The following is a 72,089-nucleotide window of genomic DNA, read 5'->3' on the forward strand; positions in this document are numbered from 1 at the left end:
TTAAAAATCTGCCCAATGTCATATTGCTAGAATATGAATAAAATAATGTAGCTCCAGATTTTATCTTCCTAAACTCTGTGCTATACTACTTCTCTTCAGTGCCTTAGATTTATAGTTCTGTACCTGACCCTTTTTAATGTTCATTATTTTCCCTTTCTACTATTACTTTGACATTTTTCACAAAGAATGTCTGGGTTTCTCTCAAATTAAGTGTATGAGTAAATGAATTAATGAATAAATAAAAAATCTTCATTACTCACTTCTAAACCCCTTATGGTCTAGTTGTCCCACTGCCTCTGAAACTTCCCTATCAAAAGTCACAGTTAAATAGGAAAATGACTGTACATAAACAAGAAAGGAGGGAATCATTTTGGAAGCTGTTGGAATAGTCCAAGTGAGAGAGATTGATAGCTAGGACTGGAGTGGTAGTAACAAAGATGGAGAATGTCAGATTGTTTTAGGGATATTTTAGAGATATTTTAGAGATATTTTAGAGTTAAGTATTCACTGATTGATCTGATGTAGGAGATGAGGGAGAGGGAAGAATAATAGATGCCTCCTACATTTTTGGTTTGATAATTGGTGACTATTATTGCTATTTAGGAGTATACTTGGAGCAGGTTTGAGAAAAAAATGAAAATTGAGTGGGCCATTTTTTGTCTTTTGTATTTTGTTTTCTGGGTGAGTGTTGTAGGGTGGAGATGTCAAAGGATTGTAAGAGTCTGGAGCTCAGAGAAGAGTCCTTGGCATGAAAATGTTATATGAAGTCATGGATGTGATCACTTAAGGAGAGAATATAGACTGAAGAGAGAAGCAACCCAGGAAAGAGTGCTATCATTTAGGAGCTGAGCAGAGAAGAAGGTAACAAAGGATAATAAAAAAGGAATAGACAATGATGTAGGAATAAAATGAGAAATGTGCTATTACTGGAAATTACATATGTACTCCTTGAGGTTTTCAGAGCCTATCCTGCTGGTGAAACTTTTTTACACACCCTGCCTCCACTGCCTCCAAGGCCTTCCTCAACTTCTCTGACTGACAAACTCCTACTCTTCCTTTAGGAATTAGCCCAATCCTTTTGGAAATCTTTTCTGATTACTCTCCTCTTGCTTCCTAGGTAAACATGTCTACAGCACTGTGCCCCTACCTATACCTTAGCCCCAATAACTGGGCACTTAGAACTGTATAATCTAACTGTCTTAAAAACTCTGGTTCTACTGAGGTAAGCACTTTGGGGGCAGCCAGTCTTTTATTTCTAAATCTCTAGCAGCTAAGACGATAACTGTGGGGAAAAAGTGTTTAAGTATTATTGATTGAATAAAATGTATGAATGACTTATTTTTGAGCTCCAATATGTAACGTCAAGCCATTTAATTTCTTTGAGAGAGCTCCATCTAGAAGCTCAACATTGAGACCCACCTGGAGTACAAATTCTGCTTATCTCAAATTGATACTACTCACTTTCTGTAAGACCTCCTTCTTCTATGTCTATTTATGGTGCCAATAATCTTGTTTCCTTCAAATAGAAACATGACACCACTTTTGACTCTTCTCTATATATAGCCAGCCACTATTCCTTTCCATTTTCCCTCCATATCTCTTGAATCTGTATCCTATTTCTTCCCCCTCTTAGCATCTTGCGCAAGGTTACTGAGCTATTCAGATACAGAGCCAGGATTGGAATCCATTCCATCTGACTCACTAAGTAATATCACCTTCTGGCTTATGCTTGGTTAACTGCAATCCTCTGATAATATGAGAGGCAAGTCCAAAGAATATAACTTGTAAATTTCTGGAACACTTTGGGAAGGAAAATACTCCATGGACTTTTGTTTTGTCTTATGTTTGAGATATAAACCAGCTATTTTATGAGGCATTGACAGAGAAATAGATGGATGGACTGGTTTATTTTCCTCAATAGGATGTAATTTGATGACTACCTAAGGACATAAAAGTTTATAAAATAGTAAAGTATTTGTATCTAGAATAGTTCTCTTAAAAATCATCAACTGCATTAACTAGGACATCTTACTTTCACTCCCAAAGTTCTATTCTGCTTAGTTTTGATGTCTTCTTCTAAGATTAATTTCCTCCCTAGGCTCTCATCCTAGTCACAGGCTGAACTTTATCTGAGTTTTTGTACATTTTTGTCTCAATCCTGAGTGATAGCCAGTGAATGTTTACTAAAAAATGAATAAATAATTGAATGTACATGATGCTTAGTAAGTGAATATGTAAATACGTATTCACAGTAGTACCAATTAGGTGACTAATATTTTTTTTCTTTCTTACTATTTGGCTGTCAAGTGAGGATGGAGAGGAAATTATCCTACCATATCTTGACACTGTATCACCCTTAATAGCTGCACCATCTCCAAAATCATAAATTCTCATATCCTTTCTGTCTTCTACTCTACCTAAATTTTGCGCTATACCATCAAATTCATTGGTTCCACCAGTTTATTTGATCCCCTACTTTCAAAAATCCATAGTTTAAGTTTCTACATCAGCCTAATTAAAATAACTGGATGTGAACTCTTGCTATAAACACTATAAAAACTGTTCAAAATATATGAAATGACTGTTTCAGACAGTACACAACAGGAAGCACCATACTGTGATTAATCCATGATTATCTGCTTGATATGAGAACCTGGTACATAGAGGGTAAACTCAAACACAGCATGATAGTCTCACTGAGATGAAAGGGAAAGTCAAAGAACTTGGGGAGACTGAGGTAGCTGGAGTTTATGGATTAGAATACCAGAAATGAGAAAAGCTAAATGAATAAACTGCCATGGACAGAAAGAACCGTGTCACCCCAAAATTCAGATGTTGAAGCCCATGCTCCCAACATGGTGATCTTGTTTAGGAAATCTGTGGAACACCTATAGTTAACATCACGATTAATCGTGAAACACTGAACACTTTCTTCCTTTTTCATTTATTTATGATAGTCACAGAGAGAGAGAGAGAGAGAGAGAGAGAGGCAGGGATCAGGCAGATGGAGAAGCAGGCTCCATGCACCGGGAGCCTGACGTGGGATTTGATCCCGGGTCTCCAGGATCGCGCCCTGGGCCAAAGGCAGGCGCTAAACTGCTGCGCCATCCAGGGATCCCGAACACTTTCTTCCTAAAACCAGGTATAAGGTGTAAGGTATCTTCTTTGATCTACTCTGTCTACTCAGCACTTTACTGGAGACCCTAGCTAGTGTAATTAGGTTAAGAGAGAAAAATAAAAGGCAAATATAAGGGAAAGAAAAAATAAAACTCTATTTCACAGAAAATATGATCATGTATTTTACTTTATTTTTTTTTTTAAAGATTTCATTTATTTATTCATGAGAGAGAGAGAGACAGGCGCAGAGACACAGGCAGAAGGAAAAGCAGGCTCCATGCAGGGAGCCCGATGTGGGACTCGATCCTGGGTCTCCAGGACCATGCCCCGGGCTGAAGGCGGTGCTAAACCACTGAGCCACCCGGGTTGCCCTGATCATATATTTTAAAGTGTTTAAGAATCTACCAAAAAAAATTCCTACTCAAACAAATAAATAAGATCTCAAGATACAGAGTCAACATATAAAATAGATTTATTTCTGCATAGTAGAAAAATAATTGGGACACAAAAATTTAAAAATACCACTAACAATAGTATCAGAAGCATGAAACACTTAGGTATGCATCTAACAAAATATGTGTAAGATTTCTACACTGAAAACTACAAATCATTGCCAAAAGAAAGAAGACCTATGTAAATGACAAGATATAACATTATGCTAAATTAGAAGACCCACTTTTGTTAAGATATAAATTTTCCTCTAGATCAACTATATATTCAGTGTACTCCCAACCAAAATCCCAGCAAGATTTTCTTTATTTGAAGACATTGACAAGGTGATTCTAAAATTCATATAAATATGTAAAGGATCTAGAATATTCAAAATGATTTTTTTAAAAATAGGAGACCAACATTGAGATACTTAAAACATCTGATGTCAGAACTTACTGTAAAGGTATAGTAATCACAACAGAGACAGGGGGAAGGATAGACAAGCAACAATGGAACATGATACTTATCTCCCACTCAGACCTCCCCTTTGAGCTCTGCAACATATTTTAATAACTATTTTACATCTCTTCTTGAATACCTTAAAGACATCCTAAGCTCCATATATCTGAAACCCAACCCATTATCTTTTTCCCTAAACCTGATCTTTTCACTCTGTTCTCCAGCTCCTGCCTTTGCATTCCCCCCACCGTTGTGCAAACCAGAAACTTAAGAGTAATCCTTAAGCCTCTCTCTCTTTGATCCTTCACATCACTGATCCCTTACTAGGGACTTTCAGCCTTATCTCCTAACTGTATTTTGATTTCACCCATCTTTCTCCATTTCCACCACCCTATTCTAGTATCTGTTTCTTGGGCTTACGTAAAAGTTTCCTAAACTAATAACCCACATCAACTCTTAGCTATTTACACAGTATATTTTTGAAACAAAAATTTTATCATGTTAAACCTTGCTTAAAATATTTCAGTGTCTTTAGAATGATTTTAGGAGAAAGATAAATTATAATATGACTTTCAAGATTTTATCTGTTCCAGTCCCTACTTGTCTCCCTGGCATCACTTTGCACCACACTGTCTCTTGCTTTCTTAGGGAGAAGTGCTTACTTTTGTTTTTTTTTTGCAGAGAAATACTAGAACTCATAATGTAGTTGTCAACTGAATGAACAAATGCATTACATAACCTAACAATACTAAAGGCAAAAAATCATCTTCCTATTTCCTAGTGAAATTTGACAATAAGTTGTCATTATATCTGAAGTTCTAACTTTTTGGACAGTTGATATAGTAAAGCTACTGATGTCCACATAAAATGATAGGAGTTTTATAGTTTTATAGTGTCTTCCAAAAGTCAGTGCACTGTTTTTGTGTTTTTGATATACATTATGTGTTTCTATTTAGCTACCATCTTGAGACATTGAGAATGGAAAGATTTTCCTTAAAAGTATATTCCATCATGTGCTCCTCTGTCAATCATGTGTAGTTCAAAGGTCATGAAAATGTAGAGTTTCAGGATAACAGGGGAACAGTTTTTCAGAAGAGAATTCGCAACTTCTTGGTCATAGCACACATAACAGAAGATGTGTATCATAAATTTCCATGGGACCTGCCAGAGATTATGAACAGTTTTGTGAGTACTAAAACTCCACCCAATTCTGGCTTTTTAAGAAAGCATATTGTAAGTAAGTGTGCAAGAATTACATTATTTGGGAGGATAATCTTACATCTAATTTCCAGTATTCTAACATTACATCATTCACAAATTTCAGACTTTACCTACCATTAATAATAAATTACTTGTAGTATATCCCACCAGTAAACTGGGCACAGGAATGCAGTATGACATGAAAGTATACAAGCTACTTCTTTAGAAGGAAACATTAAACAGTTTCATGCCCTCACTCTTCTAGCCTGAATGAATGTAACAATACACATGCTGAGTACCAGAGAGTAAATTATGTACACATTTATATGCTAATGTTAAAATATGCCTTTATATAATAACATTTCTCTCTTGAATGTGTCTATAGACACAAATATTCATGCATGTCCCCAATAACGTTGCTTGTAAATTCCATACCCACAAATATTGGAGAGTAGAGGTCATAGAATTCTTGTTAATAATATATATTTCTTAAACAGTTAGAAGATTATATAAGAAAGTAATATCCTCAGGGCTTATATGAAGGTTGTGTACTGTGGTTAAGTCCATTAGTGACTGTACATGGAGGAGTTAATAGGCTCCAGTGGGTTAGCTGGTTTCCTCTCCACTCCATTGATGTCCCATTTCTTTTTGTCATCCCTGATGGTCAGTATCTGTGAGAAAAGCTAATTATTTGTTCCCCTAACCCTTGTAGCAATCTCTTCTATGGCATAATCTAGCCTTCTCTTGAAACCTGGAGCCCAGGACTTTCTACAGTAGTATTTGGCATTATGTTGTAAATCTTTGATCTCAAGAAAGGCTTTTCTAAAAATCTGTTAAATCTGACTTTATACCACTTCTACCCACAGATTCTCCTTCTGATTCCTGGGCCATACTCAACAAACCTCCTCAGTAGCCTGAGTCTTCCCATGATATTTCTTTGTCATTTTTGTGTCTTCAATTTTCATTTTTTCCTGATTAATCTCCTCAGTTCTATCAACTATTCGCCATGTGAAATGTTTCTCTAACTTCTCAAACAATGCCCCCTTGGAAAGTAGAACCCCCAAGATGGAAGGTGATGTTCCAGATGAATACCATTTGCAATTTTTTTAAACATTCAGGGGATTTCTAAGGAACCATCGTGCAAGCTGAGGCAGATGCTGAGGGGAAGATATGCAGGTAGAGGGAGTATTAGTGTGAAAGTACATCATGAGGGACACCTAGGTGGTTCAGCGATTGAACATCTGCCTTTGGCTCAGAGTGTGATCCCTGGGATTAAGTCCCACATCAGTCTCCCTGCATGGATCCTGTTCCTTCCTCTGCCTATATCTCTGCCTCTCTCTGTCTCTCATGAATAAATAAATGAAATTAAAAAAATAGAGTATGTCATGAAAGTTTATGGCATCACAAGAAAGTCAACATGGCTGCCAACTAGAGTATGTTATGCTAAAGAGTTTGGAAATTTTCCTTCAGGTAACCCAGAGCTTTCAAAGGTTTCAAAACAGAATCATTACACAGTATGACTTATGTTTTAGAAAATCCCCATTGGTATTAGTGTTGCAAATAGTTTGCAAGGAATAAAATTAGTTCAGGAAAACTAGTTAAGAGATTCATCCAAGTAAAAGGGATTTGATAAAAGCAGAGATAGATCCTAGGCACATTTTTAAAAAATCTACGAGATTGGGTAAATAAGTAGAGGCTGTTTCTAAAATATACACCTTTAAGAATGTGGAGCCTAGGTCCCTACTAACCTTGTGGAAACACACATATTTCCCCCATAATGATTCAGAAGCATATGTGCTGCATTCAGTGGGCCATATCTGCTCAAAGTTGTGCATTAGGCAGAATTTATCTTGGGATTTTCTCGTTCTGAACATTTCTACCATGTTTTTACCAAGTTTCTTTCTGCACTCTTTCTGCAGGCCACAGCAATTGAGATGTCATCTTTCCTTTGTCTTTCCTCATGGGAAAAATAAGGCAGCATAGTTAGAAAAAAAAAAAAAGACCAGCTGTACTGATAGACAATCATAGATTCATAGCTTAGCTCTGATACCAACTACTTTTATAATCCTAGACAAGTTTACCTTTCTGATATTCAATTTCCTCACTTGTAAAAAATATTCAGAGGTATGATAGACATGATAGATGATAGATAGATGATAGATAGATAGATAGATAGATAGATGATAGATAGATAGATAGATAGATAGATAATCAATGCCTGGCACATACCATGCAGTCAAATAAGCAAGACTTCCAAGTCTTGTGTTAGAAAGTTGGAGGGGATTGGGGATCCCTCGGTGGCTCAGTGGTTGAGCGCCTGCCTTCGGCCCAGGGCATGATCCTGGAGTCCTGGAATCGAGTCCCACATAGGGCTCCCTGCATGGAGCCTGCTTCTCCCACTGCCTGTGTCTCTGCCTCTCTCTCTCTCTCTCTCTCTCTCTCTCTCTCTCATAAATAAATAATTTTTTTAAAGAAAAGAAAGTTGAAGGGGATGAGGTAGATGGCAAGGCTTGGAACCAGCATTTCACAGAAGTGTTATCTGGCTTCTTGCCAGACACCAGAGCTTGCTGACTTATGAGTGACATTTTTATCTTGAAGTGCAGAACTGAGCCTGATGGAGAGATTAACTGGGTTACATTCAGCTCAGGAATGTTTTTAAAGCCTAAATAAGCTGGAGAATCCCTTTTGCTTGGACTTGGTGCTGGCTCAGCAGCTTGATTTCTACCTCTGCTGTCACCTGGTCCTTCTGTTCTTCTGTTGGGAGAAACTTTGGGGGAAGGCAGGGCTTCCTGAATCCTACACTGCATTATATTAGCAGGTTGTCAATGTCTCACCACCTTTATTGCAAAGCGGGTACTGTTACAGAATTAGCAGACCGCACCACCATTTCGGGGATTGTTGTTACCCTCAGCCAACCCTGGTTTTCTTTTACACTCTCACATTAGGGCATACTGGAGAAGCTACTCCAGGAAAGGTCCACACAGGGTAGATGGAGAGTTTGGGTGGTAGAAAGGCAACTACTTGTATCTTGAGCCCCTCTTCTGTATCACTGTGATCCTGTATGCTAGGGAAAGGGAAAATAGGAGACGTCAATGACCTTCTGTGCTATAAAGAGAACACGGGACATGTTTGCACACAGTTAAATGATTAGATGATGGGCCAGGTGATGGGCCATGATCTCCCCACCTACCCAGGATTCTACTCTGCCACATGTATATGAGGACTCCTCTTGGAAGTAGGTCTGCTTAGTCAACCTCTCCTATATTAATTTCAAATGCTAGGGACTTCCTACTACATCCATCGTGGTTTGATTCTTCATGAGTCGGAAACCATCCTTGAGGAAACAAACTCTATATTTTTTAAAAGATTTTATTTATTTATTCATAAGAGATAAAGAGAGAGGCAGAGGATGAAACAGGCTCTCTGCAGGGATCCCGATGCGGGACTCAATTCCAGGACCCCAGGATCATGACCTGAGCCAAAGGCAGATGTTCAACCACTTAGCCACCCAGGTGCCCACAAACTCCATATTTTATAAACACATGAATCAGAGCATGATTTTATTTTACCTAAAAGATTCCTCTTTCAAATCTCAAAATGTATCCCGTGGTGCCTTATTGACCAAATATGTGCCCACTACTTTCAACTCTCATAATTGAGTTTACTGATTCACTCAGGTGAATCACCTATAAGTGCCAACTAGTACCCAGGCTTGTATCAGTGGGGCATATCAAATAGAGGATACCAAGGAAAATATGATAATTGTTTATCTGTCTAATCTCTTGAATGTAAATACCTTGAAATCAGAGGATTCTTTTCATAGCTTCTTTCTGTATGCCTACTTCATTCCTTTATATCTGCCGTGTAACAGATACTGAGTAAAGATTTTTTTTTTTATTCATGAGAGACACACAGAGAGAGGCAGAGACATAGGCAGAGGGAGAAGCAGGCTCCCTGCAGAAATCCTGATGAGAGATTGGATCCTAGGACCTCAGGTGCCCCTGAGTAAAGAATTTTTGAAGGATGAGTGAATGGGTAAATGGAAGAATTATCCTACTGAAAGAAAAAAAAAAACATTGTTCTCTTTTAAACAGACAGATAACTAACTATTCAGTGGGCTTTGAGTAGGATAAGCAATTGCTCTGAGGTCCTCCGCAGTCTGAATAGTAAAATAATTTGTCAGTTCAGAGTATGAATCTCTTCTCTGCATAATTATTCAAAGAAGTTTAAGGATATAAATAAAATAGCAGTCTTGTGTGTGTGGAGTTGGCTATCTATGTTAGCAATGTAAGTAAAATTTAGAAGGCCATTCAAATAAATTAATTATAAATTCCACAAAATTACGGTAACAAAGAGAGATGGAAAGTTTTCCTGTTCATCTGAGCATCCTTATTTTTAAGCCAACTAGTAAATACATAAATGCAGATAAGTTTAGATTACCCCATGCTCCATACCCAGATATCTCTGGAACTGTCAAGCCACCATAATACTCCTATAGAGACTTATGAACCCTTAGAAAAATATACAAAATTCATACTTTGTGAAGTAGCTTTCATTAATAATATAATAAAATACCTGATGATATAATTTTCAACTAAACAGAGTGTTTAATAGCTGTGGAATGAACCAAACATTTACAGAACACCTACTTTATAACAGGTCCCTATCTTTGGGAATATAGTAATTAATAAGATCCTCAGCTAATATTTCAGCTAGTGAGACAAGACACAGGCATCTGCAAACTTATCTGACGCCAAAAGATTTAAAAGACAATCTCATAACACAGTGCTAGTTATGGCAATTAATTTCTAAAACCATGATAATAAAAATAAATGAATGATTTTGGGGGAAAGTCATCTACCATAATCACTCTTGCCTGTCTTGATCTTGAATTTTGAAGCTGATCTGCACATGACCCATTGGGCTGGCTCCTAATAAAAAGGAATTGGGGCCCTTTGCTCCTTCTAGGAATGATCTACTTTCTGCTTCGTTCCTGTTTGCTTCTTATTCTTTATTCTATCACCACATCTCTTGGTCTGGGGGTCCTTAAACATATGGGAGAGTTTGAACTCTTGTTTTTTGCTCTAGGAATTCCTTATCAGACATGGCTCCACCAACTGGGTCCAGGCCCCAGGACTGTGCCATAGATAAGCCTCATAGCTAAGGTACTATGTAGCTTTTTTCCAAGTTTCACCTTTGGGATAGATGTAGGGATATTTAGTTTTATGATACTGAAAACCCCATCTTCATTTTAGATGGTTATTTTATTTCTACTATAATTTGACCATATCTTTTCTCTGACAGTGAAATGACATTACCCCTATGTGAGAGAACATGAAACTAGATTTTTCAGATTCAAAAGGAGTTTCATTGTTGCACTTACTTGAAACAACCAAATATTTTCAATGGCATCTGGGAGTAAAGCCAACAAACACAAGTGGTCATTTTCTTTATGAGCAGGATGAGGGGATTTGAGTATGACTATTTCTCAGGTTCTTTATAGTTTTAATTTACAAATACTCTTTAACCTTAATTTTTAAGGAAGATGGAACTATATCGATCCAAAATTCAATATAAACACTTGATTTTTCAGCCATGTAACATTAGAATTAGAAGGAATTTGGGAAGTATGCTTGACAATTCTTTTATTTCACAGACACAGAAAAGGAGGATTGAAAGGAAATGACCTGTTCAAGATCACACATCAAATGAGTTCAGAGACGACCTTGGATTTGGGGCCTGTGTCTCTATTCTGTTGACCTTCCAAGGTCTCAGGGAAGACAGGCTGGAGGGGTAGGTACTTTTGGAAGCAAGTATTTAAAATTTTCCACAAATACCTGGCACATTCACACATGCTAAATGCTGGGATTTGACTCAAATTCTCAGCTATCATAGAAGCCATGGAGATTGGCTATTGATCCCTCAGCTTATATTGGTCTACAGCCCAGTAAAGTACTCAAGCTTGGTCCTGAGCCTGAGATGTTCATTTTTGCTCTTGTTTCCTGCTGACCATTTAGCTCTTTCTGGAAAAATATTCCTAAGCCACCATGAAGGTGCAGTGGATTTAACTTCTATGCTTTTCCGTATGTGCCTTCTTCTAACTGAAGCATCATAGTCACTATTTCTTTTTTTTTTTAATTTTTTTTTAATTTATTTAAGATAGTCACACAGAGAGAGAGCTAGAGAGAGATGCAGAGACATAGGCAGAGGGAGAAGCAGGCTCCACGCACCGGGAGCCCGACGTGGGATTCGATCCCGGGTCTCCAGGATCGCGCCCTGGGCCAAAGGCAGGCGCCAAACCGCTGCGCCACCCAGGGATCCCCCATAGTCACTATTTCTAACCAGAAAACATTTTATTTTATATCTCATCATTGAACTTTTTAGAATTCAGGAATGGCATCCAAAAATTTTCCAAGAAATCTTAGAAAAGGTCTGGAACTCTCTAGGCAGTACTGATGGCTTTAATCAAAGAATGCTTAATATATGTTGAAGGGGCTTCTTCAAACTCACTTTACTAGTCTCTCCTGAATTTTTAGATAATCATATTTTGCTCCCATTTCTTCTGAAAATCGAAGTGATAACACATTTCTTGATGAGATCATTCTGCAAAATTATGAATAAAAGGAAACTTTGAATATTATAAGATATGTTCATTTTTCCTTGGAATCATAAAAGCTGTGGCCACAGCCATTTTGCAGCTCCATTCCTCCCTCTCCAGCTACCATTCCTAGATTTAAAACCCTGGAAAAATTACAATTTCACCAGCCACCACTCGTACCCAGTGTCAGCAGCTCATATAAAACCAGGGAAAATATAGTCAGGATTAAAGAAATCTGTAAAACTGTGAAGTAAGACCATAGCATGTAAAATGCAATTCCTCTTACCAAGTACATAATTTATTAGGAAAGCTCTTTAAAGGAAATCTGCTTGACACCTTATCCTTGGCAATTGCTTACTTTTTTAGAGAACAAAAATGGATAGAATGTTTCCCAGTATAGAAATTCATTAATTTCTTTTTTTAAATTTTTTATTTATTTATGATAGTCACACACACACACAGAGAGAGAGAGAGAGAGAGAGAGAGAGAGAGAGAGAGGCAGAGACACAGGCAGAGGGAGAAGCAGGCTCCATGCACCGGGAGCCCGACGTGGGATTCGATCCCGGGTCTCCAGGATCGTGCCCTGGGCCAAAGGCAGGCGCTAAACCGCTGCGCCACCCAGGGATCCCCAATTTCTTAATAAATATATCTATGTCTGTGTTTCATATTCCTCTGCCCCCCATGCACAATTCTCCTTTCCCATCTTTCTTCTGCAGTCCTAAAATAAGAACTTCCTTATAACTAATCTCAGGGCTAGAGCTAACCAGAATTCATCCCTGAGCCATGTCCAACATTGTAGTGGGGGGATTTCATCTTTCTCTCTGATTATTTTCTTAAGAAACCATCAGTTAGCCACAATTTAGGACAACTTTGCAAATAGGAGTCCTTCATTTTCAGATCTCTTCTTTCAAAATACAGTAAAGAGGAGTCAATGTCACAAGTGCTTTCTCTTGGCCGGAGCCCCCCTGTACTCTCTGGCACATATTGTTCTTGTATATCTGAGTTGCGGGACATCCTCAGGTTACAAATGCTTTAAGCTGCATGTTGGATGGGACCATGTAATCATCAGGACTTGGGAGTAGAGATTAGCTTTTGATCTTCTAACATTGTTGTCTCTGCAGTTTTCAAAACTCCATTCAGTTTCTAGAAAGGGGATACTCATTTATTTATTCAAAGTGAAGCCCTGAGATACTATTTTATATTATCATCTCTAGGTCTTCTTTCTATCCTGAGGAAAGGATAGGAAAGGCCTAACTCATTCATTTCAGAGACAAAACTACCATTAGGGGGTGAGGTGGGATAGTGGGGAGCAGGGATAGCATAATATGTAGCCATTGATCAAAGAAGGACACATGCAGGAGAAATAGAGGGAAGGTCCCATCCCAAGCCCTATACACAGAAGTTCTAGGTTGGCTGGTGCCATGATCCTGCCCTTGGTTTTCCAACTCTGTTCATACACATAGCTCCATTGTTTGCCAAGGGGCTGGCTCAGGTCAAGGATAAGTTTATCCCATGGTCACCAAAAAGAACTTATGTGGAGAACAGGGGTGCTGTGGGATAGGAATTGGTCATGACCTCCTACATTTCTTATTTAAAAATTTGCTCCCAAGACAATGTATCCCAGGGCAAAATCTTAGGTTGTCTCTTCCTAATTTATGTGTGGAGACATGATGTTAAAAAAGCAATATGAGTTCAAATTTTTTAAGATTTATTTCAATAAAACATCAAAAAAATTAAAACTCTTGCTTTAGAATTTGCATTTTCATCTGTTGATCCAAATACTAATAACAGATCAATCAGGCAAATGTTATTAGATTCCAGGTGAGCCTGTGCTTGGAGTAGAGCAAGAAGAAAAGATGAAGTAAAAGGAAGAGTGAGTTAAAAGAAAGAGTGAGTTAGAAAGATCTAGTAGTCTTCTTGGGCACATATTTACATCTGAACAAAAGCCAGATCAATTCCGTGTCTTATTTGGTGACTTGATCATTTACCTTGCAAAATGGATCATGTATCTCCTGAGATACCACAGTTCTGAATGTAAAAACATTTAAAAAACATAGGCTGGCCACAGTTTTGTTACCATCATTATTACTGTTAGCCATTATATAGAGAGCACTTACTATGAGCTAAATACAGTACTAAGTATTTTATATATCATGTCATACTAATAACAACACTATGAACTATTATTTCCACCTAGACTTGATGAGGTTAAGTACTTCATTAAGTATCACACAACTCACAATTGGCTTTTCTGCAACTCAAAGATTCATTCTATCAGGCTGCAGAAAATCGAAAATCTATTTCTTCATGAAAATGCATTCTAAAATGTACTTCCTTCATACAACATAGATCAAAAAGAAAATTCTGACTTCGGTTAAATTTGTGCGAAATTCAGTAGTCTGAACCACCAATACCTTTTTTGGACTCATAGACATGTCCGTATATTTAGTTATGATTCTTTCATACAAGTTGCAGAGTAAATGAGACCATGGGGCAAGGACTAGGAGGTAATTTGATCATCCTCCAGCTGAAAAAGTAATTATTATTATGTTAAAAAATAACTGGAGAGTTTCATTTCTTTAAAAACCATAACTTCTTAAATAAAGTAATTCTATGGATAGTTATTTTGATTTTATGGTGTTTTTCTTATTGTTGCTATGTGTTTTCTTTTTCCAGTTAGAAATCATCTATTTCCTCTCCCATTTGTCCTTTATTTAATCATAAAGGATTTTAAACATAATGGTAAAAATAAGGAATAATATAAACATATATATAACATATATGTTTTTATATTCATCATTCCCATGAGTGATTTTATATTTATGTCTGTAAATATTCGTGCACCTTATATTGTTTTGCAGGTTTTGAAAATTGATGTGAATAATTTCACATTTTATGTTTTGCTTCAAAATGTTTATGCTATTGAAAATTATGCCTGTCAATATATAATATCCATTCATATTTTGTATCTAATAGTATTATTATTAGAACTAATGCTTCAGTGAGCAGGCTTTTATGTACTAATATAAAAGTTGTTATCTAGAAACACAATTGCTGGCTGGCTGGGACCATAGAGCATGTCCATCTTTAGCTTTGTAACATATTGCCAAAATTGACCCGGCCTGGGAGAGCTCCAAATAACCTCATGGGACTGCAGCAACCAGAAAGTGGATTTGCTGAAGTGGGTTAACTTCATGGGTGGACACAGAGGTGTATACAATGCTGCTTTCTTTCCATGAGACTATTGTAATAACATAGCTAATTTCTTGCAATCTTGAAAAAATTGGCAGATTATAACATGAAGCTGAGATTTCTGTATATATTGAGTTTTTTTGTTTCAATTTTCTTTTCCTCTCATTCCAGTGTAAAAATAAAATGAGTTCTAAGTTTGAGCACTGTGGAAATAATGCTGCTCAATTAGGTCTACTACTGGCATAGAGCATTCATGCATTTAAGAGCTGGAAAAACAAAGGTTTAGAAAAGAGCAGTGCTTCTGAGACTTTAATGTGCAGAGTTACCACCTGGGCTTCTCATGAACTTAAATATCTTTATTTAGGGACACCTGGGTGGCTCAGTGGTTGAGTGTCTGCCTTTAGCTCAGGTCATGATCCCGGAGTCCTGGGATCAAGTCCCACATCAGCCTCCCTATAGGGAGCCTGTTTCTCCCTCTGCCTATATCTCTGCCTCTCTCTGTGTGTCTCTCATGAATAAATAAATAAAATCTTAAAAAAAAAAAAAGCAACACCCTTTCTATTTAGTATTCTGGGGCTGGGAAGAGAGTTTCCAGTTCTAACAAGCTTCCAGGCAAGGGCAATGCTGCTGCTGTTCTGAAGACCACAATGAGCAGGGAGGATTAACCTTGAAAGAACAAGCATTTGCCAATATTTAAACTTTCCCAGAGGTAATGCAAATTATTTTTAAAAATCCTTTATCTTTTGTTTTTCTTTAATCACCTCCAGATTATGTAATAACCAAAACACTTTTGGATCAACTTCTTTCAAAAAATCCATAAATTCTTTATAGAAATGATGGAGTCTGTTACAACATACCAAAGGTACATCTGTCAATCTCATTTTTGGTGAAATAACTTGAGGGTATACTTACTTCAAACATGGTAATATGTCCATCTTCCATTAACTTTTCCGCTATCTTTTCTGAGACATAATTTATGTATAACACTGTGTAAGTTTAAATTATACAGTGTGTTGGCAAATCGAACTTCAATAAAAAATATATATTAAAAATGTATGCAATATGATGATTTGATAATGTATATATTGCTTGTGTATGTGATGAGAACACTTAAGATATACTTTCTTGTCAAGTATATAATGCATATTTATTATAATCACCATGCTGTACATTATATATCCATAACTTATTCATCTTATAACTGGAAGTTTGTACCCTTTGACTAACATCTCCACATTCTCTGCACCTCACTTCCTCTGGAGACACCACCACCCACCTCCAACCCTGAAAACCACCATTCTACTTTTTGTTTCTATAAGTTTGACTGTTTTAGATTCCACATATAAGTGAGATCATACAGTATTTGCATTATTCTGTCTTGACTTTTTTCACTTCACATAATACCTTCAAGGTCCAACCATGTTGTCACAAATGGCAGGATTTCCTTCCGTACTATGGCTGGACAATATTCTAATATCTATATCTATCTATATGTATATAATTTACTTTATTCATCCATTCATGGACACTTAACATGTGTCCATGTCTTGAAAATTGTGAATAATGCTGCAGTGGAGCTGCAGATATCTTTTTGAGATAGTGATTTTGTTTTCTTTGGCTAAGTATCCAGAAGTGGAATAGCTAGATCATATGACAGTTCTATTTTAAATTCTTCTGAGAAGACTCTGTACTGTTTTTGATAGTGGCTATACTAATGTACTTTCCCATTGACAGTGCAGAAGAGTTCCCTTTTCTCCATACCCTTACCAACACTTCTTATTCCTTTAAAATAGGCATTCTAACATGTGTGAGGTGATATCTCATTATGATTTTGATTTTGATTCTCTTGATTACTGGTGCTGTTGAGCATCTTTTCAAGTACCTGTTGACCATCTGTGTCTTCTTTGGAAAGAAATTTGTATGTCTTCTACTCAGGCCTTTTGTACATTTTTAATTGGAGAGTGTGTGTGTGTGTGAGAGAGAGAGAGAGAGAGTGTGTGTGTATGAAGAGAGAATGTTATGTTAGTTCCTTATATATTTTGGTTATTAACCCCTTGTTAGATATATGGTTTACAAATGTTTTTCTCAATCTATAGGTTGCCTTTTCATTTTATTGCTTGCTTTTTGCTAAGCAGAAGCTTTTCAGTTTGATGAAGTACCACTTGCTTTTTTTTAATTTTTTTAAATTTTTATTTATTTATGATAGTCACAGAGAGAGAGAGAGAGAGGCAGAGACACAGGCAGAGGGAGAAGCAGGCTCCATGCACCGGGAGCCCGATGTGGGATTCGATCCCGGGTCTCCAGGATCGCGCCCTGGGCCAAAGGCAGGCACCAAACCGCTGCGCCATCCAGGGATCCCGAAGTACCACTTGTTTATTTTTGCTCTTGTTGCTTGGGTTTTTGGTATAATATCCAAATAACGGTTGCCAAGACCAATGTCACAAAGGAAAATAGCAAGAGAAGACTAAAGGAACAAAGGAACTACAAATCAGTCAGAAATCAATAAGATGACATTAATAAGTCCTTACCTATCGATAATTACACTTTTTTATTTTTTCATGAGAGACACACATGCAGAGAGAGAGGCAGAGACACAGGCAGAGGGAGATGCAGACTCCCTGTGGGGAGCCCGATGTAGGACTTGATCCCAGGACCCCAGGATTACACCCTGAGCCGAAGGCAGACACTCAACCACTGAGCCATTCAAGCATCTCACTGTCTAAGCGTTTTCTTAATTTCAAACTCCAATTTTTCTTTTTTTAAAAATATATTCTTTATTTATTCATGAGAGAAACAGGGAGAGGCAGAGACACAGGCAGAGGGAGAAGCAGGCTCCATGCAGGGAGCCTAACGTGGGACTCGATCCCACGACTCCAGGATCATGCCCTGGGCTGAAGGCAGGCACTAAACTGCTGAGCCACCCAGGCTTCCTGATAATTACTTTAAAAGTAAATGAACTAAATTATCCAAACAAAAGGCATAGGAAGACTGAATGGATTAAAAACAAAGCAAAACAAGCAAACAAAAACCAACTAAGTAGTTGCCTAAAAGAGATTCACTTTGCTTCAAGGATACATATAGGCTTAAAATGGAGTGATGGAAAAAAATATTTCACGCAATCAGAAACCAAAAGAGAGCAAGGACAGCAACATTTACATCAGGCAAAATAGATTTTAAGTCAAAAATTGTAACAAGAGACAAAGAAGTTTGCAACAATTGTAAATATACATGCATCCAACATTGGAGAATTAAATACATTAAGCAAATACAAACAGAGGAAGAAAAAGACAACAATACAATAATTTTAGGGGATTTCAGGACCCTGCTTTCTAAATAGATAGAAAGAAAGAACACAATTTAACATCAGCATCCCTGAACCGACAGCCTTCTGCAGAAAGACAGAAACCGGAGGGCTACTGTAAATCCTTTAGGAATTACTATTTATGTTCCCAGCCTTCATGGTGCCAAATGCCAGGCAACATATATGATGAATGAGAGCTTTGGAGACAATATGGGGGTTGGTATACTGTTCCTTTTATCCTTGGGTATTCAACAAGACATAATGAATTAGTAAAAATTGAGTGGACACTAATGGTCAAAACTAACTGTCTATGTAACTTTTCTTGTAATTAAATATCAAGAATTTCACCATTAAGACCAAATTTAAGCAAAATGCTTCAAGATGGGGGAAAGTTGTCATACTTGCTGTTTTTACACATCAAATTATTTACTAATAATTCTTCTAAATAAATATACATATTTCCCCCACTGAGAAGAGTGATTGAACAGAATATGTGATAGCATCCTAATTAAATAATAAAACACATATTACTGATTATATCAGTTGTAAAAACAGTTTGGCATAAATCTTGCTAATATGTCTGTCTACCTATTTAAATAATTTGGCTTGATTTCAGTAGTTTCAATGTATTCCCTTCCCCACTCTCCCTCCAAAAAAGAACTGAATTCTAAGTCATAGGATAATAACTCCTTTTTGTATAGAATTCTGGCAAATTCTTCCAGCCAGCATAGTCGTTATGTAGCAGAGACCTAGGGGTCCCAAGGACAGAAAACTTGTGAATGTGTGTCTTTTATTCTATGTGGAATTGCCAAGTTTTCACTGGACAAAGACCAAGGCTTTTCTGGGAGTGGTTCTGGACCATCTTTGGTTTCCTGGCAGGATGTGTGTTTCTGACTGTGCTGGGTCAAGTGCATAAAAGATTAGTTATCAGAAAATGCAACAAAAGAGTTCACCTTTGTTTTCCTTTTTCAGAACCTGATCTGTGGCAATGGATGTATGGAAAGAGGGGAGGAGTGCATTGCTTTGGGTATGGCAGTGGAAGGGCAATCATACCCTGAGCCTGACTTTGGTACAGACTGAATCTTCTGTGTCTGGACAGCCCACTCTGCTTACCTACACCCTGTGGACTTCCACCTTCTCCTGCTGATGCCTCTCATCAATGGATAATTCTTCTCTAGTGCCTTTGGTTTATTCTTGATGAGATAATTCTTCTCTAGTGCCTTTGGTTTATTCTTCACGAGAAGTCCTCAGTTTGCTGTGTCTTAGGCTCTGTGTCTTTCATGCCCTGCCCACCATGTGCCTTTGTCTCACCATATAGTCCCATTCCCCAATGATCTCTGTCACATAGGAAAAACAAGATGGCATAGAAAAGAATGAGACTTGTAGTCAGACCATCAGTCTGCTTCATCACAGTTTGGATATGGGACTTTGGGAAAATTATTTAAACTCTCTGAATCTTAGTTTCTTTAAAAAAATGAGGAATAGAAATATATTCTTCACAGTGTAAATTATGTAGAGCACCTAGGGTAATGTTTGGTACATGATTGGCATTTTACACATGCCATTATATTATTTTAAGATCCTTATGTAGTTGGACATTATTTTTATTCATATTTTACCACATAGCAGCTAGAATAGAGCTGAAACACTAAAACATGGTATGTATGAAAATTGAGGTAATCTAGCTTTGCTGCTTTCTAGTTGTGCGATTTAAGGAAATTCCTTAAAGTTTCTCAGTCTAAATTTTATTATCTAAAATTTAGCAAAATCACAGTAAATATTCCAGAGAGTTGTATGAAGCTTAAATGTGGTAATGAATCAAGGTAATCAACAAAGAGCCACAGCTGATAGATATTCAACAAATATTAGGGACTATTCTTCAGAAAACAGAGAGTGATCAAGCCAGGAGTAATTGTTTCTACAAATTAGATTGGCCTCTTCCTGTCTGCCAGAGCTCACTGTCATTTAGGTAAGGCATTGGGGTGGTGGGAGAGGTGCAGACCTTTAGGGATTCTCTGGGATTCTTTGCTCTCATGTACAAAAGTAGAAGCTGAAGCACAGGGAACTGTGGGGCCTGGCCCAGGCCACACAGGGAGCTAATGGCCAAGCCTAGTGGAGTCCTGGCTGTTTCCACAGTTCCCCAGGGTCTGACCTCTCTGCCACCTCTCATTTCTGTGCCTTTTGACCTACAGGAGTGCACAGCAAGGCCTTTGACAAATAAACAGTGGCCCAGAGATTAAGCTGCACCTGAAGCTGGTTATGCAGGTTCACTTAGCATTTGAACCAGGGGCGGAAACTCAGCTATACCCAGACTGCAAAGGGATTAACCCATTCTCAGACTCAGCCAATGAATTATGGCCCACTTAGCAAGTACACAAAGGGAGGTAAGAACTAAATCTCATTAAGAGAAACATAAACCTGTATAAATTTTTTAAATAAGCAAATAAAAAAAGAAAAAAAAACAACTACAAATAAAACAATTGAAAAGAAACTAAATATATTTGGATGTGCAGAAAAATTCCAGATAACCTTTCTCCTGGCACTCATACATCATGGATAAGAGGGGAATATGATGGAATACAGTGAAAGGGTCATTTTCTGTGAGAATTCTTGGGGGCCATCTTAGGATGACCGACCACCATCGGGTTTCAAACATCTTTGTTATCTCTTCAAGTACTCTACTTCAGGCAAACTGAGCTTCTTTCTGTTTCCTAAACAAGCTGACTTTGCTCCTACTTCAGGGCCTTTGCATTTACTATTCCTTAGGTATGCAGAGAGATTTTGCTTAGAAGTCACACCCACAATGATCATTCTAATCATTCTAGTTAGAGTGGTCCTCTCTGCATCCTCATAGAGATTCTCTTTATCACCCTCACACTTAGAGCCACCTAAATACTATTCACTTATTTACTGGTTTTTGTGTTTATGGTCTTTTGCTGTGCCCCTCCCCCCATGTAAACTCCTTGAGTACAAGGACTTGTCTTGTTCATTGTTGCCGCCCCAAAGCCTGGATGAATGCTGGCATGTAATAAGCCTGCTATGAGTACCGACTAAGCACACACATGGATGCATGTTTTGTGGAAAGTTGGAGAATAGAGGGTACTAGGACTGAGTTGTGAGGGAGGAGGATGCAGTGTTTAGCTACAGCTAAAGGCCTTGAGTGGTTAAGAATTTGAACACAATCCTAACAGCAATGGGACTCTCTTGGAGAGAAAACAAGGATGGAGAATATAAGAGAGTTCCAGCTCCAGGCGATCCTATAACATAGGCCCCCACCTGTGCTTAGGGAACATTGAGCATTGAGCATAACACGTAGGAGTGAGGTAACCTGCACCTGCCACCATCCCCTCCACTCTGATGCCCAGGTTCCCTTGGAACTATAGAACAAATCTGCCTTCCCACTATACCTTGTCCAAAGGAATGATGGATGAAAATACCATATTATATGTATGATGCTGGCTCAAAGGAGAAACATCATGTACTTGCAATAATAATTATTCGGTGTTAATTTCCAGATACGTTTAAGGTACCAGCAGAGGGAACATGCAGCCATCAGAATTGCCTTTTGTTTCTTCCATCAGGTCTGAAGATGTGCCTCCTTCCAAACCGTGAGCTAGACACAGTGGATGTGGGTGTAAGTTTCCAAATCTGCAGTTCATTAGGCCCCTCCTTTGGTACAATATTATTTTTAAAAATCCCTGATGGTTTGTTGTGAAGGAAAAGAATTCCCCTATGTGACACATATTGGGTACATGTGCAGAATAAACTGAGATTTTAGCATCCCTTGACAATTACATTTCTTGCTATATCAGCTGTTTTAACACATTTTCTTCTTCGTTACTTAGGTTTTAATTATATTTATGCTCAGACACTAGCATATGGTATTAGGTTCCAAATGTTAAATAAAACGTGTTTGTACCATTTATTGTGAGATGCTGTTTTTCCACATTTCATATTAATTTTTCCAAAAATTTTATTTAACTGTTATTGATGGAAGGGATGTATTAAGATACTTTCAACATTCTTAACCTAGGATCCTTCTTAGGCAGTATCACACTGTAGCAGGTAGCAGGGCTTTGTATATATATGTAATACATGTTTTATATGTATATATAAATCAGTGATGCCTTTTATTGAACTTAATGGATGAATAACCTCAGCTGTAAATATTTTCATTCATAGAATTACTCCTGTGATACAGCAGACATGTGGTCTTGTGGCAACACTTGAGCTGACTGAGGCCAGATCAAAGTAAATGAAAGAAAGTGGTACCTGTTTGGGAGTTTTAATGGTCAGCTGGGAATTTCTTCTCTAGTTACCTCCTAATAAAATGAGATTTTACTGATATGAAATGACAGGAATTGCAGGGTTTGGATTGGCTTGCCAGAATTTGCCAAGAGAATCTGTGTCCCTTGGGCTTGAGACCAAAGTACATAATTAATTTTTTTGCCCAGGCCTGTGGGAGTACACACGATTTGTCATAAAGCAGGCTACTGGCATTCTTACACTTTGAGTATATTTGTTTCACTAGAAAGACTGAGGAAGAAGCTATTAGTAAAACTATGTTGATCTTCTTTCAGAGGAGGAGAAATAGAGCCTTAGGGTGAAAGGGAGAAGGTTCAGAGGAATAGCTGATGTGTCCGTGATAATTATGTTTACATGGGTAAGAGGTGTCAAAGTGACATTACTCATGAGGCTGATTTGAACAGAATGTTGCAAATCACTTTCAAGATTTTTTTTGGACTTCCCCATATTTTTGGAGGTTGGAGTCAGGATTACTGGCTTTGGTAATTAATCCTTCCCAGCCTGCATTCTTTGCTACTGAGCATAGCGGTGATTCAGGGGCCCAACCTGCTAAATCAAGATAATGCTTGACCTCTGGAAGCAGAAGCCTTTTCCTCACTTAGCTAGAGAAACTAAACCCAGGAGCACAATCAGTAAAATCAACAGAGTTCATATTTGAAGAGCTGTAGAAGGAACTTAGAATACCTACTTTAGGCATTTCAAGGGTATTGTAAAAATATAATATAAAAAATTATAAACTCAGTGGACAGAGTTGGGTTTTGTGTATGAATACAGACGTGGGGCCCTTAAAGAGCTGTAATATGTTCAAGAGAACCGTTGGTTTCAACATAAGCTTATCGCAGATAATCTTTCATGTCTGTTCTGCTTGCCTGTTTATTTGCCTGGCATTCATTTTGCAAGAACATTATATATATGCTTAATATTACAGCAATGGGTAAAGAGACTCCATTGGTTTGGTTTCACCAGAGTTAAGATTGTTTGAAATTATTTTGTCCAATAAACTATCCTTATCTTTCTTTTACTCTGCAATTAGTTATAATGTCATTAGACAATCCCAATGACTCTAGCAAGATCCTGTAGATAAAATGATCACTTTGCTTTTTGTCAAGAAAGGGAAATCGGATCACTTTTCCACTATGAAACCAATTAAGTCTTTTTCTAAAGTCATCCTTCTTTATTACTGCTCTCACATTATTGTGCCAGAGGAGACCCATCAAGTTTCATAAGACGTTAAAGAGCAGAGAGGCCCCTTTTGAAAGAGTTAAGGTTGAAGGAGCCATACTCTCTAGTATGGGCATCAGCACCTGGCACAAAGTAGGTACTTCAAGAAAACATTTGAGTGATAAATTAAATGGTGATTTTCTGTTGTTTTAAGAGCAATTCAAATAGTTTACACATGAGATTCTTTGAAGATCTTATTTATTTGTTTGTTTGTTTATTTATTTATTTATGACAGACACAGAGAGAGAGAGACAGAGACACAGGCAGAGGGAGAAGCAGGCTCCATGCAGGGACCCTGACGCAGGACTCGATCCTGGAACTCCAGGATCACACCATGGGCTGAAGGCAGGCCCTAAACTGCTGAGCCACCCAAGGATCCCCTACACATGAAATTTTTGATACCAGAGAGGAAGAACATTTTAACCAAGCTTGCCATCCCATTTTTCTAACCCCACAAACAACTGTGAAAGCCTTGCTATTTCTCTGAGTTTCAAGATAAGTCTGAGGTTGGATGAACCAAGAATGGGAGAATCATCTGTTTTGAAAACAGATGACACAGTAGATACTCTCTGTTCACTGTCACCCCACATCTGGCCTCCCAGGGCAATCTGAACTTGCTTTTATGGTGGCCCCTGCCAATCTGTCCTGTAATTGTTGGATTACTCTGCCTATTCCAGTAGATTGCACACCTCTTGAGAGCAAGGTTTAAATGTATATCACCTGATTTTATATTCCTGGGGTGCACTTAGTCCCTGGAACATACTAGGAACTTGAAAATAGAGGACAAAGTGAATGATTTCATGATTGAATTCTGAAAGCCTTTTTGAAGCTACAGCATCCCTTCACTTCTTGTGTGTGTGTGCATCTGTCTCATCCAAGATGTTACTAGCCTCATCTAATTCTGATTTTTTTCTATGATTAGACTAATTTAATTTCATACTAACTCCCACATTCAGCCTCATACCTCATACCCAGCAGACACACTCATCACAACAGCTCTACACACTCCATACGGTTTCTCAGTTTTAGGTTTTAAAAGCTAAAAGAATAATTTCTGGATTTCTTTCATTCCCAACAGCCAAGGTTTTCTGATGTCAGACGCTGAGCCCTCTGTGGGTGAAGTTGTAGCCTGTGGGCCATCCTCAGGTATTTTGTATTTTAGGATTCAGCTAGACCAACAGTTGTAAACAGATACTGGCCTGCATCCCCAAATTCTTTGCTCAGTTAAGCCTACTTTGTGTGGCAGCCTCATCCTCAGGCAGCTCTCAGAAGCCTGACTTTTGTAGCCTGAAGTGTGTGGGGCTCAGAGAAGGTGGATGGAACTCATGAATCAGAACCAAAGCACAGTTTTCCTTTAAGTCGACTTCTCACTCTTGGCTCATGTTGACGTCAAAAGCCCTAGATTTGGAGGGGAAGAATGTGAGATGAGTGTCCTTCCTTCTGTGCTATAGCACAGCATGAACTTTAGAGGGAGGATTGCAAGTTGTTTAAGGTCTGAAATATTTGCTCCCTGCCTTTCTAGTACACGTGTTTGAGGCTGAGAATCTTATCAGTAGATAAGGGCAGAGAGGCTGCCATCCCACATTCCACAAACTTACTTCCAGATGGCTTAGAGACTAGGGGTGAAAAACTCAAGCTCTTCAATCAAGCCAAACAGCCCACACCTTTATTGCCCCATTTGTTTAGGGGCCTGTCAAGGGCCTCCTAACATCTCAGAATCAGCCGTGGGGGCAGCTGTTTAATTAACTCCTCAAGGCTGCATTTTGGTGGGGGCAATTCATTTATTATGAAAAACAAATTGAAAGGTCCGAGGGTTTTTTGTTCCTTTTCTTCTTTAGTGGTTACTGTTATCTGGAGCTTCTGGCTTCGTCCAAATAGCAACGATGATGGTTTTTTAAAAGGAGCCACTTGATCTTTTGTGTTGTTACTTTTTCTTTCCTTTTCCATTTTCCGAAATCAGACTGGCTATCTGCTTTGAACATGGAGAGATTTCTTTTCCTTGGTACCAGGAAACAATGGTATTTTCCCAGACTTCTTTTTGTGTGTTTTAGTTGTAGAAATACCACGCTTGCAATATTAATTTCTTACAACAGTGACAAAGTTACATGTTGCTCTGTCTCAGGTTAAATTGTGGTCGTAAATAATTTTTGGCTAATTTCTAATAGTTTGAGAGCTTACTGTAAGACAGACACCTCTGTGCTAGGCCCTAAGAACCATACTGAAAGAGAAAAGAAGACAAGACTCCTTGAGAAATTTATAGTCTCACTTTCTGGGAAAAGACATACTTGTATTTTTATTACTTTTAAAATTTTTATTTAGAGATGATCTTTGATTTAAAGAGGATTTGCAAGGATTTTGTAGACTGTCCCCATAAAATCCTCACCCAACTTCCTCTAATGCCAACATCTTACATAGTAACAATGATATCAAAACAAATATGTTGGCATTGACATCATAGTATTAACTAAACTGTAGACTTATAGACTTCATCCAATTTTTCTACCAGTATCCCTTTTCTGTTTCAGGATCCAGTCAGGATCTACAGCTTGTATTTAGATGTCATGTCCCCTTTGTCTTCTTCAATCTAAGACAGTTTCTTGGTCCCTTTTTGTCTTTTGTGGCCTTGATGCATCTGAAGGATAGTGGTCAGGTGTTTTGTAAAATATCCCTCTCTACTCATCCTTTTGGTGCCTGTTGAGAATCAGTCTCCTTCAGAATGTGCCCTGGAGATTATGTGGATTTAGAATTCTATGGATATAGTGTAACAGCCAAAGGGGTCTCTCATTTCTAAAATGTAGAAATGTAGAGACCCAGGCCTCCTGACTTTTGAGACAGTGTTAGAATTATCTTCCTGTCTACTTTGGAATTCCAGGGAAACTTAATTCCTGAGGAAGTCTGACCTCGAGATGTGGTCCTATAATGCCTAAAGAACTGTGCTCTACGTGTTTCCCTGAGCCCCAGGATAGACCCTGCTCAACAAGCACTGTTAATTTGAATTCAGTTTTGCTCCAGAGAATCCAAATGCTGAGAATGGCTAAAAAGCATTTGCCAGATATGAGCTAAAACTGCATGGAGGGTTAAGAACTGATATAGTGGAGCAAGCTCAAGAAAAAAAAAAAAAAAAAAAAGGCCAGATTCCAGATTCCTGGTAGCAATCTGAGATACTTACCGCAGAGCCATAGTTGTTGCCTAAAGGAGCCCCCAAAGAGCAGGTAATACTCCCCTCTCCTGCAAATACTTTTCTTTGCCCACAAGGCCAAAAGAGAGGACCTATCTGCCCTTGATCTCAAAGAACTTTCTGTCCATCTTAATTCCTGAGATCTGAGGGCGCAGAATATGGCAGCCATGGATTACCTCATATGGCATCTCAATTCAGTCTCTTGACTTCACACACCATTTGTTAAGGTTCAGATAAGACCTAGCAAAATGGTAAGATCCTCATATCTCAGAGTTTGAATACGTGAAGTTAATAATTGGGTCAAATATGCCAGTGGCAGAGCAGTGCATTACCCTATGCCTAACAAAATGGAGCTTGAGGCCATGAGCAGATACACCAGCCCAGTGAACCATACTGTCATCCCCCATCTGACCATGGTTCTATTGGCCATTGGTATGTTCTTTACTCCTTGATTCTTCACTTATGAGATTGCATCCATCAAGTACACTCATGATATCTATGAAGAGCTCTTCATCTCCTTGGAGACCTCACTCCTCATTGGCTTTGGAGTCTTCTTCTCACTCCTCTGACTTGGCATCTACGTATAAGCTCCCAAGGGTTCCAAACAGGCAGCCTCACTGAATTCCTACTTTTGTAATTTTTTTTTAATATTGCTGTAAGTGTCCCACCTGCTGCTCATAATAAAGGCAGATGTATGACTGTCAAAAAGAATAATAATAATAATTGGATCAAATAGTGCAATCATTAGTCATCTAGATCCTTCGGGAATGTGCAATTCTGAATCATCATAGAGTATTCTAGAAAGCAAGCTTATGCTTCATTATTAGTGGTCAGAAATTAATACTTGGTTCTCAATATTTTGTGTAGCCCTCTTGGGGATAGGAGAGCTTTCTCCTGGCATCCTCTGTTGGCAGCATCCCAGTGCGTGCTAGGTGAGTGGATTTGCCTCATGTTTTGGAGCAAAGACAAAGCAAGCCAGGAAATGGCCTGGGAATGAAGAGTACTGGTACTAGTTCCAGCTGTCTCATAAGTGATTTTGCAACTTGGTAAAAGTAGCTGTGCATCTGTGTTGCAGAGTTGCTCCTAGCTGTGCTCTTAGGGAATTCAACTTGATTGGTATTTTTTGAACTAGATAGTAAGAAAGGCATTTAGAGGTGGCTCTGGTGGGGTGGGGACTTAGGAGAGTCAATCAAATCTTTTGTTGCAAAACATTAATTTTTTTTAAGATTTTATTTATTTATTCATGAGAGACACAGAGAGAGAGGCAGAGACACAGGCAGAGGGAGAAGCAGGCTCCATGCAGGGAACCTGATGTGGGACTCAATCCTGGGACCCCGGGATCACGCCCTGGGCTGAAGGCAGATGCTCAACCGCTGAGCCATGCAGGCATCCCAAAACATCAAATTTTTTTTGATGTTTATTTGTTTTTGAAGTCTGGAACAATGATCCAAGTGATCTATTGCATGGTATTAAAAAGAAAGGGTTTTGTCATCAGTCAAATCTTTCACATACTGGCCACTTACTAGCTGCTTTCCTGAAGCAATAGGGTTGACTTTCCTGAGTCATAGTTTCTTCATCTTTAATAAAGAAAAAATAACTGTAACACCCCCGCCCCGAAGTTGGTGCGGATTAGAGTTATGGAGTGAAATGTGCTTTGTGCAGCACCTGGCACGTTATGGGGGTGCTATGAATTATAAAGGCTCTTCCTCCTGTAGTGTTCGGAGATCCTGAGGGCTCAACCTGGTGGCTCTACTGGAATGACACCACTGCAGTCACCATCTTCTGCAAGATTAAGGCAATTTTTAAACCTGAGCTGTCAGATGCTCAAAGGACAGGGTGTCAGCCCAAGCAGGAAAAGGTCCATGAAAGGATCCCTGCAGGGCCATCATAGCTTGCGAATTTGTTAGAAGGTGACGGAACATTCCTCTAGCTCTTACATAGGGTGGGAGACATTCTGTTCTTGGTGTCCTTCTTCTTTTCTTACCCCAACTGTGCAGGGATATTCTGGGTCTATGTATTTTGGGAGCCATAATGAGGTGCTTCTCATCATACCTTGCCATTTTCAGGCAGCTTTTACCAGCCGCCTGGACACGGGGACAACATAGCAATTTAAGAGCTATAGTGGACTAGGCTGGAAATAGAGAGGCCTGCGCTGTAGCAGCAAGAGATGGGAGTGGGGAATTGTGTCCTCCTCTTCATAAAAAAGGAAAGCTAAAATGGCTTACAGTCACACAGAGAAAAATCCCAAGGATGAGAAATCAAATTTCCTCGTGCTCAGACTACAAGATGCCTAAGGCTAGAAAAGAATAGGTGATCTCTTAAAGCAGCAAAGAACCAACCTGAGTGGAGCTAGCATAGAAAATGGGCTTTCTTCATTTGCTAGAGCGTAAGAGCTGTGCAAGCCACCTGATCATGATTCATTTTGAGCTGCAGTTCTACTGACATGGGAATAAATTCGAAGAAAGTGAAGCTGTCAGTCAATCAGCCTCCAAGGCAAGATGCTACCCATATAAATACCTTCAAATTCTGAGTGACCAATCATCCTTTCTTCTCCTATGGCATGAACACTCTAGAATTACAAAGCTACTCTTCCTAGACATGACTTTCCAAAGCCTGAACACTTTCTGTGTTTTTGTTTTGTTTTTTTTTGTTTTTTTATTCTGAAGCTCATCCGGGACCTGCAGACTTGCATCTCAAAATTACATATTCTCTGACACCATAATGGAGAATCTTTGTAAAAATATATGTGCAGATTGATATCTCATTCCAAGAACCTCACATTTCCTCTCTCTTATGGCTGGGGGTGAGGGGAGGGAAAGGGGGAGAAAACGCTGCACACATTAACATTTTGCTCAAGTTTTCAAACAAAAAAATGTTGTTCCTGCTTCAAACCCGGGATAAAGGAAGTGCTTGTCTCCAGGAGCTGACACTTTCCTGGTCATATTTCAGATACAATTAGCCTCCATTGATGGCGGTGGTTGATCTATCAAATGAGCAGCTAATCTTATCTGCGGTTCACAAATGGCTCAGATGGTAGCTTGTGACTTTGATTACTGGAAGACTGGTCCCCATCAGACGGCTTTGCTCCAAACAGTGGTCCTTTCAGCCTTCTGCTCATGGAGATCAAAGCACTCTCCCCTCTCCCTATCTGCAGGGAAGCTCATTAGAGGGAGGCTGTCAGGGTTATAATCATGCAACAGTTTTACTTCTGGGTTATAACGCTTTCCCCTTCTTATCAGCCTGTGAGGTCCAAAGTGAGAAGGATAAAGGAGGTACCGATGACATCTGATACATTTAATAGGCTCACTGGTGACTGCCTGGCCCCAGCTCTCTGCCACTGCTGCCTCACTGACTACTGACGGACTTCCCTCTCCGCCCCCGACCTATAGGGATTATTCTTTATTCCTGGGGGTGTGAGATGGCGGTAGGGGGCAGGATCCATTGTCTCCTAAGAGTTGCTTTACTATGAGAACAGAATAAAAGAAAATAGGAGTTTCTAGATCCAGAGATCTGCCTTTAAATTTCATCTTTCATACAGTAGTGCATGAACTTGAGCATTTTGCTGTGATCTTCAGTTTCTCCTGTAAAATATGTAAATGTATACTTTTCTAATTGGCCTTAATGTGAAGATCTCAAATCTCTCTCTCCCAGAAGACTTCTATTATAACCTGAGTTCCATTCTTCTCCTCCCTCCTTCACCTAGAAGAGTTACAGCACCTCCCTACTGTCATTGCTCCCTCTTCTGTCTTCTAGGGCACTACTAACACTGCACTTGGCATGCCTGGTTTTCTGTCCCCTTGCTTTTTCCTCCCCAACAGACAGTGAAACATTCAAGGCATAGGTGATTGAGGCTCTATATATCAAAGAATGCCTTCACTTGACACAGTTGACGCTAAAGGAATGCTTGTTGTTCTCACTGAATGAAGTACTCTTTATTAACATGATTTGCAAAACAGAGTGGGAAGGATTTGCACTTAGTGGATGTAGATGCTTTTGGAGATTCATTAGGGTCTCATGTCAATGACCTATTTTAGTGGTTCTGGGGTGGGGCCAAAGAATTTACAGTTTTTTTTTTTAAGGTTTTAGTTATTTATTTGAGAGAGAGAAAGAGAGAACACAAAAGGCAGAGAAGGGCAGAGGAGCAAGCAGACTCCCCAATGAGCAAGAGGCCCGATTCAGGGCTCTATCCCAAGACATCAGAATCATGACCTGACCAGAAGGTATATGCTTAACCAACTGAGCCACCCAGGTGCCCAAAGATTTTACAGTTCCAATAAGTTCCCACTTTAAGAACCACTGATGTAACCTGATCTTTCTATTTGTAGATGAAGATATTTTTTTAAAGATTTTTTTAAATTTATTCATGAGACACACACACACACAGAGAGAGAGAGAGAGAGAGCCAGAGACACAGGCAGAGGGAGAAGCAAGCTCCATGCAGGGAGCCCGACGTGGGACTCGATCCCGGGTCTCCAGGACCAGGCCCTGGGCCAAAGGTGACACTAAACCACTGAGCCACCCAGGCTGCCCTGTAGATGAAGATACTGAGGCTCAGAGTGGAGAAGGGACTTGTGCAAGGCCAGATAATTAGAGGCCTCAGTGTGTTCTTATTTCTAGTTTATCAAAGTCAACTCTGTCACGTGTGTGTATTTTGAAACATATACTGAATACATCTTGCTGTTTGTTTTTAATTTATGTTGACCTCCTTCAGGCTTCAAACTTGGGTCTTTTAATTCTAAATCTCATGGTCATTTCACAACATAGTCATTTCATAACTTGCTGTTTTCGTGTTAAGAAGCAACTAGAGTCCTGCTGCCAAAATGCCGGCTGAGCTATTATCTTTATTTGTCTCTTGTATTCATCTTCATTGATGCTTTTAGAAATAGCTGGGAAGAAATGCCCAAGGGAACACAGCTCACAGAAGAATCAGAGAGGGACTCTTAGTACCATGTGGCGGACTTGGTGTCTTCATCACGTAGCCCAGCATAACCTAGGTCAGGTCTTTACCCATCCACTCAGATGGGAATGTGGAGCTCCTGCCAGCAGCGGTCATTATCAGAATGAGAAGCAACAACCGTTGGCTATGGGAGTGGGAGGTCTGGAGCTGGATAGGCCTAGGTTTAATTTTCACTTCCTCATATCCCTGGCAGAGTAAAATTGCTTCAGGGATTTAACTAGGAGACTCATTTTGTTACTACATAAACTAGGAAACAGATCTACTTCACAGGGTTATTGTAAGAATTAAAAGAAGGAATTTGTAAGCATCATGCACTGTATTGGGAACATACCAAGTACTTGGCCAGCGTGAGGGCCTTCTCCTCCTCTCTTCTCTTCCTACCTTTCTTTACCTCCTCCCCACTGTCTCTCACTATCATCAAAAAAACGACATGGGAGAACATGGGTGAAAAATGTTAACCCAGCTGGAAAAATAAGCAAAATATCTTTTGTTTTTATCCTATCTCCTGATTTACTTACTGTTCTTTCTTCAACATTAATTTAACTGTGATTTTTTTTTTTTGCTTGTGGAAATCCATCTAAAACTCTTAAGAAAGAAATTATTTGCAGTTAAAATAATGACCTTTCCATTAAATATAATTTGGGAGGCATTAGTACTAATTGTAATTATAATGGAATTTATGTCTGACACGTTATGGTTCATGTGATGAAAGAAAGCCAGGCACTCCCCAGAAATCAGTGACAAGCTTATCAGAATATTAATCTCCTTCAGTTACTCTTTAAGAGAATAAATAACTAATCAGTCACTGGCTGCTAATATAATATATAACACTTTGCTAAGATGGATGATAATTTAAGCTTCAGCAGAATATATTTATTTAACTGACAGAAATCATGACTCAATTTTATTTGTTTTAAATGCCAATGCAGTAAAGCCAGACTAGCAATAATGCTTGGAAAATGGAAATTTTTGAGTAATATTTTTTAATTAATCTTTGTGAGAAATAATAAATTCCATCTGAAGCATTCAACATATATCTGAGATGTTTGTTAATTACCCAGTCTTAGTAAGTGGTCTCTGAGAAATACCTTTAATCCATGCTAGGCTCATTCCTTGAGTATAATTATTTTGACCATCAAATTTCATGGCATGTAATTTTAGCTGCAGAAGTTTTGAGAAATGGGACAAATGTTTGTTGGCCCAGAACAGAACTAGCTGTTAAGATTCTGAATAAATTACAGGTATTAATCAACTTTGTTGGGATTACCTTTTTCTCCTATGGTGGAATTAGGGGGATGAGATCTCATTAAGAGAGAAAAACACTCGCCTAAATGTTGGTTTATTTGTGTTTTTTTATGGCTGTATTCCAACAGCAGGTGTAATCTCCATTGACTGCCCTTTCATCATGATTTTGCTTAAGTCTAGCTAATAGACTAGGACTAGCCGTTCTCTTGTTTGGGGAGCAGCAGGCCATTCTTAGCCCAGGGTGGTGTGTGTGAACATTAGTGACATGATAGAGGGAGTCTGTCTATTTCCCTATGGAGGGACTTTTAGCCAGTGGAACACTCCAGCCCTGTCTACCCTTCACACCTTTGGAAGAGGAGGTAGTTACCCAGCTTATGAGTTGGGAAAAAGAAATTGAACTAAGCATCATGTGCCTCTTTAGAATCCAGCCTATCTAAAGACAAAGTGCCATCTGGTTCACTCTCAATTATTCGGAGAACAGTCTTGGAGCAGAAGGTTCTATCCCTTCAGGGACTCAAAGAATTATTAACCACTAAAAATTACCAACGATAGGCTTGTCTAAAAATAGGGTAAAATATTTGCAAACCCACTTAGTTGAAAATCTAAAGTTACCCTCTCTAAGTATCTTGTGAATTAACTCAGGACAAAAGGGGCATTTACTTACTTATTGAGCCCTCTGTCAACCCCCAGCAGAGCATATGGGAATCCTGACTCTCTAGGGTCTGATGCAAGGAGCCCCAGACTCATGTATGGGCACTTAAACTATGTCATGACTCAGTAAAGGTTGATAAATGAAAGATAGCACACAGGTCTGAAGACTTTTTGTGATTCTCCATTTCCTAGTCTTTGTCCAACAGGGCAAAAATAGATTCTGTGATTGAAATGACTCTGGTATTACGTATCCTGTATTCTTACCCATCCTCCATTTCCATCAATACCTCCATTGTAGATATATGCCTTCCCAGACTTCTGTGTCCTTTAGATCAGGGTTGCTCTCAAGAGGTGGGGTGAATGTTTAATAGAATGTGAACAGGATTACAAGACAGATAATCTGTTCTTGAGCTTTCCTGAGACCAGAAAGAAGGGGATACGGATGCCCCTGTGGAGATATCAGCCACACTTGTCATTTGGGTGTGTGCTTTTTGCTGCCTCCGAGTATAGATGAGCTTTGATGTTTCTTCTGAAAAATTATCTTTTTGGGAATGTAACTGGGCCAACAAGTGCAGGAGTAGCTCTGAACCATGCTTTGTTCTGAGATAGAAATGGACCATGAAAGTCCCAATTAAATGATGGTGTAAACATTTAGAGAAAGGAAGAAGATACTTGCTCCAGTGAGTTAGCTCTGGCTGCTAAACAATTTCAACTCACCCACTCTTAAAGCAATGGGCTCCTCTGAGTCTGACAGTGGTTTACACAACTGCATGATTCCACAAAGTAGAAATATACCCAGAGGAACGGAGCTCACAAACTCATCTCTTGTAAGATGTGGTTTGCTGAGGACTTCCCTGCCTGTGTTTTCATGGATAGCTACAAGATTGGGGAAGCCTATTCATGACAGAGTAATCTGTTTGAACTTTTAGCTGGGACGTGGAAGACATGGTATTTTTTAATCTTACTCATGTATTCATCTATTCATACATTTATTTATTTATAAGATATGTTTGAAATGCTTGTTCTGTATCACTTTATATTAGCAATGGGGGGGATGGGGGTGGAATACAGGGAGGGGTAAATAAGACGTAAGTCACAGTGAGCTCACAGGCTGGTGGAAGAAACAGGAAGGATACAGGAAATCACAATGAAGTACAACGTGTCCTCTGATGTTAAGAGCACAGAACTGGATCACAAAGCTTTCTCTCCTAGAGAATGGTTGAAGGCTTTCAGAGGAATTGCTATGTGAGGTAAGGCTGAGCTAATGAGATCTTTCTTGGCCACTGGGGATGTTAAGGTAGGAAGAAAAGTCAACAGAGTCCTGTTTTTCTAGGTATCTGGTAGGACTTCATCTTGCATGTTTTTGTAGGATTATTTCTTTAGGGGCCATTATGTATCTTGAGATAGTTGCCTCTTTGTTGACATCCCACTCTATATCAAACACTGTACTTGGCAATTTTATATAGGTTATTTTTATTTCTTACAGCAACCATGTGAACTTAAGACCATTATTCAATTTGCAAAAAGGAACTGAGGGTCAGGATGAATAAATACTTCACCCCAATGGATACACAGGACATATTTCCTTTCCAGGGCCCAAAAAGCATTCAGGAGTGGAGAACTTGCAAGCAAACAAGTGCTGCCTGCTGGAGCAGAGCTGAGCTTGGATTCCTCTCGCTCTCATGTCCAGGCAGCTGATGGCAAGCGAGCCTCTCATCTGCGGAGCTCAAATGGGCACCTGCTTATCTGCAGGTTCACTAGCTCCTCTCCCTGCAGCCCTCCTGCCACCGATTTCATTTTTTATTTTCTTTGTTCTACCCCGACCGTAACACATATCCGAGGCCAGGAGGAGGCTTTGGCTGCTGACATGCCAAAAAGGCCTTAATCTTTTTCTGCTATGAAGTTCTTTTCAAAATATGTGGGGAAGCATAGTTGTCCTCCTCTCTCACCTCTATGCCCAGCCATCCCCACATTTCCTACCTCGTAGGCACATTGCAGCAGCCAGTGGGAGTGGGGACCAGGCAGCCCAGAAGCAGCCTTCCACAGGAGTGCTACAATCTCTCTCTAGTTGTTTCTTTGAGTCCCAAATAAAATTCTGTCTCATTGACCTCTTGGTTCTCAAAGGCGGAGTGGATATTGTTTGTAGCTCATTTTCTCCAGGCAGTTTAACAAAGTATGCTTTCAGAGATATCACGTAACTGAAAGACAGAATTAAATGAGAATGGCAGAAGTCTGGCAGTAAGTAGCCCTGTGCTCGTGGTTTTCATTGGAAAGCATATAGGATTACCCTATTGTTCCAGATATTAGCTTTCTGTACCCAGCATATACATATTTAAACAGCATAGCAAATGGGCTACATTATAAAGCACCTATATGTCACCAAGGCCCAGAAAGCCGATGTTGTGCCAAGGCCTGGAGACATCCTTCCAAGTTTCCTCGCATCTGAGAGGCAGATTGTCTCCGTGCTTGGGGTGGGCCAGCCAGCCTGAGTTTAATAGCAAACATTCTCAGGTTTTTTTTTTTTTTTTTCAGATCCGTGTATAAAACAACTTTTGTTTGAATGTGACATCTGCCTGCAAAGGAGCAAATCCCCAGCACCACCAGTGCATCTTGTCAAGCCAAAATCCAGAGAGGCTCTAATGGGGTTTTCTTCAAACACTGTGACTCGAGCTCCAGACCATCCCCTTGCTTGCTCCAGGAAACATTATCAACCTATGGCTCAAGGTTAAGGGTTGGGGTTGGGGTATCATTAGTGTTTTCATCACTAGCTGAAATGTACAGTCTGACAATCACCATGCCCACAGATCAAAGGCAAGGGGAGGTGCTATCTGCTGCCAGCTGTGCTGTGACTCTGAGAACATTTCTGGTGAACTGACCCTAAGGTGAGTTGTGGTGGGAAACAGTCTCCAACGGATGACTGGGTGTGGGCTCATGTAGGATAGGGTTCTAAGAGCGAATTCTCTGTCCTTTTCTTTTGGGTAGCCCCACTGTGCCTCACTGCAACAGCATGGCCTATGTTGGAACTGGTGTTTGATTCACATGGGGTGGGGGGGAAACATGTCACTGTGTAGGAAAATTAACCTGGTAGAAGTGAAGTACTTTGGATTATCATTGTAGATCTGTCACTGGTTTGCTTTCTGACTTGAGATGAGACCCAAGCTCCAGTCACATTGACCTCTCAACCAGTCCCTACACAGAGCACGACCCCACCCAATTCTGTTCTTCACATGATGCACTAATGGGATATTTTGCTTTACGTTCCTTGCAGGACAAACAGAGTGTTTCTTCCCAAGGTTCAATCTAATGTGCCTCCTTTGGGATTGGTGAGCATTTTTTTACTCCCTTAAGAGTAATCTGTCCCTTCCTCTGGGCTCCCATTGTTGCACATATCTGCTGGAGTGTTTACTACCAGGCATTGTTTATGTGTCTGTCACTGTAAGATGTGAGTGCCTCTCAAGGGTGACATATTCACTCTGTTCTCCAGATGCCTATTACGGCACCTGGCAGGCAGAGTTGAATAGATGTTAGATGAATGGATGCATGCATAAGAGAACAGGCAGATGAAAGAGATGAAGTGTTCTCTGTATCCTTGGAGGGAAAGCATTTCCTTTGGATGCAGACATGTTTCTGCAGGAGGAAATGTTTCCTGATCTGGTTGCTCCCATTTTTCCATCATGTCTACAGTTGCTGGGGGAGAAGAGGGGGGAAATCTGCTCTCTCAAGTCATTAGCTTCCCTCCCTCTCAGATTCATATAGTCTCCATTCAGTGTTTGTGGTTCAAGCAGTGTTGGCCTTAACCTTTGTTAAAGCATGAAGTTTCTTACTAGAAAATACTCTGTTCCCTCCCAACTCATAATGTCCAGCTTCTTCTGGAAATTTCTGATAAACCATTTCTTTTCTCTCTGTAAAAAATACAGTTCTTACTCTTATCTAGATCCATGCAGCTATGCTAGCTAACCCTCTCTCTGGGTCTTGGGGTTTTGGCTATTAGTATCTTCTAGACTAAAAGGTATGAACAAGAACTTGAGCTAGTTTCATAGTTATGGTGCCATGTTGCTGCAGCTGCTGGTCTCCAGGAGAGCTTGAGGAGTCTTGTATATTATGCCTACTGACAAAGGGAGTTTGACTAGACCCCTGGGAACTCTGGCCCAGGGAAGCCTGATGACATAATCCAGAAGTTAATAGATTTTTACCAATGGGAGACAGGGACAGGAGAAAGCTATTGGAAAAAACAAAACAGAACATTCTCCCTTCCTCAACTCTACGTAGTATTCTGAGAATAGGTAGTTGAAATTGTATGTGTCTCTTTCACAAGATGATATGAGAAAAAAAACAACGGTCTATATTTTTTTTTTCATGAAGCTGTACCCAATGGGCAGTGCACTGCCTCATCTTTTCTTTTGTTCCTCCCGCAGCTCCCCCGCCACCCCCCCACCGCCCTTACTTCTGTCCTGGGTCTCTGGGTTGCACTCCCAAGTATTAGCAAGTAAGCTTTTCCCTCAGTCTCTGTTTTTGACAGATCTTGCACTAAGACAACTCCTTAGCCAACGCATATTAATTTGACCTCCTTTGTATACCATTATACCCATAATGCAGGGTGCACATATATATCTCACTTTCCACACAGTATCACAATAATCCATTTCTGTGTCTCTTTCTTCTTCTGGATTTCATATATCTTGAAACCAGAGACTATATTGTACTTATTTTTGAATCTCTGGCACCTAGCACAGTGCCTGGCATAAATTAGACCTCTGAAAATAGTAAATATTTGCCGGATGACTGACTGTAAAAGAGAGTTAGATTTCCCCTGATCAGGGAGAGAGTCCAAGAGACCTAAGAAATATTTTATATGGTTTGCCATCTCAATGTGTGGTCTCTTTTGGCTTCACCTAAATTGAGTCAGGGATGCTGCTAGCAATTACATCACACTACTAGATTATAATTATATCCAATAATCATGATAATAATTACTGCAATATGCTTGGCACCTATATATTATCATGCTGTTAGATATTTCACATACATAATCTCATTATTGCTGCAAACATATTAGGTTGTTGTTGCATACTTTGGACTTTTTGGAAATGTAGCTGGACAATTGGCCTGACTGAAGACATTCTTGAGAGTATGTTAAAGGTTGTTTTAATTATAGTCTTTAAAAAGGAGGGGTCCTTAGTGGTTAATTCTGTATCTACCAGCATCTACCAACTGACACATAAATGCTGAGGACAGAAGTACTTTTTTTAAAAAAGAATTTCATCCTCAATTAATACAAATGTGACTCTGTAGCCAACACTCTTACTCTACTTTTTGCCCATTTGAATGTACAAATTATATTGTGACCTGAGCTAAGCATCAAAGAACTAGTCACCTGTCACCCTGCTTCTGCTGAGGTTATAGAAGTTAGGAAAATGTAACAGAGGGAATTATGATCAGGGCACAGTGAATAATTGTGGGATTGAAAGTTTAACCTATTCTATAAACCTGCTAAAATCATATAAATATGTTACATGAGCATTTCAGGGGTGCAGTTTTCTAGAGTAAAGGTTATATCCAATTCTTAAAGGGACTAAAGATCACTGAGTTTAATTCTATATGACCCTCCATCTTGAGGACGGCTATGAAGAATGGGGACAAAGCTCTGTGCCTCAGAGATCCCTGTTGGACAACTGAGTTCTGAATGACCGAGTATTACAGGAATAAACTCACCTGCCCATTCATGCTTTAGGCACCTGAATTGAGGCCTAGGTATAAAGGAGCTCATAGTATTTGCTTTTCCCTTTCAAAACTGTGTCCTCCCTTTATTGCGGCTCTGTTGTCAGGATTTCATATTATGATGTAATCCAGCATAACTTGTCCAAAACAATATTAGATTTATTCCATTTGTTAAAAGAAGATATCACTAGTATGTGGCCCTTTTGGCAAAATCTCAATTCTTAGTTCTAGGCATGGGTTCAATCACCTGTTGCTAAGATACTACAAAAAATATTATCTGTTTTAAAGTGTTCTTTTTTAATTGAATATACTGCTGCTTTGAAATATCAGTGCAAAGGTTAAATAGGTCTTTGAAATCATATATTCTTTTTTAACTGGCAGAGATGTTTCTGAGTATTTTAAATGGAGCAGCTGCTATCTCAGTGAAGTTCCTTGAGGGGGTTTTAAAATCAAACAGAAAGTAGCATTCATAGAACAACTGATTTCTGGAAATAGAGAGAGACTCGATCAGATGCATTTATCCTGAAAATGCTCATCACAATCATTGATTCTGCATCAAAGGTATGAGGGAAATGCAGACACAAGGCTAGAATTCCAATTAGCAATCCCATTAGGCCCATTCAGGTTTTTTGTTTTGTTTTGTTTGTTTTTATTTCATAATGGTAATACAGAGCATACATCCCCATAAGGGTCTGGGCCATGCCTCATAATCAAAATCATTAATATTTGTGTGATGAAACATTTCAGTGTTTATGCTAAGTTATTATCAGTTCGGGTCCAACTCTGGGTCAGGGAAGTTTGCTTAAACTTAGGAAAACACGTGAGTGTGAAGGACATTTTTGATGTTTTATAATGCAAATAGATGATTGTGGACCATTAAAATGGAGAGAAATTCCAGGGAATATGTGATTCAGAATAATTTCAGGATCAATTTAGACTCCAAATAACCTGGCCTGTAGCAAGGTTGGGAGCAGAGGCCAGCAGGCTGGAGGAAATGATGGAATGAACACTCACACAAAGTCCAGACTAGGCAAAGTCAGCAGTGACCAGCAGGGAGGGACAGAGGTCTACATCCATGGTTAACACTTGGAAGGACTGATAAATTAGAGACGTTGAGACTGTCCTGTGTCTTTCCTAAATCCAGACACTTCCCCTATTCCACACAGACATTACAGAGTCAGAGTCATCTCTCTGGAAGCCTACAACAGTCTCTTCGCTAATCTTCCTGCTTTGTTCCAGTCTTCTTATCAGTCTTTTATACCTGCCTCCTTGTGACCATCCTATGATGTGACTCTGACCTTGCCACTTTCCCAATGAGATGTTTCAGTGGTTTCCTGTGACCAACAGGGTAAGTCGCTAAAAAATGAGGTCTTTTCCTGTCCACATATTTTGCCTAAGTTCTCACTTCTGTTAAGCTCTTGCAACACAGACATCGCTGGATTGTGCCAATCAGTGTCTCTACATTTGGAATATTCTTCACACCTCTTGCTTCTTCACAGATCTGATTCCTACCTGGTCTACATGACTTGACATCAGTTCATGTCTGTTCTAGGCCCCAAACTGACCTTAAGTGCCTCCACAATTATCCTACACCTATGTCAATGCAATTAGCACTTGTCACAAAAGTTGCCTGTATACTTTCCTCTTCCATATGACTATGAGCTTGTTAAATGGAAAAATCCATTTTTCTTCTATTGTTATCTCTCAGCTTTTGATGCAGTGCTTGGAACATGGTTTATCCTCAGTAAAAATTATTAAACTCTGGGTGCAATGTCAAGACAGATAAAACTATGGCATATAGGCAGTCAGGGAACATGAAGAAGAAGCACTATCAACAACAACAAAAAAATCTCTCAAGTGACGTAAACAAAGATGCATCTATCCTGGAAATGTTAGAAGTACTATGAGATAGTGAATATAGAGCCTCTAGATTATTCTTACACCAATTATATGATCCCCGTCCTTGTAATTTCCTTTGTCCCTGGAAGTAGAGTTACTTTAACCAAATGTAAGAGATTTTCTTAAAATTATGTTGCATGGCTGGTGAGATGGCTCTAAGGGAATACTTTTGACAGTTTGGCCCTGTGCATCTAGGAAAGTAAATTGTGGATTGACCAGGGAAAGATACAGTACATACATGGTTGGATTTTCTTGCTGCACTACCCACCCTGGGAGGTAAGCTGAGTTGTCTTACATTGGAATTACATCACTGTAATGGTGTAGGGATTTTAAGCAGAGGTCACAGAGGTTGGCTATGATAGAGTAGATAAAGCTCTAGTCTGGGGAACAGTAGTAATCCATCCCAATTCTAGGTCTCACATTAGCTGTGCTCTTAGGAAACTAGTTGCCATCTCTTTGTATTTGGTTCTTCTTCTCTAAAGCAGAGACAGCAACAATATTAAAAGGCTGTTATAAGTATTAAATGAAAAATATGTGTAAAAGCATCTGTCGAAAATAATATACACTCACATGTATGTGGATGGTTTAGAAATTCTATTACCTGGATAGTCAGTATAATGAAAGATCATCATTCAACAATAGACTAGATTTTGATGTTATGGTAGGGAAGGATGTTCCTATAATCATATGCAAAGTCATTAGATCAAGAAGGACTTTAATTGTCTACCTGGAATATAGCACTGAAAAAATACTAAAAACTCCAATAATAAATACATTTATGCTGTTTTTGTTTTGTTTAATGTATTTGTACAAAGTAGAGTGGCATTTAGACCTTTTGTGACTATGATAACATAAAATCAAACCCATTCAAAGTAACCCCCCTATACACTTAATTATTAATGCAAGACCATCTAAGTATAACCCCGTAAAGATGCACAGTGAACCAAAGATTTAAGAGACAATTATTAAGTCAGTAAATACAACCCTAAGGTGACAGTTTAACAAGGGGGTGGGGATGGGAGAGAGGAGTAGAACTAAATTCTTATCTACCATGACAGGAAAATGAAAGATAATATCTAACATAGGTGGGTCAAGAGACCAATTATATGTATGTTGTTAAATTCCTAAAGAAATAGTTCTAGAAAGAATTGGCTGTGGATTGAGGAATGGGATGCAGTGGACTGTATATATGTTTTTACATATCTATCTGTACCCGTATATTATACATATTTATCTAAATATAGACAGATACCAATATATACACACAAATCACATATACACAAACATTTTATACCACTTTTTGACATAATCAATTTTGTCTGTGTGTAAATTTTGTAAAAATAAACATCATGTTTAAAACAGTTAAGAAGGACATTTTAAATATAGTTGTAGTATACACATGCACACACACACACACATATTTCCACTAGCAAATAAGAGACCATAATATATCCTTTAGTATCCAAGGTTCTAAGTATTTTGTGTTTATTGAATTAGGAAAAAATCTTGCATTGCAGAATATTTCAAATCACTCAAAGAAGATGTATTTCTTCTAATTAATCCAAGCCTGTATATTCTTAGCAGGAAAAATATTTCAGTATGCATATACATTTATTTATTTATTTTTAATGGTTTTATTTATTTATTCATGAGAGACACTGAGGGAACAGCAGAGACAGAGACAGAGAGAATCAGGCTCCTGCAGGGAGCCTGATGTGGGACTCTATCCCCAGATCCTGGATCACGCCCTGAGCTGAAGACAGACACTCAACTGCTGAGCTACCCAGGCATCCCAATATGCATATACTTTTAAAGCTCAGAGCCCTTGATGATAGGCTTACTGTTTAATAACTTTAAATTCCCTATGTACCCCAATCATGTTATGTATGATATTTCATTTAATCTTCTAATCATTATCTCTAGTTTATAACTTTACTGAGGTATAATTCACTATATTAAAAAATGCACACATTTAGTGCATACATCTTGGTGAGTTTAGACATATGCATAAACCTGTGATACCATCACTGAAACCAAGGTACTAAACCCATCCTTCACCTCCAGAAATTTTCTTGTGTTATTTGTGGTTTTGTTTTTTGTTTGTTTGTTTTTATTTTGCTTTTTTGTTTGTTTTTGGTAAGGATATTTAACATGAGATCTATCTTCTTAACATATTTTAAAGCTCACCTGTATTAACTACAGGTACTATGTTGTACATTAGATTTCTAGAACTTACTCATCTTACATAATGGATTTCATGCCCATGAAAAACCATCTCCCTTTCCATTCAGCCCCTGTCAGCGATGATTGTATTCTCTCTGTTTCTATGAGTTTGACTATTTTAGATATTTCATATAAATGGAATCATGAAGTAAGTTATCCTTCTGTGACTGGCTTGTTTTACTTAGTGTGATGTCCTCTAGTTTGGTCCATGTTGCCACAAATGACAGGATATCTTTTACTAAGGCTAAATAATATTTTATGGTATGATATACCACATTGCCTTCACTCGCTTATCTGAACACGAATATTTGGGTTGCTTCAGTACCTTGGTTATTGTGAATAATCCTGCAATGAACATGGCAGTGAAGATATCTCTTTGATATTAATTTCTTTAGTTCTATACTCAGAAGTGGGATTTCTGAATCATATAGAAGTTCTTTTTATAACTTTGAGGAACATTTATACTGTTTTCCATACCTGCTGCATCATTCAACATCCCCAGCAGTGTATAAGGATGCTGATTTCTCTGTCTCCTTATCAATGCTTGTTAACCTTTTTTTTTTTAAATTATAGCCATTCTAATAGATGTGAGATGATATCTCGCTGTGGTTTTGATTTAAATTTCCCTGATGGTTCATGATGCTGAACATCTTTTTTGCATGCCTTTGGCCTTTTGTGTATTGTCCTTGGAGAAATTTTCATTCAATTCCTTTGCCTGTTTTTAAATCAAATCATTTGATTTCCTTGCTATTGGTTTGTGGGATAGTGTTATATGTTTTGGATATTAACCCCTTATTAGATAGATGGTTTGCATTTTTTTCTCATTCCATAAAATGACCTTTCATTCTGTTGAGTGTTTCCTTTGCTGTGCAAAAACTGAGTTTGACATAGTCTAACTTGCCTACTTTTGGTTTTGTGTCCTGTGCTTTTGGTGTCAAATCTAAGAAATCATTGCCAAGACCGATGTCAAGAAGTTCCCCCCACCCTGTGTTTTAAATCCATTTTAAATATAAAAAACCACATCCTGTAAATAATGAAGCATGAAAGTTGAGCTCTGTTTGAAGATCCAGCCTATGCGTTCTAAAGGTAAATTAAATATAGCTGAAAGATACAGGTCAAGATAGTAATATGTTTATTAACAAAGGAAGCAAAGATCATGTAGCCAGATCAGAATGTCCTGGAATTCGGGGGCGTCAGGGTACATGCTTTTAATTTCTAGGCTATACATCCTCTCCTTTATCCCATAGAGAAGAGTAGCTATTTCCAGGCATCTTGAAAATATCATCAATATTACAAGCATCATAGAATTGACATATAAGTATTTCCATAATAATCATTTCTCTTAAGTCATTTTCTTATATTCAGTCATTACCTTTCCTGTGAATTTAAAGCTTTTACTCCTACCTCTGTCTTCCCTTTGCTCTCAGGAACTTCAGCTCTGCCATTTGTAAAGCAGATAGAAAAGGAGTGAAAGATGTTTTGTTAGGGAAGGATATTCTAGTTTCTTTATTTAAATTTGCCTAGATACCTTAATTTTAAGCAGTCTGAAAGCACTTCTGATGAGTACTTCAAATGGCTGTTATTTCTCTGTGCTCTTATTGGAAAGCCAGTGTGGCATAGTAGTAGATTTTGGGATCGATATTCTTGGATTTGAAATTCATTTATCTAGGTGCCCTGAAGCAGGTTTTCTCAATTTTCTCACCTAATAATGATGATAATATATAACTTTTACAGTTGTAGTAGAGACCTGATGTATATGAAACATGGAGCCTTCTGTGGGGACAAAATAAATGTAATAGTCAATATGCTTATGATTGGTATTAACACAAATAATAGTAATAATAATAATAAACTGCTATCACAATTTGTCTCTATGATAATAATGCTGTCCTTGGTATTCTATGCATCACAACTTCACTATATAAGAGTTTTCTATAATTATCATTGCTTTTAACAACATTTTAAGTCTTTTTTTTCATATTCAGCCACTACTTTACTTAATGAATTTAAAGCTGCTTCTGTCTTCACTAATGGCTTGATATGAAAGTCTGATATGAAATTTTAAAAACTATAGTTTTTTTCTTCAGTCTTCATTTCTGCAGACTAAACATGCTTAAGTTGTCTTTGAACAAAATCAGAAATTACAGATAATGTACATGATAGAGTTATTGAATTTTAAAACTTGAGAGGACTCTAAACCCAAGGCTGTGTGGGCAATCAGTAGCTTAGGTTGGTCTAAAACTCATGTCCCCAGATTCCTACCAGAGCTGACAATAAAATGCACATGAAAATAAGGAGTAGAAAATAAAAACATTTTCTTCGACGTGGATGGACCTGGAGGGTATTATGCTGAGTGAAGTAAGTCAATCGGAGAAGGACAAATATTATATGGTCTCATTCATTTGGGGAATATAAAAAATAGTGAAAGGGAATAAAGGGGAAAGGAGAAAAAATGAGTGGGAAATATCAGAAAGGGAGATAGAACATGAAAGACTCCTAACTCTGGGAAACGAACTAGGGGTGGTGGAAGGGGAGGTGGGCCGGGGGTGGGGGTGACTGGGTGACAGGCACTAAGGTGGACACTTGACAGGATAAGAACTGGATGTTATTCTATATGTTGGCAAATTGAACACCAATAAAAAATAAATTTAAATTAAAAAAATGCCATTGGGTTGAATAATCAAGAATGTCTCCATCTAGTGGGCACAACATGTAGACTTTGATTTACGGGCTGATTTTGGTCTTTCACTCTGATTGCCTGAAGTTCATATTAGAACAAGATACTGACACATGCCTAATGAGGACTTCACCAACATTGCCTTGCCACAGATGGAGAACTTCTCCTTGAAGTTACTGCAACTACTCTTCCCCTGTCTATCAACTACCAGAAGGGCTAGTGTAGGCTTCAGTGAAGCTCAACTCAAAAGTGCCAGTTTCTCAGAGCATGGTTAGTCCTACAACCATGGGAACCCCTGGGACTAATTCTGTGTAACTCAGGAGAAATATAAATGCATGACTCCTCGATACAACCTTTTGCGTTCCTAGCATTTTTAATGAAGTCACCATTTTCACTCTCAGTTACTTTGGTATGAGACACTGAATGCTAATGGCTTTCCTTGTCCATTGGCCATGGCCCTTTCTATATACTGGAACCCTAGGAACCTGGGATACATTGGGAGAGGTTGTGGCTCACAGTCTGGATGTACAGGCATGACTTATCACCAGGTTCTGAGTAGAAATCAGAGAAGGTTAAACTGATCCTTTTGAGGATAGATAGGAAATTTTCAGAGATATAAGCCACTTGGCTTTCCTTTTTCTAATCTGAAATATGTATACCTTATAAATATATTATAAAGACGGAATCATCCTAGGCACTGTGGGGGAAACATTATTTCTCCTTTAATTTCAGAAGACAGTTGAAGCATATACACATAAGTATTGATACAATTAAAAATTCAGATTGAAATAATTGTTGAATACAGTGCTGAATATATATCCTCTTCTCATCTTACTTCAGACAGAACAATTCAGGTATAATGTATTAGAAAGATGTCCTGCTGCCAACAACTGTATAGGAGCAGCAGTGGCTTAAACCAACAATAGTCTCTCTTTATAATAAACCAAGAAGACTGAGGTGGGCAACCATTGGTGTTTTGGTAATGTAAGGGCCAACCTCTCTGTGATTCTCCTGTCCCACAGAGGCAAAGTGTTAGGATCTCTATCTATAAAAGAGATTAAGGAAGAATCTGCATACTTTTGAGAAGACATTCCTCCCCTGGGGAGGAATGAGGTTGGGGACAAAATTCACTGAGGGGTGGTAAAATAAATTATTCATGAGATAATCACATATTCCATATGCTGATGGATGTTTGATTTCAGCTCGATTGTCCCATCTCTTATGTCTAAATCATAGCTCCTGCACCTTTAGACATCATATTTGTGCTCAAGGCTGTTGAAGGATGAAGGGGGAAAGGACTCATGCCAACCAAATCTCTGAAAAATAAGGAATTTTACGTCAAGCTCACTGGCCAGACCTGGATTATAAAGGAAGGCTTCCAAAGAAGGCTTGGAAATAGGGAAAACAGGAATATTACAACTGACCTAAATCAATCATAACATCTTTTGGGGCTTAGCACATTGCTTCTATGAATAAATGTGGGCATCTGTTTTCAAAAAATAAAAGCAGTGGGAGTTATTGTTTAGTTAATGTATGTGCCGCACTCCTATGTGTCCTTCTAGGTCATTTGCCTTAAGTAATGGAGTAGATACTCATAGAATTATAATCAATTACTTAAGTGTTTTTTCTCTCTCAATAAATTAATAGCTCCTGGAAGGCAAAAACTGCCTTGTTTTCACTTATATTGTAGGATTTACGACATGGCCTAGAAAGAAAATGTTGCTTAATGTTCTGTGGAATTGCATTAAAATAAGTGCCTTGGGCAGAACATGTTGAATTATAGAATTCTAGGATTACAGTATTAGATTGTCAGAGTTTAGAGGTGTGAGTGACCATGTTGGGTTTGGGGTGAGGAATGAGAGGATAAGAAAGACTTTGCATAAGATATAGATTTTAGAGTACATCTTGAAGAATGAAGAGGGTTTATGTCTGATTTAGTTTTATATAACACCCATGGCACCTACAACAGTATTTTTCAATAATGAGCTCTCTCTATGTATTTGTTGAACTGGATTGAATTTGAGTAGAGAAGGAATCCAGGGAGAGAATCTTTGCAAGTAGAAGTTTATAGGTAGGAAATGCAAACAGGCACTTCACCTCACTTCCCCTCCCTTATCCTTCCCTCTCACCTTGAAGCATAGGGTCACAAGTGTTATCTTATGTTTGACTCTCAGGTACTGCAGGCTTTGGGCCTTAGTGGAACATATTGGTGATTCTTCAGGGTAAGAAGAAGGCTGTTTTCCACCTGTACGTACTCAGAGATCTGTTATACATCTAATATTAATTTGAGGCATGCAGATGACAGAGCTGGCAAATATAAGAGCAGTTACTTTTGAACAAACTGAACTAACCATAATCCTTTGCTGAGAATGCCTGTTATCCAGAGGTTGAATGGATCTCTGGTTTTAAAGCCTTTGAGAAGACTCTCCACTCTCAGCATGCAATGGCATGTTAGCCTCTGCTTTATCTCATTGAGGTCATATCAGCTGAGTTAAATTTACTGAGACATTCAGTTGGAGCTGTGAACCACATGGACAGATACATTACTAATCATTACCAATTAAATTGGAATGAAATAGCAAAGAAACTCAGTCTAGGCTGGTTTGCTTTGTGTAAGCATAAGTCCATAATTATCAGTTTTGTGATTCTTAAATAAAATGAAGATTCCTTTTGCTAGGACAGGGATAGAGTGCATAGGGAATTAAAGAATATCAAAGCTGTAGAAAAGCTAAGATTAACATAAGGGTATGTCAGTTACAGCCAAGGGATCTTGGTCCTGTCCAAGCAAGTGGACACTGCCTTTGTCAATCAAGACTCCGTAGTTCTTAAGTGGGGCCTTGCTTATATACTAGAACTTATCATTTGGAAATCTGTTTCTGTAAAATATTACTACTCCATTATTCAGCATGGTTTTCTAAAAATATGTTCCATGTGCCAAGCACTGCATTCCATATAAAAGTTTCTCGGCCTTTGAAGCAAAGAGTTTTAATAATTATTTTATAAATGTGGCCCAACAAAGTAAGTCTGTCACTTCCTGTCGGAGCAGAGTCTACAATTGAGAAGATTTGTAGTAGTTAAAAACTACATCTAACTGTTGATAAGAATGATGTGAAATAACTGTGTCTTAAACCAACTGGGAGATTACTTTTCTCTCGAGTAAAAGACATCAAGAGGGAGACAGTCTCAAGAGAACATGATAGATGTGTGCTATCATCAATGTTCTGGGTCCCTTTCATCTTCCTACTCTGCCGTCCTTAACACATGGCATCCATCCTCAAGACCACAAAATGGCAGCTGGAAGTCTTACTGTTACATCCATGTTGCAGGAAGAAATAAGAAGAAATGGAGAGTGAACAAAATGTTACGCCTCCCATCTGAGTCAGACTCTTTAAAGAGCTTTTCTGCAAACCCCACCCAGCAACTTCTCCTTTAATCTCCTTGACTACTTTCTAGATGCAAGAAGACCTGAGAAGGGTCCCATAGCTAGTCACCTTGCCACACCCAATAACAGAGAAATTTTGCTACTAAGAAAAACAGAGGAAGATGGATATTAGGGATGTAGTTAGCAGTCTCTACCACAAGGCAGTGTGGGATAAAGATGGAAAACATAGATTTGGTTGTCAGATAAATGCCATCATTTACTAAATTAATCTATGGAATCATTTCAACAATTTTGGATGGCTCATTTAACAGTTCCGCTTACTAGTTTTCTCACCTCTAAAATTGGAACGTATGATGAAAATCTTGCAGAGCTGTCTTCAAGATTAAATAGGATGCCTCATGGCTTAATGTGGTGTTTGATGAGCAACTCCTGTAGCTGTTTTTTGTTTGTTTGTTTGTTTGTTTTGTTTTGTTGTTTTTTCAGTTTCCTAACAAAATATTGCAAAGACATGTACAATGATAAGAATTCAAGACACTAACAAGCATGTCAACATCTAGAAGGAATTTCCACTAACAATAGATCTATATGTATTAAGAAAAGAAAAAATAATAAACTTTACCAGGTTTGGTGAAAATAAGACTACATGGAAAAAGGAAAATATTTAATCCTGCCATCCTTTTCTCCTGATGCAGACAACTCAGGTTGGTATCAACCAGGAAAACACATAGACCTCACTCTCCCATTCATTTCAAGGCTATGTCTGAAGCTATTAGAGGACATTCCTTGTGCACTTCCACCATGTATCACACAGCTCATCTCTTTCAATCTTTGGATAAATGTTACTGTCTTAGTGACACTTACCCAAGATATCCCCACCTTAATATTCCCTATGGACCTGTCTTGTCTTACTTTTTTCCTTACTACTCATTATCATATTATATTCAAGATATTTTAGTTGTTTACCTTTCTCTTTATCATTTCCTTCTAGTAAAATATAAGCTCTCTGGCAATATGGATTTTGGTGTCTTATTACTTTATTTGATGTAATATAAACAGTGCTTAGGAGAGCATGTAGCATAAAATAGGTACTCAATGAACATTTAAAATTGAACTTTTGAACTTCTCATGTATTCTTATACCTCTTTTCTGCTTTATTATTTTTTTTACCATAGCACATACCACTATCTTATATAATATATTGTGTACTTGTTTATTTTTCCTCTTGTCTAATTCTCCTAGTAGAATATAACCTCCACGAAGGCAAGGATGTTGTGTGTTTTATTTACTACTCTTTTTTTCCAGCACCTGTAAAAGAGTCTGGCTTATTTTAAATGCTCAATATATATTTGTTGATCTCCTGACAATCCTGCCAACTAGGTCTATTCAGAAACAGCAATTCATTGAAGACATCTGGTCAGGAAATGTGGGTGAGAAAAACCATGATGCATTGCATCCTGAGGATATCACCCTTGTATTGGCATGTGGGACAGAAACAGGAAAGACACTGGGGGAGACTTGCTGGAATTTACACTTTTCACTGATTCTGTATGTTTAGAGTATCAAAACTAAAACCAAATCCAAAATGGTACCTCAATGTAGTGCAAAGTTTAAATAACTATATTACTGATAGAATACTAGCTCTCAAGAGCTATGTAATCAAAGTGCAGATTATAGGCATTCAATACATATGTATTAATATTTATGTGTCTTAATCATCTCCTCCTCCCTGAAAATTCTATGTGAACAGGATTTGTATTAAATCCTTTGTTCTGACTTATGTACCACACTGGAAATGATGCTTATTGGATATTTAGTAAAGGCCTTACTGGTTGATGGGTACAGACTTGTTAGATATCCATGAAGATCCAAAAGATAGATTGGAAATCTGAAATGCATTAGGCCATACTTAACTCAAAATCAAAAATCTGGGAAGTGGAGGGGACATTTTGATCAATGTTGGATTAAGTAAATTTTACCATGAGTTCTGTTTCTAATCTGTTATAGCGAGGACAGTCCATCCAATACTTAATGACCAACCCTGAAATGGAGGCATGGGGACAGAATGTGAGAAGGTGGGCAGGACACAGTAGCAGTCATTCACCAGTCCTGTACTGACAGACATGAGGATAAATGGAGAGCTGCTTTAGCCTGGCATACAGTAGATGAAACACAGAAGTCCTCAAATTTGTTGGGGCTTGAAATAGCAAAGAATAGCATTAAATAAATTTTTCTTTGACTCCTGTTCTGTGAATCAGGGTGTCGTGGGTGGGTGAAAAGTAGCATAGTCTCAGACTTGGAGTGTCTTAAGCATGTGAATGAAGTCAGTGGGCTCCAGGCTGCAGAGTGTAAGCTTTCATGTGTTCAGCCCAAAGACCATGGCTGTTTTGCACAAGATTGTGTCCCCATTTGTTAAATTCACCTTTCTGATTTCATGCAACTTACTTTTATCACAGCCATGTCCTTCTTAACCAGCATTTCTTTTGAAATGTCCATCTTTCCCTAAGTATGGCTTTCTAAACTCTTAATCATATTTGTTTGTTTTAATTGAACAAATATGTTCTGTGTCTTGAGTACAAGTGATGGTTCCTAATTGGTTACATGTTAGCTTGGCTCGCAGTTTCAGAGGATGGGGTTTCTTTGGTTCTGGTTGGGCATGTAGAGGGGGAGATAACTTTAAAGCTTGATTAAAGCAAGTTTCTTTAATGTCAGGGTTCCCTCTGAAGAAAGAGACATAATCTTGGAGGAACAATGGGGGCTTGCTCGCATTTAGAAAGTTAGAACAGAAGTTTAAAAAAACAACCCTTGGTCCAATTTTCAACAGGATTGTATAATGTTCAAAAAATGAAAAAAATCCCCCCCACTTGTAACCACAGGAAGCCAAGCATTAAAGTCAGAAAAAGAAACCCCCCAAACCCCACCCCCAGAATGAACTGCACCATATTGTTTTCCTTTCGTGCTTGCCGATTTCAGATTTTCATTTTCTGTACATTAAAAAGCAAAGGAGACTTTAAAAAAATATTCGTTAGCGGTTTCTGTCTAAATCTCATCATCTAATTATTTTCACAGTGAACATTTGAAATGGCAGAAGCAATTCTGCCAAGAGCCTTCTCTCTCTGGATTCCAGGGGATGTTTCACAATAATTAGAAACCCCAATGGGTCTCTTAAGAACCCTTAAAGGGTTCCATATGCAGACTTCCATATGAAGTGGTACAATGTGTAGTTCTTCATTTTCCACAATAGAGCCTGACAGGTCTTAATGTATATTATTACATTAAATGAGATGCACATTAGTTGGTCAGACTGCTGGGTAGCTGGCCTCAATTCACTGAGAAATACAAACCAACCTGGTCACTTCATTATTTGCTCCACTCTCACTCCACCCATATACAGGGTCCTGGTAATCTGTGTGCAAGTACTCCATTGAACTGGTAGAGGACTTGTTCTTTGGTTGGTGAAATACAGTAGTTACAAAAGGCCCAAGGATTACCTTGTCCTCTATTTAAAATGTGTGGCTTGACTAGATCTTAGCATTCCTCTATCCATTGATTGCTACTGTGGTGTTCTCTGCTTAAGCAGCAGGAAGCCACTATATATAGACAATTTTGGATATATTGTCAGGTCTGTTTATTTACCATGTTTTGCTAAGCAATGAGCACTGATTATCAACTTTATCATGACTGATAGCAGTTGAACTGGTATATTTTTTTGTTGACAAGAAAATGTCATTCTCTACTTAAAGGTTGTGCATGGTTCCTACTGGCTGGGTAACGACTCTATTAAGTATTTGGTCCTCTGCTTGGTGGCAGTTTAGGAGACTTTGTCTCTTGATGCTGTGTGCATCCTTAATGAGACCATACGGTGTAACTCAACAAGACCTCTGGAGAGCAAGGCAACTGGTAGAGAAGAAAAAAAATTAGCTTATTTCTTTGAGGGTTTTATCTTTTCAGTAGACTAGATGACTGTATTCTCACCTTAAAAATATGATATTTTCTAAAAAACAAAAAAATCTTATCGGTATTTTTTATCTTGACCAATTATAAATGTATCTCCCTCCTTCCTTATGAAATGCTTCCTTTCTGCCATTGTAATGTTAATACAATGACCAGCGTATGCCAGCTGCAGTTTTGAGGGAGAGAAGTGTGAAATATTAGAAAGAATAGCAAAACCATTTCTCATTATTGTGTTGCTCTAAAAATTTCTTAATGCATTTAAGATTTTCAGAAGAGAAGAAATGTGGGTCAGCCCAACATTTGATATATGATTATTTGTTTTTGTCCCTTCTCCCTGCAAATAAGTAATCAAGTTAGGAATTCTAAGTTTTTGGAGGTGGTGTACATCAATATTATTTTGAAAATGTTAACATGGCATCCTCTCACGATAGAAAGCAGGGCTGGACTGTTTTCTTGAGAATATTTAAATTCCCTTTAATGTCTGATGGTAACTGGGTAGAAAATGAGGAATCCAAACCAAAAGACAAATGGACAATTTTGTGCTACTTTTAGGAATTAGAAACTGAAGATTTTATGTGTTGAAAAAAGTTTCTTAATAAACATGATTTCTTGCCAGTAACAAGCTAACTGAAAGTCAGAGTATGGGAAATTGCCTCTTCATAGCTCTGGAGGCCATTTGTTTCTTTGACTTCAAATGTTACCTGGTGATGAATAAAGGCTAAAATTCCTCCACCAAAAGCTATCAATTAAATGGCCATTAGCAGATCCATTCCTTTCTCTTGTCACTATATGGAAGTTGAGATCCATAACTGAAGATAATTTAAATTAAGAGTAAATAGAAACAAGAGGCAGAGTGCGAAGGAGGTGTAGCAGGGAAAAGTAAAAAATCACACTCAGTTAATGATTTCATCCAATCAAGAGAACAGAACATAGTATTAGAATAGGTCCTCTGGGAGATGTAGATTTGCATAAGCATTTGGAAAAGAAGAGAAGCAGAGATTCTAGATCTCTGACTGTGAGCAGGGAGAGGTCCACAGGCTCCAGCAGAGAGGTTCACAGAAGAAATAGAAAGAGCAAAGGCCTAAGACCATGAGTTATAGGACTACAAAGTATCCCCTAAAAGAGACACCCATAAACACTCATACACATAAAAGCATGAATATACCCCTCCCTACAGACATCACTATAACATATATTTGGGGGAAAAGGTCTGATTGCAATTTTGAACTCCAGCTGCTCACATTTAGCATAGAGTTATTTTCAGGGTGGCCAAATCATGTAACCAGTACTGAATCCCACTCAGGTATTTATAGACCTGGAAATCAATGCTGACAAGATAATCTACTGCTGTGGCAATGGAGAGAATCTTGTGACTGGGACAACAAACAGAAGAAAAATTCTGAGGTTTCTATATGTTTTTATGAAGCTCGGTTTGTGGGAAAAGGGGAAAAGTGGAAAGAAAAGGTATTTATTTTGTGATAACCTTATGAGGTCATTATTGGTTCCAGTTCTCAGATAAAAATATATCACATCACAGAGACATTGCCATGATTCCCATATACTCATCGATGGGGGAGTGGGGGGTGAAGAGTGGCCTTGAGAAAATCCATTTCGTCCAAACCCAGAGCAGCAGTTTATGGTGTAGATGCTGCTCGCATGCTAACTCTGGGCTACTCAAGAGTGTGAACTGGTGTCAGTAAGCAAATGCTCTGTTCCTTGCTTGCAATGACAGAATTCAGAACACAGAAATTGAGTCTAAGTTTAGAAAGTTCAATAGCCATTTTATATTGTAATGAGTTCTATTTCATAAGTTGTATTTTATGGTTTTGTTTTCTCATTTCCTGAGTAATATATTATTTAATTTTGTGAAAGTCTGAATCAGGATGAAATTAGTAACTTAAAACAAACAAAACTGGCCCTCTATCCCAGATGTTTTGAGAAGTACTGTCTTTAATGAAACGTTATGATCCACAGAATAGACTAAGATTTCCTCTAACATCTGGGATCCTTTCCACATTTTAATCTAAGATCTCTAGCTTCTTTGATAGGTGAATGCTTACCACAGCATAACCTAAAGTATCTTCCCTAAAAGCTGTTCGGCAAAGCAAAAATATTCAGGACTCAATACCTTCGGAAAACAGTACGTATATTATGCCCACCTTAGAGATTCCAAATGCATGTTAACATACTAAAGATTCTGAGAAATTTTGCAATAAACAGAAAATATCTGTTTAACAAAGAATTTCCCAAACTTATTTGGTCACAGAGCTCTTTGCATCCTGTAACCCCTTAGCACAAATTAATTCCCTGTGAAACTCATATTCCATGGAATATAAATTGGAAAATACTTTCATTTAATCATGATTGGAGACTTCAGTGCAAGCTGAAAAGTAAAAGAATCAGGTAGCAGTGGGTAATGTTAAAAGGAAGAAATGGAAGTGCACATACTTTTTAATCATAGTCCAAGTGATATGCTGATTCTGCTTGGACTGGTATTCTAACATAAAACTTTTGACTTCTTCATGTCTTTCATCCTCCCACCTGCCTTTTCTAAATACTCCTAACCTCTCAGCAGGCTCTTTCTTCAGATACTTATAAAGAGATTATTTCTGCTCCCCTTGAGTTTTCACAATTGAGCCAGAAATTATGTGAAATTTAGGGTTTTGCTAGCTAGTTTCCTGACTTTTCGACATCTGGTCCTTACTGTCTATTTCCAGGCATTTAGTCAAACCCACTGATTTGGACTAACAAGGGAAAAGATCAATCTAATTTGGTAAGAAGTCTTCTTTATAGGATATTTTTGTAAGTAATGCAGTTTTATTATTTTCAAAAGCCCCTGGTGCCAGAAACTATGATTGTGGACATATACAGAGTTTCTATTTTATATAGAGACATGAATGATTTGCATTAATTGAACATAAAATAAGATTTTTTTAAGTTTAAATGTTCTTCCCTTTCCTCCATTTACAGTGATTATGGAGCCACTTTTGTTTGCTTAAGAAAATTCACTTCTAGACTAAGATATTCTTTATTGCAAGTCCTGTCTCAAAAACAATTGTTCAAATCAGTGGACCTCAAAGAATAAAGCTTGTTTGTATTTGATTTCCATCCTTACTAAAGTGCAAGAAATATAACATTGATGAAAGCAAAGAGATCAGAACCACCATGCTTTTTCTTTCCAAATATTTACTCTGAAAATGGATCTTTATCCTTGTGAAGCAAAAGCTATAGTACCTCACACTGTCTCTTTACATAACTCTCACTCTATTTTATTTTTCTCATAGTTATCATCATTGTTTGAAATTACAGTGTTTATTGATTTGTTCCCTTATATACTCTCTGCTTTCCACATTGGCATACAAGCTCAGAGAAAGAGGTAAGTAAGATCCAATCCCTATGGAATATCATGGGAGAGGATCTACTCAGGTAGAAAATAGGGACCTCAAACAGGGGAACTAATTAAGGTGGTTTAGAGAATAACAGCCTTGCTGGCTTTCCTTATCTTTACCCCCACCCTCACACAACTGGCTGCCTGGCAGACAAAACAGGAAAAGACAAAACCAACAAGATTGCTTTCCTTTGACAGTACTCAATTTACCTCTCAAGAAAGGCTAAGGCTTCTAAATCCATCATGTATAGTGTAATGACCATCTCCACTCTTTACTCTTTTTTACTCTTAAAGTAAAATCTTCCAGTTGACAATTTTTACACCACACCTAGAGTTCTAAGAGCTCATTAAGAAGTCCTATAAGAACATTATTGCAACTATCTAAAAAATCAAGTGCCCTTCATGCCTAATTATAATAGACAACAAAGATTTTACCAGAAATATGAGGAAAATAGGTAGCACTAATGAAGATATATGTTTGAAAAGATTTATTTATTTTGGAGAGAGAAAAAAAAGCATAAGCAGGAGGGGCAGAGAGAAAGGGAGAGAGAATATCAAGCAGGCCTTCCTATGAGTGCAGAGCCTGACATGGGGCTCAATCTCAGAACCCTGAGATCAAAACCCTGAGATCACAACTTGAGCCAAAAACCAAGAGTTGGATGCTTAACTGACTACACAAAGCAACCCACCCAAGTGCCCCACTAATGAAGATATTTTTTAAAGTCAAGATCAACTAAACCTAAAGCAAATAGATAATTCGTGGAACATAACTTAACTTTTAAAAAGTCACAAATATTAGATTTGGATAGATTGTTGCCTCTATAAAACAAGAATAGACTGTGGTAACAAAAGGGAAACCTGAAAAAAGCTATGAGGAATGAACATATTATAGTGTCTTGTGTAATGCTGTCTTAAAAACTGCATTCCAAGAATATTTAATTTCAGAAATAAGGTACTATAAAGGATATTAGGTTAAAAAATGGGAAACAAGAATTACATACCTGTTAAAAATAATAAAAGTATAAGATATGAGAAAAAAAACCATAGCCTGAAAGGAAGCCAAATTGTGTTAAGCTATTATTTCTTGGTAGTGGTTGCATTTTCTAAAGTTGGTACAATGAATATGTGTTACTATTGTAGTCAGAAAAATTTAATATACAATTGCAATTCTTAGCATGTACTATGAATGAAATGCCCATTAACTTCACGCTATTATTTTTCAGTGTATTACTGGAGAAAAGCACTGGAACGGTGTCATGTCAAATAAACTGAGATTTATTTCGTATGCCTTAATTTTAAAAACAGAAAAACTATGAAAGATCTTTTGGAAATTAAAAAATAGCTTGCTTCAACTTAAAGCTCAATAAAAAGGTTAAGAGCAAAAATTGAAAAAAAAAAGAGCAAAAGTTGATAACCTTTACCAGAAGGGAGTAAAAAACAGATAAATATGACAGAATAGATAAGCCATATAGATTACTAGCAAAATTGATATTTAATAAAATTCTAGAAAGAGAGAATAGAAAATGGAGAAGAACTTAAATAAATGATAGAAAATAATTTACCAGAGATGTGAAAAGATAAGATTTCAATTCAAAAGGACCATTCAGATGACTTCAAGGTAAAACACACACACACACACACACACACACACACACACTTCCATTCTTTCTCCAATATTTCAGAACACAAAGGATAAAGAGAAAGTCCTTAAAAGTTAAAATCACATAACACAACTTCAGAGAAGGAAAATCAAGCTTGCATCAGAATTCTTGTCACCAGTAGTGGATGCTTGAAGGCAATGGAAGAACTCCTTCTAAGCTCTAAGAATAAATTAGTTTGAATCTAGAATTCTATGTATAACTAACTTATCAGAATACATGAAACCAAAAAATCTATAGAAATTTTCCTATGCACCATTCTCAGGAAGTTGCTAGACAATATACTCAAGACAATTAAGTTTAAAAAAAAAAGGAGCAAGAAAGAGAAAACAAGAGGTACATGATACATTGGAATTAAGTGAGAAGTACAAAGAAAATAAATCCCATGATGACAGCTGGCTTAGTATAGGATCTTGGTGGGCTGAAAAACATATTTTTTTCAAGAAAAAGAAGAATAGGTTATTTTCAATAGATAGATGGAATTAGCAAGATTTGTTATGTGGCAAAAAAAAACAGTCATGTTTTTCTCAGCAGGCATTAAAGAAAATTATCAATGTCTTATTTTTTAACATATACAATAAAAAATAAATAAAAGTGTACAATAATCATGGTAAAAATATAAAATAAATAAAATGTGTCATTTTTTTTAAGATTTATTTTTTTATTCATGATAGACAGAGAGAGACAGAGACAGAAACAGGCTCCATGCCGGGAGCCCGACGCGGGACTCGATCCCGGGACTCCAGGATTGCGCCCTTGGCCAAAGGCAGGCGCTAAACCGCTGAGCCACCCAGGGATCCCAAAATGTGTCATTTTTTAAAGAAATTTCATGGAATGCAAGAAATTTGCCATGATTTTACTTATGGTTTCTCATTTCTTGTTTGGCTGAAAAAAGGCATTTCCTACCTTGAGGTTATATCAATATTCTTGTAAATGATTTAGTTTAGAAATTAGTTTAAAATTTTATTTTAAAAATTATGTTTTTATGTTCTTTACATTTAGATTTCTAATCCATGTGAAATATATTTTTACATGAAGCATAAATAGGGATTTAACCGTGTGTGCGTGTGTGTTTCCTTTTGGGTAGGTAATTATGCCAGTGTCACTTATTAAATACATCATTCTTTCTCTACCAAGTTGAAATGTCACTTTTATTATTTCATTCTAGATATTTTAAGAAATAGATTTTGCTATAGACTGAAGAAACATGAAAGAACGTATGATTTTTTTTAAGCCAGAAAAGACAATTTTAATTATCCCCAGGAACACAGGAAAGAAGACAAAAAGGAGGGGGAAGAAAATACAGAAATTTGGAAATATGAAATAATGTGGAAAAAATAATGACCAAGAGAACAGAATGTACACTAATTGAAAATTGGTTAATCTCACTAAATGAAAGACAGAGCCATTCAGATTAGATTAAAATCATATATACATACACATATACACATACATACAGCATTTTGCAAAAGAGACAATGGACTTGACATCTTGAAACAGATATTTTGTTGTTTATTAAAAGAAGAGCTACATTAAGAATTAAGGAAAAGGTTTTGATAAAATCCAACATCCATTCCTAATTAAACAAACAAATGAACAACCTCTTAGCAGACCAGTAATAGAATGGAACTTCTTCAATCTGATAAAGGCATCTAAGAAGAAATGTGTGGGAAATATCAGAAAGGGAGACAGAACATAAAGACTCCTAACTCTGGGAAATGAACTAGGGGTGGTGGAAGGGGAGGAGAGCGGGGGGTGGGGGTGAATGGGTGACGGGCACTGAGGGGGGCACTTGACGGGATGAGCACTGGGTGTTATTCTGTATGTTGGTAAATTGAACACCAATAAAAAATTAATTTATTAAAAAAAAGGAAAGAAAGAAAACCGTAGAGGGAACATAATTCTTAATGGAGAAAGGCTCATTCCTCTTTTACTAAACATCAAGGACAAGATGAGAATGTCTACTTTCTTTCTTGCTATTCATCTGGAGGTTCTAGCCAGCTGAGCAAAGAAAAAAGAAAGCATCTGGATCAGGAAGGAAGAAGTTAAATCATTTTTATTCATAAAAAATGATGAATTTTATGGAAAATCCTATGGAATCTACAAAAAGTTAATACAACTGATAAGTAATTCAAAGAAGTTGTAAGACACAAAATCAATATGCAAATATCAGTTGTTATTTCTATATACTAGCAGTAGACACTAAAAAAATTGAAATTAAAAATAATACTACTGGCACCAAAACAGACACACAGACCAACGGCAGAATAGAGAACCCAGAAATGGATTCTCAACTCTATGGTCAACTAATCTTTGACAAAGTAAGAAAGAATATCCAATGGAAAAGGACAGTCTTTTCAATGAATGCTGCTGGGAAAATTGGACAGCCACATGTAGAAGAATGAAACTGGACCATTTTCTTACACCATACACAAGGATAAACTCAAAATGGATGAAATATTTATATGTGAGACAGGAATCCATCAAAATTCTAGAGAAGAACACAGGTAGCACTTCCTCCTCGGCTGCAGAAACTTCTTGCTAGACACATCTCCAAAGGCAAAGGAAGCAAAAACAAAAATGAACTAGTAGGACTTCATCAAGATAAAAATCTTCTGAAAAGCAAAGGAAACAGTCAACAAAACTAAAAGACAACCTACAGAATGGGAGAAGATATTTGCAAATATATCAGATAAAGGGCTAGTATTCAAGATCTAGAAAGAACTTATCAAACTCAACTCAACTCCCAAAAAGAACAAATAATCCAGTACAGAAATGGCCAGAAGACATGAATAGACATTCTTCTAAAGAAAACATACAAATAGTCAACATACATATGGAAAAATGTTCCACATCACTTGTCATTAGGAAAATACAAATAAAAACACAATGGGATACCACCTCACACCAGTCAGAATGGCTAAAATAACAAGTCAGGAAACAACAAATGTTGGTAAAGATGTAGAGAAAGGGGAACCCCCTTACACTGCTGGTGGGAATGCAAGCTGGTACAGCCACTCTGGAAAACAGTATGGAGGTTTCTCAAGAAGTTAAAAGTAGAGCTATCCCATGACCCAGCAATTGCACTACTGGGTATTTACCCCAAAGATACAAATGTAGTGATCCAAAAGGGCACCTGTACCCCAGTGTTTATAAAGCAATGTCCTCAATAGCCAAACTGTAGAAAGAGCTGAGATGTCCATATATATAATATATATATATATATATCCATCTTTGTGGTGTTCTCTGGCTTAAGGAATAAAGAAGTGGCCCTTGAGGAACGTGATTATCCCAGGTACAGCCAGAATCTCCTGGCTAGATTTTTAGCACTGTTGTGGGCAAGTTTATGCTTAAACTTAAACTCCTTTTCCCAATCCTGCCTCCCTTGGGTGGCCAAAATGGAAAGGCAGCAAGCTGAGGAGTAGCATAAGCAGCAGCTCTCCCAGAGGTGAATGGTAGAAGGAGGGGTAAAAAGATGAATGACGTAAGCAGGCTGTGTTTGTTTTTTGTGGTGTCATAGGCCTTGGGCAGGGGAACTAGCCTTGGATTGTGTTTTATTTACTTGTCTACAGTGCTATACCTAATAAGAAAGATGATCCAAAAAATTTGGTATAACGAATCATCTATTTGTATTTTATACTGTGAGCCCATTTTGTTAATAAAACTTAATTTTTTATAAAATGCATATATATACACACATATATTTTTATGTATATAAAATATACATTTGTTAATAAAACTTAATTTTTTAATAAAATGTATAAATGTATAATATATATACATTTATATGTATAATATATGTGTGTGTATATATATATATATATATGTGTATATATATATATATACACACACACACACAAAACTCAGGAGTCAGAAAGGATGAATACCTGCCATTTACATTGATGTGGATGGAACTGGAGGGTATTATGCTGAGTGAAATAAGTCAATCAGAGAAAGACTATTATCATATGGTTTCACTCATATGTGGAATATAAGACAGTGCAGAGGATCATAGAGGACAGGATGGAAAACTGGGAAGTCATCAGAGAGGGAGGAAAAACCATGAGAGACTCTTAATTATAGGAAACAAACTGAGGATTGTTGGAGGGGAGATAAGTGGGGGGATGGGTAATTGGGTGATGGGTACTAAGGAGGGTACATGATGAGATAAGCACTGGGTGTTAAACACAACTGATGGATTCTTAAACACTACATCTGAAACTAATGATGTACTGTATGTTGGCTAATTGAATTTAAATACAAAAAATACCATTTATACAAAGCATGAGAAATATGAAATAGAGAGGTAAATCTTACAAAAGATAGATAAACTATGTATACTAAAACTTATAAAAACACTGCTAATTTAAATCAGAACCTAAATAAAAGGTGTGATATATTGTGTTGATGGGTCAGAAGATATATATTTATTAAAATGTCTGTCTTCCCAAAATTAATCTACAATTTCAAAACAAACCCAAAGTTTCAGTAAACATTTCTGTAAAATTGACAAATTCTGAAATTCATGTAAATTCAAAGTAGTAAAAGCCATTGAAAAAGAGCCTGATTTTAGGACTTATTAAGAATTACTTTAATCAAAGTGTTGTGGTATTGGCCTAAATATAGACAAGTATACCAATTGACCAGAATAGAGTTCAGAAACAGAATCACACTGGTTTATGCACAACTTTTTCCCCCACAAAAGTACAACCACAATTCAGTGTAAAAAAGGATAGTCTCTCTCTTGCTCTCTGATTCTTAAAAACTGGTGATGGATTAATTGAACATCCATATCCAAAAAACAAAATAAACTTCAGTTCATATCTTACACAATTAATAATTAACTCAGAGTGGATTTTAAATTTATATATAAAATCTAAGACTAAAATTTCTAGAAGAAAACAGAAATTAAAATCTGTATAACCTGGAGTTAGACAAAGAGTTTTCAAATACATCAATGAAAGCATGGTTTGTAAGTGAAAAAAATGTAATAATTTCTACTTCAAAATGAAAAATGTCTACTTTTTGAAAATCAAAAGGATAAAAAGATAAACTGCAGTTTGGGAGAAAATATTTGCCAGTCATCATATATCTGATAAAAATTTGTATCCAGAATATATGCCATAAAATTCTCAAAACCAATAAGAAAACAATAACTCATTTTTTTTTAAAATTGGAGAGGAGTTGAACAAATAAGATATATGAATAGCAAATTTTAAAATGAGAGGATTATCAACATCATTAATCATTAGGTAAATGTTTATTGAATCACAATACGATACTTTTACCTGCCCATTACAATAGTTAAAAATAAAAAGAATGACTATGTAAAATGTTGTCTAGAATATACAGAAACTGAAATTCCCCTACACTATTGATGAGAATGTATAGTGGTACAACCATGGGTAAACAGTCTGGCATTTTCTAAAATGGTACCTGCTGTATGATTCAGTCATTCCATTTCTAGGGGTGAACCTGTGAGAACTGCAAGACTATGACCTCATAAAGAATTATATATGGATATTTGTAGCAACTTCTATTTTTACCAGCCCACATCTCTAAATAACCTGAATAAATGTCCATCAATAGATTAATGGATAATCAAATTGCAATGTAATGTAATGAATTACTACGCATCAATCTAATGAACTATTAAATACAAACAACATAGATGAGTTATAAAATAATTATGCTTTGTGAAAAGTCAGACAAAAATGAGTATGTTAAGTGTGGTTCCATGTACACAAAATCTAAAAAATACAAACTCAACCTATAATTACAGAACTTATATGAGTGGCTGCCTGGGGATTGGGGCAAGGACTGAAGAAAAAAATGTTATTTACAGTGTGAAAGGGAAATTTGGAAGATAAAAAGGAATGAATGCATAATTAAAACAAAATAGTTACCATCTTTGAACCAATCACACTAAAGCAAATAAACTGAGGAGCATAATTGACTCAACCCTCTTCACCAAAAGACCAAAAATAACAGCAAATTAAGACAAATAGAAATTTGCTGCTGCTAACAAGTACTAGAGACTACAATTTTCACCACTGCTACTTTCAACTTCATCCGAGTCAGTGCCAGAAACTTGACCTTCCAGCCACCACTTGGCTGTCCATGTCAAGTATAGAGGCTTCCCTCTCCTCCTTCTCTTCACATTACTAACTCTCGTGTCAAAATATGACATCGGTGACTGATTGGTTAATCCCACATCATGACCCTGTGCTCTAACCATGAGGGAGGTTGGGAAAGAGAAGGCTTAACATTTTTACTACTCAAATTAGAATTGGTCACTGTGCTTCACCCTGATAATTCAGGAAAGAATTGCCTAGATATAGCAGTGTATTCAGAAGCTGGATGGCCAACGTGAAAGCCAAATATCTGTTTTGCCAATTTATAGGTTATTTGACTTGATTTGTTCGGCACATCTCAGGGATTATTTTTATAAACTCTAAATCCACTAACAGAATATATATTGATTTTGATTGATCTGAATTATTTTTCTCCTGAGATATGATGTGCAGATTAAATGTGAAAGTTAAGGTATTTCCAAATATCAGAAAGCTTTCTCAAGTATATATTTGAATATTTTATTCCTGTTCCATTTGTTCTGTACCTTTCTTCATGGACATCAATTATGCATATATTAGCACTCCTTTATATGTATGCCACATCTATCATCTTTGCATTAATCCTCTAAACTCTTAAAAGTTTTGCTCAGGGTTCTCAATCTAGCCTTCCTTATTTCTAAATTTTTTCAGTAGTATCTCCTTTCTTTTTCTTTCTTTCTTTCTTTCTTTCTTTCTTTCTTTCTTTCTTTCTTTCTCTCTCTCTCTCTCTCTTTCTTTCTTTCTTCTTTCTTTCTTTTCTTCCTTCCCTCTGGTGGTTTTTCTTTTTTCCCCTTATATTTCTTTCCTGACCTCTGCCAGTTTGGTGATTCTAATCTTTTACCCACTGATCCCCACTAGCTCCACACTGGCTTTTTTCCTCATACAGGACATATTTCCTTTAAATGTGCTAATTTTGTGGGCAATGTTTGGTAAAACTTTCTGCTGCTTTACAGTACACTTCTTCTGATGTGGTTCTTCAACAGCCTTCAATTTGTCTTGTTGAATTTCACATAAAAAAAAAATGTTCCGTAGATTGGATGTTGTTTTATTATTTTATTTTTCTTGCTACTAATACCATGAATGCTAGTAGTAAAATTCTTTTTTTATTATTATTATCTTTGAATGGAGGGAATTCTTCCTGGACAAGACATTTATGAACAGATTTTGTGGACAGGGGATGATCGTGGGAGGAAGCTGTGGTTGGAAGAAATTTGAGTAGCAGGCAAGCAGGGAACTTGAAAGTCTGTCTACAGAAACTTACTCATCAACACTGCCCTGTAGGTAAAAGCAAGAGCCAGGAGAACAGGAAAGTTCTTTTGCTTACAGTAAAACTACATGTTACATGATGCAGATGTGTAAGAGTGTGAGGGTGTGTATGTGTGTTGGGGGATTGGAGAGAGGGATGATGTAATCTTATTTTTAAGTTTCAGGGCTATTTAGTTCCTGTTCTTTCTCTAACACCATCTGCTTCAGTGATACTACTCATTTGCCCTTCTAACTCTAGTTTGCCTGCTGTTCCATGCAGCCAGCCTGGATTCAGAGAGGCTCCTGCTGTGAGTAAACACACACTTTTCGTATCATCCAAATACAGAGTCATTATGTTCATCTGACTCTGACCAAAAATCTTTAAAGTCAGGTGCTTTTCTTGGGGTCCTCTCTTACTGTCATTCCCATTTCATTTCTCATAACAGGCCTTCTTCATACTTTGTGGTTTGAAGTTACAAGTGTTCCATAGATTTGTCCGAGATAACATGCCCCTTTCTGGTTTGTGTTCTTGTTGGTTTTAGTTCATTTTAGAGAGAAAAAAAGAACAGGTTATTTTTACTTTTCCCTCTAAAACCTGGAAACATCTGAGAAATCTTCTGAATGATGCTGCCAAGCTCTATGGCTAGGAACAGCTGAGTGCTCTCATGTATGGTAGGTGGCCCATTTAAAAGCAATGTAAACCGAGTGCTCTGACTCAAGGTCATATGTTCCAGTTGCCAAGAAATATTAAACGGAGGTAAGTGTTACAGCAAAGAACTCTTTGTCCCTCACGCAATGTAATTATTATTCATATATCTTTTATCTAAGAACCACATTTGTAAATGGAGTACACAGTATGAAGAGAGATTCATTTGAAAATGTTAGTTTACTTGTACTTTCTTTGCAGATGATAACCTAAGTCAGAGGGTGAACTGGAGAAGCATTTTGATGTGCTGGTCTTTTCTTTTGCTTAGGCCTACTTATTATTCTGGTACAATCTCTGTTGCTTATTTAGAGTAGACATGATTGCCTTGCCCCCTAAGGATTCTGGAGCATGTGACTTTCCTTGGACAGTCATTCTACATGCATTGATTAGGGACTAATTAGGGACTCCATTTGAGGGATATAGTGATTAAATAAGCTCAGACATCCCCATTAGAAAGGTCACATCATGAAGATGGTCCAAGGAGTCCAGGTGGCTCAGTGGTTTAGTGCCGCCTTCAGCCCAGGGTGTGATCCTGGAGACCTGGGATCGAGTACCACGTCTGGCTCCCTACATGGAGCCTGCTTCTCCCTCTGCCTGTGTCTCTGCCTTTCCCTCTCTCTGTGTCTCTCATGAATAAATAATAAAATCTTTAAAAAAAAAAAGACAGTCCAATTAGACACATAGCAAAAATACAAACCAAAACTCTAATCACCACCCCACAGGATTGTTATGTGGTTTAAATAAGAATATTACACCACACCTGGTAAATCTATAAATATTAACTACTTTATTGCTATTGTTTTTATCATCTTGATTGGTAGTATCAGTACAGGAGATAATGGCAAAATCCTATGAAGGAAAGAAATGGAAGCATTTTCTTGTTCCTAGATGGACTCCATGGGTATTTGACAAGGACTATACTTATGGTCATTGGATAAAGGATAATCTATAGGGCAGAACAGAAGTGGATATAAAGACAAAAGTGAAAGAGAAGCAGGGCTGTTCTTGATGCTGCTGTCTTGGGATAAAACCTGTGATAAAACCTGTTTCAGTATTGGGTCCTATGCATTGACCTTTTGGTTCTGTTTCACCCTCTTTAATTAGCTCACTTCAACTTGGCGTGTTTTCTTTAGCAGAGCATTTGGCATCAGCCTGCTCCCGGTATAACAATTTTGAGAGGATGAGAGACATGGATGGAAATAACCCATCTAAAGTTATGATGGCCTTCTCCCATAATGTATTGTAATGTGGTGATAATGATAGATGCACTAGCTTCTGTATTTGAAGTTAAAAGAAAATTCAGTTGTGTTTTCTTTTCACCATCCACAAACCGTTATTTTGTAATAACAGAGGGAAGAGTTTTCTATAGCAGCCTCGTCAGCGGTTCCAAACTGGAAATAACATCCAACCACTAACTGCTGTTTAATTTTTTTTTGTTTTTACTTTATTTCATGCGTAACTATGTTTGCACAGCAGGGCAGCAAACGTCTGAGGAAGTGTCACTTGGAATAGCAAACAAGCTAGCAAAGCCATCGTCTCTGCCTGGGGTTTTGCCTTTGGTGGGTGTACACAGTCCCAGTTCACCAAAAAGACCTTATTTAAATACAATGAAATCTGCAGGATGATAAAAGATGGCAAATGACAGTATTTGCCAAAATATGAATTTCATATTTGTGATGCCTTATTTCTCTAGGATAGAAAGAGCTTCTAGGAGACAATTCATGAAGAGCATCACTGTCTGCAGGGTGACTCAGGAGGCAGAAGGAGGGGAAGCTTGATGACAATTCAGAGTATGGGCAAAACAGCAGAAGCCTCGATGCTCAGTGTATCATCTTTACATGTAACCAAACTCCAGATGGACTTCTTATATTTCTGAGGGATGCTCCTGGTTTTTCTCAGGGGTTTCTATTTTGAGGGGTTGGTGATGGAGATGTCAGCGGATATTGGCAGAAGCTATGTCTCTCCCCAGCTGCACCAATGGAAATCATCACATTACAGTGACTCACTTCTTCCTTTGCCACTGGGGTTTTGTACACCATCTTCTCTGCACACAACTATGCCTGGTGACCTGCACACAACTATGCCTGGTGACCAGGAACAGGGGCATTCCTGGGAGCCCTGGGAATTTATGACCTTCTCCTTAAAGGAAAGACCCACACTCAAGGGAAAATCTCTAGGAGCCAAATCAAGGGAAAATCGCTAGGAGCCAAATTCTTAGAGGTTAAGACAGTCCTCTAAGATCAAAGCAGTTCTTTTACATCAGGGTCAGGATAGTAGGGCAGGTAATGGTTTGGAGTTTTTCTGGTACCTTTTATGATATCATTCACCCTTTGCTTCTTTAGCTCACTTCATATAACAGAAAGAAAAGGATAGCACTTAATTTCATGAGTTTTGAGAAAGTCCCAAGTCATCATTTTAACTATTTTGCATTTCAGTTTGTAGATCTGTAACATGTGAATAGTGACCACTTCCTCAGGGTTGTTGAGAAGAGAAAACTAGATAATTGAGTTTAGTGCATGTAAAATTTTCCCACCAAAGTTCTTCTGGAGGTAAGCCTTAGATCCAAGATTTTAGATCTAGGGATTACTTCCCAAAGTACTCTGCTGAGAAAGTTTTAGATGCACTAAACTCAAATGCTCTGTATGTGATGGGAATATTTTTTCTTTTATATTTTCTTTTATTTATTTTTTAAAGGTCTTATTTATTTATTCATGAGAGACACAGAGACATAAGCAGAGGGAGAAGCAGGCTCCATGCAAGGAGCCTGACATGGGACTCGATCCTGCGACTCCAGGATCATGCCTCAGGCCGAAGGCAGGCACTAAACCACTGAGCCGCCCAGATATCCCTCTTTTATATTTTATATATATTTTTTCTGAAGACAAATATGTGTATTTAACAAAAATTCTACTTAGAACTATTTCTTTACTCTGCTTTCCTTATGCAGGTTATGTAATAACTCCTCACAGTGTAGCAGACATACACATCATGACATTTCAGAGCTCTCTTCAAGTTACCATGATGGCTACAAGGCTGGATGATAGAGCAATTAATCAGTCCTCGCCCAGGTAGTTCATAAGATTGATGATATGACAAAATAATAACTATGTACAATTCCCTATAAACTAGCCTGGAGTAAGAGGAGGGGGAAGAGATGAAGCAGGATACAACAGGCTCCCTGGAGGAGGGAGTCTTTGAGATAGGCCTTGAATTGTGTTTGAGGCAATATGTGTAAAGATGTGGATTAAGAAGGAGCATGGCATATTTGAGAAATTAAGTGGCTGGAAACACAGAGCATTTACCCTTTTGTCCTCTCCTTTGAATTTTAGTGGCCATTCTTGAATTCCATGTTGAGCGAGACCTATGAATTATGACTCAATTGGTGTTTTGAGGTGGAAGGGAATGGTGAAAGTGCGTAATCTCTAATAGCTATTCTGAGTTACTTTTTCAATCACCAGTGCTTCAACCAATATGGAAGACACAGGATAGCTTATGTCCCAGATAAGAAGGTTTGCTAACCTTATGCAAGTTTATTAAACATGATCTAAGTGGGTAAATTTGGAGAATCCAGCAAGTCCACATGAAAAAATATTTCACTGTTGCTCAAAAGGTGGTTTACACAGCTCCAAAAGAGTTCTCAGAAGAAACCAGACCAATCCTTCATGTCCTAGAAGTATTCAGAAACCTAAGAAAATAGCTAATAAGACCATTCATTTCTGAAAAATGTACAAAGGGGCCATGCATTCTTTGGTGATGTGCTCCAGAAAAATGTTAACAAAAAGATGGTTTTTACTATTAAACCATCAACTGACTTTGGCCTGCAAAACACCAGCTGGCTTACATTACTTGTAATGTGCTTTGGTGTGTCTCTGATGATAAATATGAAGGGTCCTTTAAGATATACAGAAATATTAAGCAACTAAACATGCTTTTCCCCCTTCCTTTGAAAATTTAAGGAGTCGAAAGAAACATGGAGGCCTTTTAAATGTAGGGAAAATTACATATGGCTAAATCAGCTTTGTTCTGACTACAATGAGCCAATGAGACTTTCTTAGAGGAGAGAATAATTGAGTTTGAGCTCTAAAGGTCAAGACTTTACCCTTGCATAAATAAACAAATAAACAAACGAACAAAAGATATCTTCCACAATCCAGCCTCAGTCTGTCCCAAATAGTATCTTACAGGTTTATTTTTATCTTATTTTTTTATTTTATTTTATTCTATTCTATTCTTTTTATTCTGTTTTATTTTATTCTCCACCAGAGTTGATCATGTCGGTAAGATAGGTCTTACCCTAGCGCATGCCATGCACATTCCTATCACCAGGTATTTACTCATTCTTTCTGGGAGCAAAGCCTTCTCTGGTCACCTTAGTTAATATTGATCTCTACTCCCTCTTGCAAGTGTTTCCCCACCCACACCCCCTGCTTGTCCTCTGGGCCCTTGTACACTCTGCTGCTGAGGGTAGTGACCATTAAATACAATCCAATCTCATAAACAATAATGCATATGTCCTACAAGTACTTTTTTTTTTTTGCCCAGCTTTGCCTCCTGTTAACACAGTAGATCAGAGAACCTAGTAACACAGTGGATACCCCAAACCATGTTTTCTTTGGTGGATGACCAATGCACTGCTTTTGAAAATCATGGGATTTTTCTACTTGAGCTTATAACATATGACAAATAGTTCTCCTCTGTGCTCTCCAAATTCAACTCCCCTTAAAATTTCATTATTGGTATAGAAACTTAAAAGAATCTATTCATTCGTTTATTTATTGAATAAGAATTTTACTCCAAGCTCTGTGCAAGGCTTTGGGGATAAACTAGTAGGCAAACATGAATGAGAGACATAATGAAAGGATCATATGGTCAATGTAGAAATTGATATAAGGGAATAGAGAGTGATTCCTTTTTTTTTTAAACTCTATTTTTTTTTATTTTTTTAATTTATTTATGATGAGAGAGAGAGAGAGAGAGAGAGAGAGAGAGGCAGAGACATAGGCAGAGGGAGAAGCAGGCTCCATGCACCGGGAGCCTGACATGGGATTTGATCCCGGGTCTCCAGGATCGCGCCCTGGGCCAAAGGCAGGCGCTAAACCGCTGCGCCACCCAGGGATCCCTAGAGAGTGATTCCTGTTACCCTTAGGCTCTTTCTTCAAATTCCTCTACTTTTAGGAGAGTAACTAGAGGTTGATTTCATTAAAGAATTAGGTAGAAGACTGAGTTTCAGCACAGAAAATTCATTCTAAGAGAACTCAGTGATCTATGACATA

The 72,089-nt window shown here is 37.8% G+C and overlaps 1 pseudogene; it reads left to right on the forward strand.

Annotated features, from left to right (window-relative positions):
* The first annotated feature begins 27,350 nt into the window (after positions 1-27,350).
* LOC129510791 (transmembrane protein 258-like) lies at positions 27,351-27,590 on the forward strand (annotated as a pseudogene).
* Positions 27,591-72,089: the final 44,499 nt, after the last annotated feature.

Source organism: Nyctereutes procyonoides, unplaced genomic scaffold (genome assembly GCF_905146905.1).
Source record: "Nyctereutes procyonoides isolate TBG_1078 unplaced genomic scaffold, NYPRO_anot_genome, whole genome shotgun sequence".
Taxonomy (NCBI): Eukaryota; Metazoa; Chordata; class Mammalia; order Carnivora; family Canidae; genus Nyctereutes; species Nyctereutes procyonoides.